The sequence below is a fragment of the Trichomycterus rosablanca genome, chromosome 6 (assembly GCF_030014385.1).
Source record: "Trichomycterus rosablanca isolate fTriRos1 chromosome 6, fTriRos1.hap1, whole genome shotgun sequence".
Classification (NCBI taxonomy): Eukaryota; Metazoa; Chordata; class Actinopteri; order Siluriformes; family Trichomycteridae; genus Trichomycterus; species Trichomycterus rosablanca.
The window spans coordinates 37,981,317-38,031,988 of record NC_085993.1 but is presented as its reverse complement, the minus strand read 5'-3'; the positions used below and the strand labels follow the sequence as shown (position 1 = coordinate 38,031,988).

The following is a 50,672-nucleotide window of genomic DNA, read 5'->3' as shown; positions in this document are numbered from 1 at the left end:
AGGTTACAGACCAAGGATGAAGTAGAGTTAGAGATAGACCAGTTTTGGTTTTGTGTTACAGTGGAGAGACAAACTGGAAGAGACTCTGGAGATTGCCATTGGGGAGTTGAAGAAGTCCCAGATGAGGACAAGAAACTACAATTCCAAGGAATGAGATGCTGTATTGGGACTGAGATCAGCTGATAACACCAAGCTTTTAATGCAAAAGAAATACATTTCAATGGTTAAAGTTGGTGTAGGCATCAGAAATACACTGATCAGTCATAACATTAAAACCACCTCCTTGTTTCTACACTCACTGTCTATTTTATCAGCTCCACTTACCATATAGAAGCACTTTGTAGTTCTACAATTACTGACTGTAGTCCATCTGTTTCTCTACATACTTTTTTAACCTGCTTTCACCCTGTTCTTCAATGGTCAGGACCCCCCACAGGACCACCACAGAACAGGTATTATTTGGGTGGTGGATCATTCTCAGCCCTGCAATTACAATGACATGGTGGTGGTATGTTAGTGTGTGTTGTGCTGGTATGAGTGGATCAGACACAGCAGCGCTGCTGGAGTTTTTTAATTCCATGTCCACTCACTGTCCACTCTATTAGACACTCCTACCTAGTTGGTCCACCTTGTATATGTAAAGTCTGAGACGATCGCTCATCTATTGCTGCTGTTTGAGTTGGTCATTTTTGAGACCTTCATCAGTGGTCACAGGATTTTTTTGGTTGGTGGACTATTTTCAGTCCAGCAGTGACAGTGAGGTGTTTAAAAACTCCATCAACATTGCTGTGTCTTATCCACTCATACCAGCACAACACACAACACACACTAACACACCACCACCATGTCAGTGTCACTGCAGTGCTCTGAATGATCCACCACCCAAGTAATACCTACTCTGTTGTGGTCCTGTGAGAGTCCTGACCATTGAAGAACAGCATTAAAGGGGGCTAACAAAGCATGCAGAGAAACAGATGGACTACAGTCAGTAATTGTAGAACTACAAAGTGCTTCTATATGGTAAGTGGAGCTGATAATATGGACAGTGAGTGTAGAAATTAGGAGGTGGTTTTAATGTTATGGCTGATCAGTGTACAGTACAATCGTTTGCACTACAAACTGACTTACTAAAGACACAGCAATAAACTCAAGAGAATTATCCACAATTAAACTGATTTAATTGTTGCTGTTACTGGACGAGTATCTTTCCGAGCACCAACTCCAGAATTGCAGCATTTATTGTGAGATAATGTCTTAAAGTTGGCTTCTTCATTGTTGCCTGGAGCACTGGAGTGACAGACATACAGGCCCACAGTTACTCACTAGTAACATCAGTCTGATAGCTTAAATCTATATAAGCAACATTCTTGGGTGGCATAGAAGGGAAAATGTACATTAATTCTTGTCCAAACAACTACTTTAAAGTCTCACACAAACATTGGCAGGTTTAGCGTTCATTTCTGCTGCCAATTCACACAGAACAGCTCCTGCAACTGTACTCCAGCTGTGACTTTGCTTAGGGCCAGAAAGCTGCATCTGCAAGATGTTACACTAGATTTACTCATTTCAGCCTTGCATCACCTGTTTACTTAAAGTCCTGCTCTCTACCTGCAATTGCATCACTAAAATCAATCTTCTTATTATGATACACTTATCTAAACACCTTCTAAATTAACACCCTGTCCTACACTGACTAATAGGTTCAAGGAATCAGTTCCTCTGTACCATATTTTTTTCAAAAGGACTGTGCTGATTGGTCAAGCGCAGTGGCTGGGTGTCCCAATGGGGAGCCCTTATAATTGGGTGGCCCAGATGAGACGGGGCTAAATTGAGGACAGGTCAGTGAGTGGTGTGGAAAAGCTACAGGTAAAGTAAAAGGTTTAGGACAAATATTTGGGAAATTGGCAACTGTGTTGGTAAGTTTTTATTTTTATTTAAAGCTTATTAAACATTTCATACCAATGGCTAAACCTTTGTGAGAATACCTGATATGGATTTTTATGCATTTTGAAATTGTAGCTTACAGTTAAACATTTAAAGACACTTGAAAGGAACCAATTGCATAACATTGTAACAGCAATTTGATTGCAAATGATTACGGCAACTGTTTTTTCTTTAAATTTAGGCTATTTAAATATATACCTGTTTGTTAAAAAAAGTTTAAAAGGGGTTTTCCTGAAAATCTTCAGGGTACAAGAACACAAACAGCAAATTATATAATTATATGTCATTATGTCATTATAGAAATGATGACTGAATGCAACTTGTAATTTTTCTATGTCAATATAAAAGAGCTACTTTTATTACACCCATTAAAAAAGTACATTTAGCAGTGGTCTCTTGCCCAGCTTAAGACAAAAACTTTATCTATCTATTCATCTATCATCTTATGCTAAGAGGAAATTTAACTGGATGGTCAGATGTAATTGAAGAACTACCAAAAGCAAGTCTATGAATACTGCTGGAGCAAATGTGACACTGTCCACAGTCATGTGAACTTTACATTAGCATGGGCTTAAAGAGTGCAATGCTAAAAGATTTGATTTATTTATTAGTATTTTAACGTCATGTTTACACACTTTGTTTACATTCATGACAGAAACGGTAGCTACTTGTAACACAAGATTCATCGGTTCACAAGTTTAATGTCAAACACAGTCATGGACAATATAGTATCTCCAATTTACCTGACTTGCATGTCTTTGGACTGTGGGAGGAAACACACTCAGACACGGGGAGAACATGCAAACTCCACACAGAAAGGACCCGGACCGGCCCACCTGGGGATCGAACCCAGGACCTTCTTGCTGTGAGGTGACAGTGCTACCCACTGAGCCACTGTGCCACCCCAAATGCTAAAAGAAGTCTAAAATTTGCAGTTTAAGTTTCATCTTTGAAGTTTGTTGAAATGACACGGCCAAAAAAGGAGCTGATACTTTTTCTTGAACATCTTAAGCACAATAATGTTTACACAGCTTTCCATTACTAGCAGACTTGTTTCTTGGTTGCTCTTGGATTACATCTGACCATCTGGATAAATAACCTCTCTGACCTGTAACAACAGCTAATGCAGGCTAAATTCACTCTTAGGGAAACTGAATTATTATTATAACTTTTTTGCATGAGTAATTGATGTCAGAACTTCCTGGAATTGCTACACAATACACGACACAATAAGATAAAGGTTTTTTTTTTTGTCTCAGCAGGCTGATTATTTTATTACAACATTTTTTAAATCATAAAGAATAATTTGTTATTTTCATAGGTCAGACTTGTATCTATACAATTGGACAAATGAATGTTTCGATTTTATATCACCTTTAATATTATTTAAAAGACAACAAAATAATATTTTAATATTAATAAAATTTGTAATTTTTCAAAAAATCACTTCAAAAAAAGTAAAGCATTTTTTCTAATCTATTTCAAGGCAACACACACTCACATTAACTAATTTACATGCCAAACTTAGCTCCACAGGAATCTGGGGGTCCCTTTATTTTACTATTGGTTAATAATTATATTAAAAGCTTGATTTATTATTATTATTTTAATTATGGAGCATGCAACTAAACATTTAAGTACGGGACATGCAATTCATTTGGTCAAGATGAATTCCTGACCAAATGACCTTGGTTTAATGCTTGCCTTTGATGAATGTCTGTGAGAATTTTGGCATGTTCCCTGGTTTCTTTCCACATTCCGCGGCACATGTGGCTAAGTGGGTAGCACTTAAAAACTTAAAAATGTTTTTTACGCCGCTCAGGTGGCGCAGCGGTAAAAAGAAACGCGCTGCAACCAGGGCTGGATTCTGAGAAGCGTGGTATCGAATCCAGCCTTGCTTTACCGGTTCGAAGCTGAGTGGCTATATGAGCAACGATTGGCCGGTTGCTCATGTGGGGGGTGGGACAAAGAACCGGATGTGGGTCTCTCTCTGTCAGAATGCGATTGCGTTCTCTGCCGGCTGATTGGAGGCGCTTACACAGAGATGGGAGAGGGTGCCCTTGGGGTGTGTCTCTCCGCATGCAACTCTAGGTGGCGCCAAACTCGTCAATGTGCGGGTGGCAAAGATGCATCTGGCTGCTGCTCGTGTTTCGGAGGGGATACGGGTTAGCTTCAATCACCTCCGTCAGGGCAGGGTTCGGCATAGACAGAGAGGAAGCACGATGCTAATTGAACAATTGGATGCGCAAAAAGGGGTAAAAATTTAAAAAAAAAAAAAGTTTTTTACAGTGGCCCTAATACGCCGTCGTAGACATGGCAGGTCTTGGCTTCATCAATTTCTGTGTAAGACTGTACTTTTAATACTCAAACATGAATCTACTTTCCTTTGTAGGTCCCTTGATCTGTTCGACATGAATAACTCCACAGAACTAGCGCTGAACATTACAGTGACTAGTCAGCGCATCGTGCTGTGGTACGAGCACCCTGAATGTGCCGTGGCTCCATACGGCTATGCCTTTTACCTCGCTGTAAAAGTTTTTAACTTTTTTATGGGCCTGCCCTCCAACCTGATTGTTATGTGGCATATTGCATGGCACAGGAGCAAAGGCTCCACGTCTGACTTGTTCATCTTTTACCTTGCTCTGATGGATGCCTTCTTCTGCTTAATGACACCGGTGGAGCTGGTAAACCGACTGTACCTGAATGACAAGGGAATCTGGCATATACAGAATTTTGCTTATGGCATCAAAGATACAGCTCCTGTTTTCCTAACTTGCATCTGCTTGGACAGATACGTCGCTGTGGTCCACCCCATCGTGTTCACGGGTATCCGGGACAATCGTGCACGTCATGCCGTTTCAGCTGTGGTGTGGGCACTGGTTTTGGCCTTCTCTATCACAGAGAGCATCGTGGGCGTGATAGCCGTCAGTGATGTGTTCGCTGGCATCATCCTGTTTGCTTTTTTTGTCATGGTCTTCTGCAACTTGTCTATCATCTTCGTGCTACGTAAGAGTGTTGCTGGAAAAGAGGTCATGACCCCTGTGAAGAAGAAGGCTTTTAAGATGGTGGTCATTGTCCTTGCGATTATCATAGTCAACTACCTGCCAGCGGTGGCACTCATGCCATTTGGCTCTGCCTTTAAGTTTGTCATGTTTCGCTGTGAGATTGTCACGGCCGTCTTCTCCATCATGGACCTGAGTTGCACCATTGAACCACTGGTCTACCTTATTAAGATGGACAAGCTGACCTGCCCTTGTCTGAACTTATGTACAAACAAGCCACACAATGTTGATGTGTGAGAAGCTGAAATCAGTACTATCTACAGTATATACACCAATCAGCCATAACATTAAAACCACCTCCTTGTTTCTACACTCACTGTCCATTTTTATCAGCTCCACTTACCATATAAAAGCACTTTGTAGTTCTACAATTACTGACTGTAGTCCATCTGTTTCTCTGCATGCTTTGTTAGCCCCCTTTCATGCTGTTTTTCAATGGTCAGGACTCTCCCAGGACCACTAAAGAGCAGGTATTATTTAGGTGGTGAATGATTCTCAGCACTGCAGTGACACTGACATGGTGGTGGTCTGTTAGTGTGTGTTGTGCTGGTATGAGTGGATAAGACACAGCAATGCTGATGGAGTTTTTAAACACCTCACTGTCACTGCTGGACTGAGAATAGTCCACCAACCAGAAATATCCAGCCAACAGTGCCCCATGGGCAGCGTTCTGTGACCACTGATGGAGGTCTAGGAGCAATAGATGAGTGATCGTCTCTGACTTTACATCTACAAGGTGGACCAACTAGGTAGGAGTGTCTAATAAAGTGGACACGGTATTTAAAAACTCCAGCAGCGCTGCTGTGTCTGATTTACTCATATCAGCACAACACACACTAACACACCACCACCATGTCAGTGTCACTGCAGTGCTGAGAATGATCCACCATCTAAATAATACCTGCTCTGTGGTGGTGACCATTGAAGAACAGGGTGAAAGCAGGCTAAAATGTATGTAGAGAAACAGATGGACTACAGTCAGTAATTGTAGAACTATAAAGTGCTTCTATATGGTAAATGGAGTTGATAAAATGGACAGTGAGTGGTGGTTTTAATGTTATGGCTGATCGGTGTATATATATACAGGTATATATACAGTATATACAGTGTATCACAAAAGTGAGTACACCCCTCACATTTCTGCAAATATTTCATTATATCTTTTCATGGGACAACACTATAGACATGAAACTTGGATATAACTTAGAGTAGTCAGTGTACAGCTTGTATAGCAGTGTAGATTTACTGTCTTCTGAAAATAACTCAACACACAGCCATTAATGTCTAAATAGCTGCAACATAAGTGAGTACACCCCACAGTGAACATTGTCCAAATTGTGCCCAAATGTGTCCCCCACAGTCCAAATTGTGCCCAAATGTGTCGTTGTCCCTCCCTGGTGTCATGTGTCAAGGTCCCAGGTGTAAATGGGGAGCAGGGCTGTTAAATTTGGTGTTTTGGGTACAATTCTCTCATACTGGCCACTGGATATTCAACATGGCACCTCATGGCAAAGAACTCTCTGAGGATGTGAGAAATAGAATTGTTGCTCTCCACAAAGATGGCCTGGGCTATAAGAAGATTGCTAACACCCTGAAACTGAACTACGGCATGGTGGCCAAGGTCATACAGCGGTTTTCCAGGACAGGTTCCACTCGGAACAGGCTTCACCAGGGTCGACCAAAGAAGTTGAGTCCACGTGTTCGGCGTCATATCCAGAGGTTGGCTTTAAAAAATAGACACATGAGTGCTGCCAGCATTGCTGCAGAGGTTGAAGACGTGGGAGGTCAGCCTGTCAGTGCTCAGACCATACGCCGCACACTGCATCAACTCGGTCTGCATGGTCGTCATCCCAGAAGGAAGCTGACGCACAAGAAAGCCCGCAAACAGTTCGCTGAAGACAAGCAGTCCAAGAACATGGATTACTGGAATGCCCTGTGGTCTGACGAGACCAAGATAAACTTGTTTGGCTCAGACGGTGTCCAGCATGTGTGGCGGCGCCCTGGTGAGAAGTACCAAGACAACTGTATCTTGCCTACAGTCAAGCATGGTGGTGGTAGCATCATGGTCTTGGGCTGCATGAGTGTTGCTGGCACTGGGGAGCTGCAGTTCATTGAGGAAAACATGAATTCCAACATGTACTGTGACATTCTGAAACAGAGCATGATCCCCTCCCTTCGAAAACTGGGCCTCATGGCAGTTTTCCAACAGGATAACGACTCCAAACACAACCTCCAAGATGACAACTGCCTTGCTGAGGAAGCTGAAGGTAAAGGTGATGGACTAAACTCAATTGAGCACTTGTGGCGCATCCTCAAGTGGAAGGTGGAGGAGTTCAAGGTGTCTAACATCCACCAGCTCCGTGATGTCATCATGGAGGAGTGGAAGAGGATTCCAGTAGCAACCTGTGCAGCTCTGGTGAATTCCATGCCCAGGAGGGTTAAGGCAGTGATGGATAGTAATGGTGGTCACACAAAATATTGACACTTTGGGCACAATTTGGACATGTTCACTGTGGGGTGTACTCACTTATGTTGCCAGCCATTTAGACATTAATGGCTGTGTGTTGAGTTATTTTCAGAAGACAGTAAATCTACACTGCTATACAAGCTCTACACTGACGACTCTAAGTTATATCCAAGTTTCATGTCTATAGTGTTGTCCCATGAAAAGATATAATGAAATATTTGCAGAAATGTGAGGGGTGTACTCACTTTTGTGATACACTGTATATATATATATATATATATATATATATATATATATATACCTGTATATATATTGATTTTATGTCATATAAATATTATAAATATTCAGTACTTGCATTTTAAATTTAAATGTTTAATGCTAATGTATCAGTAAATTAAATGTAAGTACTGAACGTCCTATATTTATGTTAGTGAAGTTCTTTTAAAATCACTTAATCAAGTGACTTAATGCGGAACACTACTGAACTAACTCAGTTAATAAAGCTAACTCTTCACTTCACAAAGTTCATTGTGCGTTTTACTTTTTCCTACAGCATTATATAATAGCAAACCAGCTACGTTTAAATAACTGGCTAATGAAAACACTCACTCACTTTCTTAACTGCTTATCCAACTAGGGTCAGGGGGTGGGGTGCTGGAGCCTATCCCAGCTTTTCAATGGGCGCAAGGCACACAGTAACACCCTGGACGGGGCGCCAGTCCATTGCAGGGCAGACACACACACACACACATACCTTTAGGGCTGTGTCTCCAATTAACCTGACTGCATGTTTTTGGGCTGTGGGAGGAAACCGGAGCTCCCAGAGGAAACCCACACAGACATGGGGAGAACATGCAAACTCCACACAGAAAGGACCTGGACCGTCCCACCTGGGGATCGAACCCAGTACCTTCTTGCTGTAAGGCAACAGTGCTTTCTGATGTACAAAAAAACATTGACCAATCAACATCTGAGAGTGGCGTACCAACCACGCTCGGTTTTCTGTTGCTAAAAAAAGTCTATGCTGATTGGTCGTTTAGTCAGGTGTCCCAGGTAAGAACAGACCTACATGTTAATTGTCATGTGCCATGTCATGTGTCAAGCTTCTGTGGTAATTAAAGAATGAGGTAAGTTTGTTTTATTTAACAGTCATTCTAAACATTCATATTAAGATGTTTGCCCTAGAATGAATGGAACATCTGTTTATTCTTTAATTTCTTTAATCATAGTAGTTAGGGGAAATTGAACTAACTATTAAACTTTATGGATACTTAAATCCTTTTATTTAGCGGTATTATTACATTAGTAACATTTTGAAAGACAGATTTGTCAAATCGTATGCAACGAAATGACACAGCCCATTTAAATATGAACGCTTTTAGCATGTTACTGAAAAGCTGTTCAGCTGATCTTCACATCATATGAACAAAAACAGATAAGTCTACGCTTACTCATGTGTACATCAGCATCAGTATAAGACATTTACATCGAAGAAAAGCCGTACTTACCTTGTACAATTAGATCCCTGATAACAGCAAATTCAAATTCTGAATTCAATAAAATGCTTATATAAAAAAGAAAGAGATAGTTGCTGACTTTTACACTCTCTTCTCTACATTACCGTTCTCCAGACTTCTCTGTGTTAATGCCATATACGTGTTACATCTACCTGCACTAATTAAGACGTTAATGAAAATGTCTAGGGATTAATTAGGAGGTGGTCGAGAGGCAACACAGGTGGGAAAAGAGCTGGTAATTGTGTAAACAACATAGTGCCATCTGCTTAATTAACATAAAAACTAATTAGTAGTGTCTCTGCAATATTAATAATCAAATAGCAGCACAGACAAATAAGTTGATATATATATTATTTATTTATTAGGATTTTAACGTCATGTTTTACACATTTTGGTTACATTCATGACAGAAACGGTAGTTACTAATCATACAAAATTAATCAGTTCACAAGTTTTATGTCAAACACAGTCATGGACAATTTTGTATCTCCAATTCAACTGACTGCATGTCTTTGGACTGTGGGAGGAAACCGGAGCTCCCGGAGGAAACCCACACAGCCATGGGGAGAACATGCTGAACACAGAAAGGACTCGGTATATATACAGTGGGGGAAATAAGTATTTGATCCCCTGCTGATTTTGTAAGTTTACCCCCTTACAAAGACTTGAACAGTCTATAATTTTTATGGAAGGTTTATTTTAACAGAAAGAGACAGAATATCAACAAGAAATCCAGAAAAAAAAACATTAAATAAAAGTTATAAATTAATTTGTATTTAATTAAGGGAAATAAGTATTTGATCCCCTTCCAACCAGCAAGAATTCTGACCCCCACAGACCGGTTATGTGCCCATGAGGCACACAAATTATTCCTGTCCCTGTATAAAAGACTCCTGTCACAGAATCAGTTTCTTCCATTCAAATCTCTCGACCACCATGGGCAAGACCAAAGAGCTATCTAAGGACGTCAGGGACAAGATTGTAGACCTGCACAAGGCTGGAATGGGCTACAAGACCATCAGCAAGAAGCTTGGTGAGAAAGAGACCACTGTTGGTGCGATAATTTGAAAATGGAAGAAATACAAGATCACAGTCAATCACCCTCGCTCTGGAGCTCCATGCAAGATCTCACCTGGTGGGGTAAGAATGATTCTGAGAAAGGTGAGGTCAGTCCAGAATTACACGGGAGGAGCTTGTCAATGATCTCAAGGGAGCTGGGAGCACAGTCACCAAGAAAACCATTAGTAACACACTTCGCTGTAATGGATTGAGATCCTGCAGTGCCCGCAAAGTCCCTCTGCTCAAGAAGGCTCATGTACAGGCCCGTCTGAAGTTTGCCAATGAACACCTGAATGATTCAGAGAAAGCTTGGGAGAATGTGATATGGTCAGATGAGACAAAATTTGAGCTCTTTGGCATCAACTCCACTCGCCGTGTTTGGAGGCAGAGAAATGTCCGGTGGAGATGGTGTTCTTGGGGTCATATCCAGCATTTCTCTGCTCCCAGCTCCCTTGAGATCATTGACAAGCTCCTCCCGTGTAATTCTGGACTGACCTCACCTTTCTCAGAATCATTCTTACCCCACCAGGTGAGATCTTGCATGGAGCTCCAGAGTGAGGGCGATTGACCGTGATCTTGTATTTCTTCCATTTTCGAATGATCGCGCCAACAGTGGTCTCTTTCTCACCAAGCTTCTTGCTGATGGTCTTGTAGCCCATTCCAGCCTTTTGCAGGTCTACAATCTTGTCCCTGATGTCCTTTGACAGCTCTTTGGTCTTGCCCATGGTGGTCGAGAGATTTGAATGGAAGAAACTGATTCTGTGACAGGAGTCTTTTATACAGGGACAGGACTAATTTGTGTGCCTCATGGGCACATAACCGGTCTGTGGGGGTCAGAATTCTTGCTGGTTGGAAGGGGATCAAATACTTATTTCCCTTAATTAAATACAAATTAATTTATAACTTTTATTTAATGTTTTTTTTCTGGATTTCTTGTTGATATTCTGTCTCTCTCTGTTAAAATAAACCTTCCATAAAAATTATAGACTGTTCAAGTCTTTGTAAGGGGGTAAACTTACAAAATCAGCAGGGGATCAAATACTTATTTTCCCCACTGTATACACACTGACCAGACATAACATTATGACCACTGACAGATGAAGTGAATAACACTGATTATCTCTTCATCACGGCACCTGTTAGTGGGTGGGATATATTAGGCAGCAAGTGAACATTTTATCCGCAAAGTTGATGTGTTAGAAGCAGGAAAAATGGGCAAGCGTAAGGATTTGAGCGAGTGAGACAAGGGCCAAATTGTGATGGCTGGACGACTGGGTCAGAGCATCTCCAAAACTGCAGCTCTTGTGGGGTGTTCCCGGTCTGCAGTGGTCAGTATCAATCAAAAGTGTTCCAAGGAAGAGACAGTGGTAAACCAGCGACAGGGTCATGGGTGGCCAAGGCTCAGTGATGCACGTGGGGAGCGAAGGCTACTGTGGCTCAAACTGCTGAAGAAGTAAATGCTGGTTCTGATAGAACCGGTGTGTGTATATATGTATATATATGTATATATATGTATATGTGTATATATATATATATATATATATATATGGACAAACATAAGAATTAGAGCAACACAGGCCAAATTGTGATGGATGTACGAATGGCTCGAAGCATATTCGAAACAGCAGGTCTTGTGATGTGTTCCAACCAAAACCGTCCGAGAAAAAACAACCAATTAACCGGCAAGGTCATGGATGCCCAAGGCTCACTGATGCATATGGGACGCGAAGCCTAGTCTGATCCCATAGAAGAGCGGAGACCCCATGCAGACCCCTGTCCACCACAGAAAGTGCCTTCTATGTGCATGTGAGTTTAAGAGCTGGATCACCGAGCAATAGACAAAGGTGGCCTAATCTGATAAATCATGTTTTCTTTTTCATCATGTGAACGGCCGGGTGCATGTGCATCTTTCATGTGGAGAAAAGAGATGCAGTAGGTCATCCGGGTACTTTTCACATACTGTTTAAGTAATACTACGTATTCCGACACACTACCCACTCTTGCGTATTGCTTTCGTGTACTGTTCAGTATGGAAGTATGCGTTTTCAGATGCAGCCATTCTACCCCCCCCCCCCCCCCCCCCAATCTAGTCGTGTCCAATTACCCTGATTGCGTCCTCTATACTGATTCGACCCTTCACCGCTGACTGAGGATGCCTCTCAACTGACATACGCCCCCTCCCGTACGTACAGTTAGTACAGACTGCATTTTTCCCCTGCACGAGTCGAGTTCATACACTTGACGGGCACTGTGTATGGAGGGCCACACCCCCATCAGCATTATTCCTCAGCCCTGTGCCATCAATCAGCCAGCAGGGGCCGCAGTCGCACCAGTTATGAGGACCTATGATCCGACTTTCTTACCCTCTAACCCTGAACAACAGCCAATCGTTGTTCATGCTGCCGCCCAACCCAGTCGGAAAGGCAGAGCTGAGATTCGATACGATGTATTTGAAACCCCAACTCTGGTGCGCTAGCATACTTTACCGCCGCGCCACCTGAGCGGCAGATGCTGCCACTGTTAGCGGCAAGGAGGTAATTCCTCATCCGGCCATCCTCACTCAGACACAAATACTCACGATTGTAAAGGCCTGACTAATGAAACCAGTGAGATTTTACCTCGAGGAAAATGCATTATTACTTTAATATGTAAAATAAGACGCAATTTCTAGGGTTGGCTTGATATGGTAAAAAGGCACCAGCAGTCTTAACATTTGACGCCTACACCAGTTTTGTGATTTTGGTGTAAATCTTTCTTAAGTCATCAGCACTAGCTGGTGGTCCATCAACTGAGCTCACAAACCCAGGATACACATCATACAACTCAGACACTGGGCACACACAACTCTGAGTCAGATTCCCTGGTGGTGACACCAGAGGAATCAGTTTAGCATGAGCATAGTCAATCTCAAACCCCTCGAATATCAACCCAACTCCCCATGCTCCCAATGCTTCCTCCAGGAGCCTTGCAACCTTCCGGGTTGCCAGCACTAGCTCCTTGTAATCCTCTTCCTCTAGATGGAGGATGTTGCTGGTCAGTGGTTTGCGAGGGATGACAACAGTAAGACCTGGTGTGTTGGGGAATGGGGTGAGAAATGCGATATGCTGTTCGTCTTCCCAGACCCTCCACTGCTGCTCCTCTCCTCGAACAATACGAGAAAACAAATTCGGATGACACGGCTCGCCGAAGAACGTGTAACCTAGAGGGGCATGCGGCGAAGACAACTTAGCCCGAATTCTGTCCTTGAGAGCGTCCAGGTCGGTGTCAGTCCACCTAGGGCCACTTTTAGAAGTGATGTAGCCAGGGTCGTAAGGCTGAAAATCTTCCTCTGCTGCAAGATGAGGCCTCCACTTGTCCTCCAGACCATGCAGAGGAAGGAGCAGCAAATTTGCTGCTGAGGTGGCTTCATGCTCCGGTTTGTAAACAAGAGCGGAACACTGAACACCAAGCCTCTGGCACAGGAGTTTGCTGACTGTCTGGGCCCCAAACAAAAGAGTCAAATAGGAGGACTCCGGTAAGTGAAAGATGTTACTGGGAGATTCATCAGCATTGTTGGTGACTACAGTAGCTCCTGGGGTCCATGGAGAAGGATGCAGATATGCCTCCAGCTCTGCAGACTTCCAAATCACGTGCCTCTCTGGACAGGACATGCTGGATAAGGTTCTGGATTAGGTGACATGGATAGAAATATTGTTTTAGGGGATTTATTTGAAGAACAACCAATATGCAAATAATGAAACAGTTTACATTTTTTAAAAATGTGATACAGTAGACCCTTGAGTTACGAACGGTTTACCATACGAACATTTCGGGTTACGAACAATCTTTTTCAACTTAACGTACGAACAAATTTCGGATTACAAACCGAAATTCGCGAAACACGTGACGTCACGAATAAGTTGACTCCAACCGTCTCTCTCTCTCTATATATATATATACAGTGAGCAAACATTCGGACAGCGGATGATGTTTTTTCGGTGTTTTCTTTATATTTTGTAAAATTCAATATTAAAATGTCCCCAAAGAAGCTGCAGAGAAAGTGCAGTGGTGAGAAAATGACTATTTGTTGTTGTATAATTACTCCTGCCAGTAGCTGTCACTGTGTATCAGAAGAAGGAAAACGGCTCTGTAAACGATGCAATTACACCTACAAAATACAACACTACTGAAATAAAGGAGGAAATAATAGAGAAATATGAGAGTTATTGTTGTTTCTGGTAGATACATTTTATATAAAAAGTAGAAAATGTATTATGGTGTATGGTACAACACACGTACTGTACTGAAATGTAACGTGTTTTTTTTATGTACAGTACTACTGTGTGTTGTTGTTTATTATTGTTTATTACAGGACTGTCTATTCTATAATTTAAGATTTAAGGGAAAATATACTTGTATTTATAACAAAAAGAGCATTTAAGACATTAGAAAGGTTAGGTAAGGGGGTTGTTTGGGAGGTCTGGCACAGATTAATTCTATTAACATGATTTCTTATGGGAAAAATAGGTTTAACTAACGAACATTTTGACTTAAGAACAGCCCTTTGGAACCAATTAAATTCGTAAGTCAAGGGTCTACTGTATTTATTAAACTCTAGAGATAGGAAATTGGTATAAAATATGTTTCACACACCATAATTCTAATTCTAATAAGCTTTACGACTGTGTATTAGGGCCACTGTAAGTTTTAATTTCGAGAGTAAAGTCGTCTAAGTTTCAATTTCGAGAATAAAGTCGAAATGATTTCGAGAATAAAGTTAAAATGACTATAAGAATAAAGTCGAAATATTATGGCCAAAGAGTGTGCAGCCGTCGTAGGCTAGAGAAGCACGGGTCTCAGTACCCGGATCAGCAGCCTCCAATGCGCGATACTGTGGTTATCCAGTAACCCGCGATTACTTTTGGTTCGCTGTTTGTATTGTACACTTCCATCCACATGACATGACGAATAAACCCGTAAATGCAACCATTTATAGTGATGCCATACAGCTGTAGTTTATCATACAGGCCCCAACGCCTTATAGCTTAGCCTCGGTTGAAGTACTGGTGACGATGCAGACGGGTGGCACGGTGGCTAAGTGGGTAAGTAATACATTCCAGGCAGGACACCAATCTATCACGGGGCCTCAGCCGTGCCCCCCAATGTTTGAGAAGGGCATTTTACTGTTCCTGTATGACTGTGCCTATATAGTTCTGGAGCTCAAAATAGAAGTGTTTAAAACTGGTAAAAAAAAAGTAAATAAATATAGAATTTACAGTAAGAGACATTGTTTACCTCCTTGCAACAGTGCTAATTATTATACACCAAATCGCAGAAGTTTTGAACGTACCACACAGAGTCATTTCAATCCAGTTCTAATGAGGAAATAAACAAATACTACAGACATTTCTGGTCTTTTGCCTAGATAATATAGTATTTAAAATATATAGTGAACTTTTGTCTAAATAATATTATATAATAAAATCATATAGTAATGTAGTTGCTGTAGAACTAGATGGCGTTTGTACACACTTCCTAACACGTAAAGCCTTCCTCTTCATGGATTCTTGTTGAAAGCAGTGTTTAGGCGGGGTAACACAGCACTACCAGTAGGTTTGGAGAATGATAGGGCAAAATAATTATGCTAACTCGTGTTTTATCCGCCAGGTGGCGACAAAATATAATTTTGTATTTAATATCTCCTTTACCCTACCGTTTTTAAACCACCCAGTGCTAGAAGGTTCGACGGATTAATGCGGTTTAATGATATAAGGCCGACTCTTTGGGCCCCTGAGCAAGGCCCTTAACCCTCAATTGCTCAGACAATATACTGTCACTACTGTAAGTCGCTTTGGATAAAAGCGTCTGCTAAATGCTGAAAATGTGAATGACTCTTTAACTGTCCAATCAGGAAACCGCTTGTAAATAATATTAACCAATCACAGTGCAGAAGTAGGCAAAAAATCTCATTATGGGTGTAAGAAGAAATGAGCCAGGGAGAGAGCACGGGACTGATGATTTTTTTTTTTACCTCTTTTTCTCCCCTTTTTAGCGCATCCAATTGTTCAATTAGCATCGTGCTTCCTCTCTGTCTATGCCGAACCCTGCCCTGACGGAGGTAATTGAAGCTAACCCATATCCCCTCCGAAACACGAGCAGCAGCCAGATGCATCTTTGCCACCCACACATTGACGAGTTTTGGCGCCACCCAGCGTTGCATGCGGAGAGACACACCCCAAGGGCACCCTCTCCCATCTCTGTGTAAGCGCCTCCAATCAGCCGGCAGAGAACGCAATCGCATTCTGACAGAGAGAGACCCACATCCGGTTCTTTGTCCCACCCCCCATATGAGCAACCGGCCAATCGTTGCTCATATAGCCACTCAGCTTCGAACTGGTAAAGCAAGGCTGGATTCGATACCACGTTCTCAGAATCCAGCCCTGGTTGCAGCGCGTCTTTTTTTACCGCTGCGCCACCTGAGCGGCTGACTGATGATTTATTCACAAATAAATCAATTAATTACTATATAAATGTAATTAATTAATTAATCAATGAATTAATTGATCACTTAACAATAAAAAGTTTTGAATAACGTTTCATCTACACTATTAAACAGACAGCCGTTAATAACAGTGAATTATACTCTTAATATGCAAACACCCTGACAGAAATATTAACTAATAAAAGATATTCAAGAAAACAACGTTTTTTTTTAGCATGAAACATGTCATGTCCTATAGTAGTCTACTTGTCCAAAGTCAACAAGACTAAATAGAAGAAATATGTAACATTTACAATTACGCATATATTAATTTTCTATATTAAATATGTAACATTTACATTTACTCATATATTAATTTTCTATATTAAATATGTAACATTTACATTTACTCATATATTAATTTTCTATATTAAATATGTAATTTACATTTACTCATATTAATTTTCTATATTAAATATGTAACATTTACATTTACTCATATATTAATTTTCTATATTAAATATGTAATTTACATTTACTCATATTAATTTTCTATATTAAATATGTAACATTTACGCATATATTAATTTTCTATATTAAATATGTAACATTTACATTTACTCATATTAATTTTCTATATTAAATATGTAACATTTACATTTACGCATATATAAATTTTCTATATTAAATATGTAACATTTACATTTACTCATAATAATGTTCTATATTAAATATGTAACATTTACAATTACGCATATATTAATTTTCTATATTAAATATGTAACATTTACATTTACTCATATATAAATTTTCTATATTAAATATGTAACATTTACATTTACTCATATATTAATTTTCTATATTAAATATGTAATTTACATTTACTCATATTAATTTTCTATATTAATATGAGTAAATGTATTCTATATTATGTAAGTATGTAATTTACATTTACTCATATATAAATTTTCTATATTAAATATGTAACAATTACATTTACGCATATATTAATTTTCTATATTAAATATGTAACATTTACATTTACTCATATATTAATTTTGTATATTAAATATGTAATTTACATTTACTCATATATTAATTTTCTATATTAAATATGTAACATTTACATTCACGCATATATTAATTTTCTATATTAAATATGTAACATTTACATTTACTCATATTAATTTTCCATATTAAATATGTAACATTTACATTTACTCATATATTAATTTTCTGTATTAAATATGTAACATTTACATTCACGCATATATTAATTTTCTATATTAAATATGTAACATTTACATTTACTCATATTAATTTTCCATATTAAATATGTAACATTTACTCATATATTAATTTTCTATATTAAATATGTAACATTTACTTTTACTCATATTAATTTTCTATATTAAATATGTAACATTTACATTTACTCATATAATAATTTTCTATATTAAATATGTAACATTTACGTTTACTCATATATTAATTTTCTATATTAAATATGTAACATTTACATTTACTCATATTAATTTTCCATATTAAATATGTAACATTTACATTTACTCATATATTAATTGTCTATATTAAATATGTAACATTTACATTTACTCATATATTAATTTTGTATATTAAATATGTAACATTTACATTTACTCATATATTAATTTTCTATATCAAATATGTAACGTTTACATTTACGCATATATTAATTTTCTATATTAAATATGTAACATTTACATTTACTCATAATAATTTTCTATATTAAATATGTAACATTTACATTTACTCATATATTAATTTTCTATATTAAATATGTAACATTTACATTTACGCATATATTAATTTTCTATATTAAATATGTAACATTTACATTTAATCATATATTAATTTTCTATATTAAATATGTAACATTTACATTTACTCATATATAAATTTTCTATATTAAATATGTAATTTACATTTACGCATATATTAATTTTCTATATTAAATATGTAACAATTACATTTACGCATATATTAATTTTCTATATTAAATATGTAATTTACATTTACTCATATATAAATTTTCTATATTAAATATGTAACAATTACATTTACGCATATATTAATTTTCTATATTAAATATGTAACATTTACATTTACTCATATATTAATGTTGTATATTAAATATGTAATTTACATTTACTCATATATTAATTTTCTATATTAAATATGTAACAATTACATTTACGCATATATTAATTGTCTATATTAAATATGTAACAATTACATTTACGCATATATTAATTGTCTATATTAAATATGTAACATTTACATTTACTCATATTAATTTTCTATATTCAATATGTAACATTTACATTTACTCATATATTAATTTTCTATATTAAATATGTAACATTTACATTTACTCATATTAATTTTCTATAATAAATATGTAACATTTACATTTACTCATATATTAATTTTCTATATTAAATATGTAACATTTACGTTTACTCATATATTAATTTTCTATATTAAGTATGTAATTTACATTTACGCATATATTAATTTTCTATATTAAATATGTAACATTTACATTTACTCATATATTAATTTTGTATATTAAATATGTAATTTACATTTACTCATATATTAATTTTATATATTAAATATGTAACATTTACATTCACGCATATATTAATTTTCTATATTAAATATGTAACATTTACATTTACTCATATTAATTTTCCATATTAAATATGTAACATTTACTCATATATTAATTTTCTATATTAAATATGTAACATTTACTTTTACTCATATTAATTTTCTATATTAAATATGTAACATTTACATTTACTCATATAATAATTTTCTATATTAAATATGTAACATTTACGTTTACTCATATATTAATTTTCTATATTAAATATGTAACATTTACATTTACTCATATTAATTTTCCATATTAAATATGTAACATTTACATTTACTCATATATTAATTGTCTATATCAAATATGTAACGTTTACATTTACTCATATATTAATTTTCTATATTAAATATGTAACATTTACATTTACTCATATATTAATTTTCTATATTAAATATGTAACATTTACATTTACTCATATATTAATTTTCTATATTAAATATGTAACATTTACATTTACTCATATATTAATTTTCTATATTAAATATGTAACATTTACATTTACTCATATAATAATTTTCTATATTTACTTCATCATGGTCAAGGTAGAGGTGGGAAGACATCCTAGACATGGCACCAATCTACAGTATAACAGGGCACTTACACACTCTCACTGAAAAATTCACGACTAGGTTTTAAAGTAGCTAATTAAACTGCTTTTGGTAAATGGAACAAATATAATAACATATGCCACAGATTAAACCTAGGTCCTAAGAACCCATGTTGCTGTGTTGCACCCACTCTACTGTGCCATATGGTTACATTTACATTTATTTAAAAAAATTCCTTGTGGGACGGCGTGGTGGCTCAGTGGGTAGCACTGTCGCCTCACAAGAAGGTCCTGTGTTCGATCCCCAGGTGTAACGGCCAGGGTCCTTTCTGTGTGGAGTTTGCATGTTCTCCCCGTGTCTGTGTGGTTTTCCTCCCACAGTCCAAAGACATGCAAGTGAGGTGAAATTGAAATTGAAAATTGTCTATGACTGCGTTCGACATAAACTTGTGAACTGATTAACCTTGTGTAATGAGTAACTACCGTTCCTGTCATGAATGTAACCAAAGTGTAAAACATGACGTTAAAATCCTAATAAACAAACAAACATTTATTAATTTTCTATATTCACTTCATCCTGTTCAAGGTGGAAGACAACCTAGACATGGCACAAATCTATAACAGGGAACTTACACACTCTTTCATGACTAGGTTTTAGAGTAGCTAATCAGCCTGTCTAATTTGGGGAAGTGAAACAAATATAACACATGCCACAGATCAAACCTTGTTTTTAAGAACCCATATTGCTGCACTGCACACACTCTACTGTGCCATATGGTTACATTTACATTTATTTTAAATGTCCTAAAGACCAAATAGTAAACAGAGTAAAACATACGATTGAAATTATTTTGTTCATTCTCTTAACTGTTGCTATAAACAAGACAGTGATAAATGTTATTGTTTTTATATTATGAAGATTATAGAAATCAATGGCCCAGCAGTGAGTGCAAGTGTGTGTCGATTCTTGGAGTCGACTTTATCGACTCCGGAGTTTATTGACCAGCCCTAAAATTAACTCGTCACAAATGGTACAAAACAGCTGGGAAGTTAAGATTGTGTCTATTTTGCTACATAACATATTTAGTGCTACTTTACAGCAATTTTGTGTTTTAGTGTGTTGTATATTACTGTGTAAATCGATTCATTACTGACACAACTGTATCGGTCTCGGAGTCGACTCACACACTTCACCGGCAATGAAAGGGTGTGAGCAACTTTAGTGGTGTGAGTTTGTCTAGCTGAGTGAACCGGTTTAATCCAGTTTGAGCCGGCCTGCTCCTGCTGCTCTTACTCACACCCTGTGTTAAATCTCCTCCTGGAGCAACTTCTCTGCCGCACCTCATGGGATTAATTCTTCTTGATACAGTTAGAGAATATTTAGCTACACCTTCTAATAGTAGTAAATGTGTGGACTTGTAGGGACAGCTGGTCTATATCAGTGCCAAAAAGTACACTACGATACATTATGGCAACATACAGTATACAGTTTATACAGTGTTTGTGTAGTTCACATTTATTGTTGAGCATTTTCATTCATTACATTCAGCTTCATTCAAAATAATTATGTCTAATTGTGTCTTAAAGGTTTTACAGTTAAGCAGTGTGAAATACCCATTTTACACTAAATGGTAAACAATCAAAATATACAGTATTCAAATTAAGAACTATTCATACCATACCAGTGGCGGCTCCTGCCAAATCTCTCAGGTCGGACAATTGTTGCGATGATGGCCAAGGTGACCCGTTCAATGGTTAAATTAAAGCTTAAATAATTAACATCTTAAGTCATCTGTCAGTTTTCCCTCACAAATAACTTTGAACATGGAGAGAGACCAGCTTTACCATTAATCATAAAATGAAGTAAAGCCTTCACCCTAACAATTTAATTCAGTCATCATCAGATAGCATTTTATTTTAGGTGCAGCAGATCCAGAATAAAGATTGGCATCGGGGTTGATGTGCAATGAATAAAGAAGTACAATTAAACAATTGGGGAGATACAAGTGCAATCACAATTCACAATTTAAAAATGACATTACTTACTTGTAATTTACTTGTAACTTATATGATTTTCCCCCCTTTGTAGATGCTTGATGTTTAAATTTGGTCTGGGTGGCCCTAATTCTATAGTTGCTAATTTATCCTGATTATACCACGACTGAATGGCATTTCCCTTAATGACACGATGGAGTTGCTCCGAACTGAGGTGATGGTAGTCATGGTGACAAGATCGCGACACCAGGTTACTTGTGACACAAGCACGTAAGTGCGAGCCCTCCCGGAACCCATTCAGAATGTATTGCAGCGCCTGCAGTTTGAAAAAAAGAGCCTTAACATGAGAGTCTATGAGAGCAATCCGGGGCGATTTTCAGTCAGACTGAAATCGCCCTAAAAGGGGCGGTACTGTACGGAACACAACTCGACGCTGATTGGACTACGATATTCAGAGGCAAGACAGACTGTCCAGAACAGTCACAGCTGTGATAGAAACATTTCTTCCCTTTCGTCCTTTGGTGGTGCGCCGCCCGATCGCTCTAAGGGACGAGCCGCCCCTGTACCATACCTAGTGTACTAGTGTCTGTTTCCACTAAATGTGGTCTTTTTATGGTATTTAAAACATATCCTACTATTTATATATTAAAATCAAACTAAGATAAATCTCCACCTAAAAGATGACATGTAATCTGTGCAATTCAATTGAAAAACAAACTGGAACCTTTTAGAGGAGAAAAATAAAAGCCACTTTCAGAATGGTCCACCACCCAAATATTTGACAATATCTGGTGGTTATGAGACAGACAGAAAAGATCCAATGTGCTTAGCAACAAATGGCTTAGTCACTGCATGCTGTGAATCACCACATAGCCAACAGTATCTGTACCTCCAAACTTCACATCCTTAACTTTGAACTTGATTCAACATTTAGCTGCTGATACAGCCCCCAGTCTACTGTAAAATAATCTCTACTGTCAGTGAGCATGTGTATATGATAGGTCTTCTATTTTAAGTCTCCCTAATTTTAGTTTTACAGCTTCCACTATAGTCAATCACCTTAAAATAGCATGGAAACTACAGTATACTAAATAGTGTGTGGGTTCGATACCTAAATCTCTAGTCTGAGGAAAAATTTGAACATTGATTGTTTCCACTTTCATTGACGCAACTAAAAAGTGCTGATGACAAGAATTACCATAAATGATTTGAAACACTCAGCTCATTCTCAGCTGTCTCTTCTACTTCCTGACAGATGGGTTCATTTTCAAAGCAGTCCATCCTTGTTAAGCCTCTCCCCAGGGCACTATGTAATTACAAGCTTCTGCAGTCAGAACTGTTTATAGCACCTAATTTAGCCCCCACCATAGGTGAGAGGTTAAAAGAAAATAAGACCGCTTTCTTTGATCAACAGCCCTAACAATCCCCAGGTCTTCTCCTGCATGCCTGCCCTTCTATTTAACACAGCTGGTCAAGGGCTTCTAAAGAATTTTGCACTAGAATTTATAACACACACTTATACGTTCGCCCTGCAGTGGTAGTTATCTACTCTATTCTATTTAGTTTTATAAAGCTCTGTTCACTATAGACTTACAGTGGTGTCATTAAGTAGTCTAAACATGATCTAGTTTAACATGTTCAATAAGAAAATTGGAGAATCCAGTACTAGTTTGACAGGTATATCTGTATTAGTTTCAGCGTAGAACAGGTCAGTTATCACCTATTGTTACAGTAAAGTAAATGGCTTTACTAGTGTTCCTGTTCTGTATCTGCTAAATACAGACCAGTTACAAGGTACATATTTTAAGGTGCATACACTAGCTACAGCCACAAACCAATCCCACCCCAACCCTAGTTTTATAAATGCATGCCATGCTTTTGTTTGTAACCACCAAACATGGCAGAATAAAAGACTCATGGGAGACGCATGTCTTTAACACTAGCAAGACTAAAAACAATGCAAGTCTGGCTTGTAAACCCGATCACTATGTTTTAAATAATTGTTAGGCTTTTTATGAAGATCCACTTTATTCACAATGCTACAATTGAATACTGGCAAAGCACCTATATCAGGTACTTTACATGTTTAATCATTTACTAATGTGCATGTGAGCAGTGTATACACATTTCTAGCAGTGCCATTTGTTGGCAACAGTAAATATTATTGTTTATAAACAAAGGTTTTTGTGTAACAGCTTCCAAATCAATTACCCACAAACCATTCAAAGGTAACACCAATTAATACTTATTTCAGTGCCTTGTTACAATTAGTATATTTTAATCTGGCTATACAAAAATAGCAGAATGTCAGACAGGGTAAGTTTTATTCACAAGCCTCAAACATGAATTTATGAAAAGAGCACAACCAAAGCAGTTTAGTTTTAAAGCTTTAATAGAAAAAAAGATTCAGCACAGTGTTCTACATCAATGCAACCAAACACCAATTTTAAATAAAGCAAGAGAGAGCAACTGAAGCTATGTACACGCAACAGGGTCGAGCAACAAGAGCAGAATTCAGTGTAACAAGATATCCACTATACGTGGCCCCTTTCTGGACAAATGTGTTGAAGAGTTTAGGTGCAACAAAGTTAAAAGAAGGGAGATGAACGGGTTTGGTTTGTGTGTTGTGTGACTATAAACTACAATTCTAAACTACAATCAATTTCCTTATAATATCCTGCGAGGTGTTTGTGTGCTGTGAAGGGGTGGAAAACATGCAAGCACATTGTCTTCAATGCCTTTCTTATTTATAATCATGCAGATCACACAGCTCCTCCGCCTCAGGGCGAGTCAGCCTTGGCTTTGTTTTTGCGGTTCTTGGCTGACCGGACTTCTTCAATGAGATCCTTAAGGTACTGGATCTCCCGGCTGAGCGAGTCTGCCTTCTCAGACAATTCCTTGTTCCTATTCTCCAGCTCAGCACACTCTGTGTTTAGTACCTCTTGCTCCACCCGTTTCTTCTGCCGGTACCGGGTAGCTGCCGTTTTATTCTGCTCCATCTTTTTTACCTTCTTGTCCACCCCTTTGGAATTTCCTGATACCGACTTCACTTTTCCAACAGGCATAGCTGTGTCAAGGACCGGTTTGGAGTAGGGTTTGGTTCTGGAGGTGCAGGTGGGTTTTAAGGATGGAGCTGGACTTGGAACACGAGGGGGGGTACCACAGGGTGAATCAACACCACTGTCAGATTGGTCTGAGCTAGACACAAAGCTCAGTTCTTCTTTGGGAGCTATAACCACCACTATTTGGGCAGAGGATAAGGAGAGCACAATGCTTGGAATCTGATGCTCACTGCTGCTTGTCTCAGCTACTGCTTTTTCTATTTCTGAAATAGGGATGTCGACCTCACTACCCAGCTCAAGGGTAAATGCAGGAGATGGAGGAGCTGGGGACTCTGGCTCAGATTTAATCTCAGTGTGAGCAGGCTCCAGGTGGACCTCTGATTCTGACAGCGGAAGTTCTAGTGGAAGAGGAGGCAGGTTAAGCTCTTCAGGAACTGAATGGGTGGCTGATGAAAATGGTGCCATGACCAGATCCATTTGAGACTCCAGGGATGCAAGGAGCTCTTCTGGAGAGCTGGGTGGCTCATCCAAATCACACGACCCGATAAGCGAGTCTAGGTCAAAGTCAGCAAGGTCGATCTTTTCAGACATCCAGTCCATGCCAGAAAACGTGTCCCCTGCGTCAAGAAAAATTGGGTTAATTTCTTTCATCAACTGTCTGAAGCATATACATACACACTATTTATTTATTTATTTATATATATATATATATATATATATATATATATATATATATATATATATATATATAAAAAAAACATTTATCAAAACAAAAAAAAATAACCACAGATAATTTGCATAAATGTTTCAAAAGTGCTTCACCTTCTTTCTGATCTGCCCCAACGTAAGTATCAATCTGCTCATCGGCAGACAGCCAGGGAAGCGACACGTCACACCCGACTTTACACCCTACAAGATCATGGGCTGAGGGGGAGGAGAATGGGGAAGAGAAAGATTCAGAGTATGAAGAGAAGGAGAGAGGTGATGATGACCTCTCAGATAGAGCTCTCTCTTCATCTTCGTCCAGAAGGGGCCCAAAGGGGTCAGCCATCAGAATCGAGGACCCCAAGAACAGGGTCCCCATGTCTGCCATGCACATCTTTGAGTTTAGAGACATGGCTGGTCAAAGGTAGACTCAAATGGAACAGGAGTTTTGACGGGTCAAGCGAAGTTGATATGCTGTCAAATGCAGCAGTGCTGAGGGTGGTTGCCTCGAGGGACCTAGAGAAGGGGGAAAAAGATAAGTTTGTGAATATAGACATGTCTAAATACATGAGTAAGCAGTGTAAACATCTAAGGTATAATAGCTATATATTGCTAGTTTTAAAACATAAAGCCTTTTAAAAAGCTTTAAATGAACTATGATGCACCAATTTTTTTTCACAAGAGCAAAAAAGGGCAGACAGACATTAGTCAAACATGTTAAGCCGGTTTACCAACCCCAAAGCATTTAACGTAGTAGAAATGCAAATTCTTTAAACATGTAAACCACAGGGCTGGGGTGATGGGTAGGCACAAGCCAGATGACCAAAAAAAGACTACAATAATTAAGATACTACAAAAACAATTAACATACACATGGTGATCTGGGTTAACTACATTACCATCATGCTCAAATATTCAGTAATAATTTTAAGGGGATTTGAAAAAAGGGGCCAACAGTAGCAACTTCGACATGATTGGGGTTTGAACCTGAATATTGACCTTTATAAACACATTTTTGGTAATCAATACGGTTTATTTTTTACCTATTTAAATAGCATTTTGTTGATGGATATTTTGCTTTAGCATTTTTAAAAAGCATTTCGTACTTTATTTTGTACTATTTGAACCTCTCTTTTGCACTTATCCACTGATCAAAACAACTTCAAAGCGATACTGTTTAGTTTTTGTTTGTTTAATAAAAAATAAATAAATAAACGTGTTTTACAGTGAGTTACACTGGGCAAGTATTACAAGAAACCGTCTAGGCGGGAAATCACGCCGCCTTTGTTTGACATTTCCTAATATGGTCATGAACACTGTGTGGCCACGCCTTCTTTTCCGGCTAGAGGTGTCCTTGTCGGTCGCGCCATATTCACAACAAACCTAGCCGGTTTTATTAGCAATGTAGCATACGCCATTTTGAAACAGCCACGTTGTCTAGACGGCGGAAACAATGTAAACGTAAATATTTACACACATCCACGTAGCGTTCGTGTTTACGCGTAATTATTGAAATGTTGTCATTGATATAATACGCCAAAATGCGTCGTCTAAAACTTATGAAAACGTTTTGGCCAACGAGGCTAACATTAGAAACATTGCTAGCAGGCGGTTGTCGTTATTTGATTACTAGATGACGTTATATTATATATATGTTATATTCTTAAGAATATAAGGGTTTATAAAATTGATTGTCGAAACAAAACACCACATATATTTGACGTTTGATGTAGCGAGTGATGACTCATGCTCCGCCCAAATCAGCCCTACTGTCATATTACTCCAATATTTAAAATGTAATAGAATTATACTTACGCCATTTTGCTGAAAAAATCAGTGCACTTCGCCGTTGCACTGCAGGTTTTGCCGCTGCGAGTTTTCCGCTGCAAGCCGCTACACTGCCATTTTGAGCGGAATGCCTAATGCCCAAAACGGTGAATCACTGCTAAAATACGAGGTGAAGAAACATGGCAACGTTTGTCACATGACATTATATACTCCCGATTAACACCCCCAGATAACCTTCCGCCACTGCGACGTTTTTGTATCACTACGCAGACTCTTTCTGTCATTTCATTTATTCTGAAAGCCTACAGGGTGTGGCTTGTTGTGCAAAAAGTAGCTCCCATACGGCATACTACTGTGTTAGCGTTGGGCGTTCCGGCTCGTTTAAGTAGGTCATGTAAACTGGTTCGGCTCAACCGTATTATCTGGCTAAATAGCTTTTTCTTCGGCTGCAGTATTAACTCTTTTAGAAATATTATGCCTAACTGGTTGTATACAATGCTTGGTTCAAAAGCCCACATATTCAACTATTTGATTTTAACGTGAAACGGATGAACTCAAAAATGAGTGACTTGGGTCACAGGCAACTGCTATAGAAGGCCTGCTTTTAAGCTGTCATTTAATTTTTATTAAATTAATTGCTATTTTTTTAGTCGGTTTGCCACACATATGCAGCACCCACATTACCAGGTGACTCACATTGCTGGCATAAATTATAATTTACGGCATAAATATATTTTTTATGATATTATTATGCATACACTATAAAATAAACACTCATCATAATTACCAATAACTATTTAAAACATTATTAAAATAGAGAATATATAGTTAAACAGCTATTCACATTTACTAGTAATACATACTGTAGTTCAAAAGCCACTGCCTTAAAACAAAATAGGTGTTTTAAAGGTGAATTTGATGAGTTAATTCCCCTTTTCAAGTTTTTAAAGTTCACTTGGTTGACATATTGTTTAAAAAGTAGAACCTAAAGTTATTGTATATTATTGCATAAAAATCATAAAATCATTTGCATAATAATAATAATAATAATAATAATACAAGGAATTAGACCCAGGCGTCAGCATTACCCACTGTGCCACCGTGCCACCCTTGATATCATTATAACTTGTAATTAGAAGAAGAAAAAATTAGATGGCAATGCCTTACATCCCTAAATTAATTATCTAACTCTTTGGGTTGGTTTCCCAGTCAGGGATTAAGGCTAGTCCAGGACTACATTTTGCTTTAAATGGAGAATCTCCATTCAAAATGCTGTGTAGTCTAGGACTAGGCTTAATCCCTGTCTGTGAAACCAACCCTTTGTGTTTAGCACTTTTTTGTAGTCTTTACCCCACTCCATTTCAGTTCTGCTACAATATTCCTTAGTCTAGCCCCACTACAACTTGCAGTTCTGATTTCAATTCTTGCCTCAGTTTTCCTTTAGGGACTCAAGTTTGGTCTGTCCCCAGTAGTCCCTTAAGTCTGGCCTTACTCCATTGTCATTTTGCCCTCAGTGTTACTCCCATTCTTATACTTATCAGTCTTGCCTCAGTGCTTATTGACAGTATTGCCCAGTTAATCCTTACCAGTCTCAGCCCACTACTTATTTTCAGTTTTGCTGTAGTACACCGACTTCTTTTTAGTACTCTTACTTCCTTCTACTATATTCCAGTGTACTTATTACCAATCTCCACTCAGTGCTTCTTTTCATTCTTGCTATAATACTCCCTTTCACGCTTTCCCCAGTACCCCTTTCCACTTTTGCCCCAGTGCTGGATTCATGTGATTCTTGGTGTTTATTTTCACTTTTGACCAAGTTCTTCTTTGAAGTCTTGCTCCAGTCCTAGTACTTTTGACCAATATCAGCTTAGGATTTCTTGCAACAGTATTTTCTTTCAGGTCTTGTGCCAGTACTTCTTGCATAACACAATTAGATGTTTTACCTAATAGGGGTGGAGAAAGCTGAGGTGTATTGTACGAAAAGCCCAGAAAAAGCCAGTTTACCTGCATCCTGAGCCAATGATGATTTAGTTACCTCTGCACATCTACTAATCTTAAGGCGTAGGTGTTATTGTCAACATCTCATTCATTTAATGTCAAATAAGCAATGCATGTTTGGAATATTATTTTATTAACAATTTAAACAGAAGTGTACACATTTATTAAAAGAAACATTCCCAGGCACCCAAAGTCTCCAAAATGTTCCCTGTCTTTAAGGAAACACCTATTATAAAAACTAAAATATAAACAAAAATATAGGTTTATAGAAACACTTTATGAAGAAAGGTTTCTTGTTTTATAAGTCTACAGACACCAGATCTTTTTTAAAATTTATCATTTCATCAAGACTAGCTTGCATCTGCATTGAAACGTGGCGAATTTGTTTAGCAAATTTGGTTTCAGAGCCCTTCTTTAGCTTCTGGCTGTCCTCTTTTTTGAAGTACATATCCATGCCAATCCCAAGTGCTTGGATCATACCTGAACTCTTGCTTATGGCACCAGTAGCCTTGTTACTGTCTCTAGCAATCTGCATCACCTTTTCCACCTTTACTGCCCTCCAATCTACCAACTGCATTTCAGACATGTTGTATTTATTCAAACGCTTCACGCTGATGATGATAAAATTCAGATACTTTTCAATTTCCTCCATTTGGGTTGTGTGGTTTTTGAGGATTTGCTCTACCTTTCTTCTGTCCATACTGCTGGAGACTTTATTGGTTATGGCAGCTGAGGCACCGGCGACTGTACCGGCTGCTGCTACCCCAACCCCAGCTGCAGTAACTACTAATGAAGCACCCAAAGTCAGAGGGGCAAGTATGACCCCTCCAACAGCAGCTGCTACTCCTAGTGCCCCTGCTGTGCCCCCAGTAATACCTGCTATCTTTGCCCCTTTATGGACCTTGTCGAGGTTATTAGCCACATCCTGAAGTTCAGTTATGTGACCTTGCAGAGATGATTCACGGTCAGACAAGACAAAATTAAACACACAAAGAGCTTCTTTCAGACGTTCTGTTTCCATCCTGAAAGCTCTGGATAAAGACAGACACACAAGCGTTATATTAATCTGGATAACATTCTGTACAAATTATCAGTCAATAGCTTATTGATAGGCTGCTAATTAATGTTTTGTTACATACTTAACATTGTCTTCATTTGTGAATGAAAAGTCATCATTAAGTTCCACCCAACCTGAAAATTAAAAAGTTTAATTTCAAATTTCAGTGACACTGAAAGTCAGTGGCGTAACTACAGGGGGGGCAGGTGCACTGGGGCCCACGGCAGGCGGCGGGCCCTCCATAACATGAACTCAACCACCCACCTCACTGCCCCCCCCTCCCCCAATATATATATATGTATCTGACATTTATTGAGGGGGCCCAAAAAGTTTTTTTTTGCACTGGGGCCCATGAGCGCCTAGTTACGCCACTGCTGAAAGTGCTTTTATAAAAGTCTATTTCCAGTCAAATTCTGTTCTCACCTTTCCCTGAGCACCATCGTTCCATGACATCTTTTATATCCGTCTCAAAAGAGGAAGAACATTCTGTAAACTGGAATTGAAATTGTTGTAATGAGAATGTGCTGAGATATTTCTCCCAAATTAATATGCTTCAGAGATCTTATTGTAATCTTTGTTATGTCTTTACCTTAGGGTTACTGCAGGGCAGGACACGAACACTACCCTTCAATCGAGAAGCCAAAGGCTGCTGAAAATCTCCACCATAAGGCATGACCTAAAAGCACATGTTCATAAAACTGGCTGTAAGTCTATTTAAGATTGAATTGCAGTTACAGTAAAATAGCAGTGACATGGTAGTATGTGTTGGTTTGGTATGAGAAAATCATGTTTACACTCACTGGCCTCTTTATTAGAAACACCCTGCTAGCATTTGTGGGTGTACAGTTGGAGACTCCAGTTTTTTATGCACAATGTATGTTAATGCTTATCTATTCCTTTATCAGTGGTCAATTTCACAGGTGCTAATTGCTTTTTATTTTGGTTGGTGCTCCCAGCATTGTTATTAGTACCTGATACATTTCATACTCCTACTGATAAGCTCACCTTCAAAATCATGTATGGTAAATGGGGATCCACTTACACTGAAAAATGATTTACAGGGGGTGTTAGTAAGTAAGTGCATGTCAGCTTAAGTGTTTAGTAAAGAGGTGGGTTTTTGTCATCTTTTGAAGACAGCAAGAGACTCAGATGTTCGGACAGACAGAGGAAGTTCGTTCCACCACTTGGGCGCTGAATGGAGGATCAAGTCGATGCTAAACTGGAAAACTGGATTTTCAGACATAACTGGTCTGTCTGTTTTTCTGATACATTCCTGCTATGAAAAACAAAACAATTTACTGTCAGAGCAGAATGGTTTTAAACAACAACTTACCTTGCCAAACTAAAACCAAGTCTGACCAGATTGTTTGAAAGAGCCCTCATAGTTTCACTTTTTTTAAGAAGTGAAATTAAATCATAACAAGGCAGTGGTAGCTTAGTGGATAAGGCACTGGACTAGTAATCAGAAGGTTGCTGGTTAAAGCACCAAAACTAACTGGCTGCTACTGTTGAGCACATAAGTACAGTATGTACCTCAACCCTTAATTATTTTCATAATATTTGGTTAAACATTGAGTAAAATATAATGTTTAATCTTAAAAATATTAAAAAACACTATTTTTTAAATGTATGTTCACAATCCAGTTTATTCTGGCTGGGGTTGTGGAAGTATACACAGGACAAATCGACCAAGTGTCAATTTGACCAGGTATACTCATGGTCAAAATGACACAAGGTCAAATTGACACCAGGCAAGAGTACTGAGTTGACTTTTAAGGGGGCATGGGTCAATTTTATAGTTATTATTGCAAATAAGGTGGAAATATACTGTATGTAAGCTGTGATGAAACAATTGTAGAAACAATGTGATTGGACAATTTAGTATCTCCAATTCACCTCACTTGCATGTTTTTGGACTGTGGGAGGAAACCGGAGCACCTGGAGTAAACCCACACAGGCATGGGGAGAACATGCAAACTCCACACAGAAAGGACCCAGACCGTCCCACCTGGGGATTGAACCCAGGACCTTCTTGCTGTGAGGCGACAGTGCTACCCACTTAGCCAACGTGCCGCCCTACAGACTGAGAAAACAGCATGTATAAATTTGCTCCTCCTGCTAGAAATGCCCCGAAGAGCCCATGTATTACTGCTCACAAATAGCAGACTCCTTTACAAAATACCTAGCCACTTATAATATTATGCTATGCTTATTGGGAGAATATGATCTGTAGCCAGCTACAGTCCATCTGTAACCACTTGAGTACAAAATTCTTCCCCATGCACTTTTAAGGCAACCCAACACAAATCAGTTTTGCTTGCTATGTTTTTTGTGGTGAATTTTGACCACAAAATTCTGTCTATTTGCTAAGTTTGCTAAGCCGATGTGACAAATACTCTATTTAAAATGAGTGCCTGAGACATTGAAGTTACAAGATGTTACAAATGATAAAAACGTGTTGGCATAAACTAAATCAGTTCCTTTACTTACGTTCCTGGTAGCTTTCCTCACCACCATGTTTCCATGAGCAGAGGGTATGTTGGAAGCATCACTTAAACACAGCAGACTTGTGGACTTGACGATGACTTCTAGATCTGGCCTCTTAAACAGTTAAAACAGTGGATTGTTATTGTACATAATTATAGTATGATTTTTAAATTAATTTAACATACTAGTTTTAGATATATTTATACACCAATAAGCCACAACATTAAAACCACCTCCTTGTTTCTACACTCACTGTCCATTTTATCAGCTCCACTTACCATATAGAAGCACTTTGTAGTTCTACAATTACTGACTGTAGTCCATCTATTTCTCTGCATATCTTTTTAGCCTGTTTTCACCCTGTTCTTCAATGGTCAGGACCCCTACTGGACCACCACAGAGCAGGTATTATTTAGGTGGTAGATCATTCTCAGCACTGCAGTGACACTGACATGGTGGTGGTGTGTTAGTGTGTGTTGTGCTGGTATGAGTGGATCAGAGTTTTTAAATGATGAGCTTGTATGAGCTGGAGTTTTTAAATACCGTGTCCACTCACTGTCCACTCTATTAGACACTCCTACCTAGTTGGTCCACCTTGTAGATGTAAAGTCAGAGATGATCGCTCATCTGTTGCTGCTGTTTAAGTTGGTCATCTTTTAGACATTCATAAGTGGTCACAGGACGCTGCCCACAGGGCGCTGTTGTCTGGATATTTTTGGTTGGTGGACTATTCTTAGTGAGATGTTTAAAAACTCTTATCAGCATTGCTGTGTCTGATGGACTCATACCAGCACAACACACACTAACACACTAACACACTAACACACTAACACACTAACACACTAACACACTAACACACTAACACACTAACACACTAACACACTAACACACTAACACACCACCACCATGTCAGTGTCACTGCAGTGCTGAGAATGACCTACCACCCAAATAATATCTGCTCTGTGATGGTCCTGACCATTGAAGAAGGCATGCAGAGAAACAAATGAACAACAGTCAGTAATTGTAGAACTACAAAGTGCTTCTATATGGTAAGTGGGGCTGATAAAATGGACAGTGATTGTAGAAAAAAGAAGGTGATTTTAATGTTATGGCTGATCGGTGTACTACACTGAAAGGCCAAGTATATGCACATCCTCTTTACCTCGTGCTAACAAGTGCATACAATAATGCAAATCCATAAACAGGTATTGATAAATGGGTTATACTAAAAAAATTCAGTGTACAGAATACCACAAAATAATTATTCTGGAGGACCTGTCCTGCAAACTGTAAGTGCTGTTATTATAGAAACACCTCAGAGCTACATCAGCTCACCACAAAGGGGCAGGCCACACAAGCTCACTGAATAGGACCACAGATTGCTCAAACTTAAATAGAAAGTATTGAGTATCTATTAAGCTGATACATGTATCATGAGTTATCATAGTAATGATTTAAAGCATGAAAAATCAGACCTTGAAGCAATAGAAATGGGTTACATAGTGTAATGAATCACTTATCTTGAGGTCTGACGGGTATTTTATGCAAATGTTAATATACTGCTACAGTGGTAAACATAGTGCCGAGGAATATCAAATGGTTACACAGTTCATATTTAGGCATCCACAGTTTTTAGCTTGTGTTACAGAAAAGCAATGACCCTGAGACAATAGTAAAAGTAAGACATCATAGATTGCACTCAAGCTAGAAATTCTTAAAAATGTACATATATAATAAATATATAATTTTTCATAAGCTAATTTATAGTAAACATAAATGTCTGTACATACCTCATTACCATAGTGGTTGTCCCCTTGGCTTGCTGAGGGACGAAGACATTTCCTTGGTGCTGGAACAGGACGCTATCAGGAGTTTTAGAAAGATCATTCACATTAATAAAACTCAAAGCCAGTTCATATACTGGTAAATCTGTATCTCCAAATGTTATACTTTGCTTTAAAATAATGTAATACAACAGAAAGAAGTTTGGACACTCCTAGTAAAATTCCATGTGCTGTTTATTTTAAAAGTGAAAGCACATGTTAGCACAATAAACCTATAATACACAATATCAGTTTTATTTATTTTTTCTTAAATTTAACATATAATGAAATAAAACATAACCATAATGTATCATGTATATACTGTATATACGTATATATATATATATATATATATATATATATATATATATATATATATATATATATATATATATATATATATATATATATATAATTTCCCCCCCCCCAATGTGTTAAATGCAGCAAATGCATATAAATGGTGCACTAACATATGCTGTAAAATGCATTGTTACTTTTTTCCCTTTTACTGCAAATTCTTAAATAATTAAGTCCCAACTTAATTACAACAAATAAAGACATCAACACTGACTGTTTGATGCAAAAGGTTTTGCAGCACAGTACTAAAATTTGCAAGTTAAAAGATTACTGCAGAAAAAAAAGCTTAAATAAATGAATTTTTTGGAATTTGGCAAACCTTACCTTGGACATATTTTAATATCGTAGTTAGTGATTGTAGAGAAGTGATGTGATGAGTTCCTCAGTTACTGTGAGAATCAGAAATGAAACGACATGCTTTTATATAGCTACAGTAGAATAGGTTTGACATAATTTCTGGAATGTGAAGCCTCACTTAATCATTTCTACACCTATATGGTACGTACATTTATGGATTATAAACTACACATACCATACAGATGAACATTATGGGTATACAGTTAGTGACTGTAGCCTTTCCATTTCTTAATCTCTCCATTTTAAATCCTAAGAGACCCCCAGTGACCAGATGTCACATGGATGCTGGACTATTCCCAGCATTGCAATGCCAGTTACATGTTATTTACTGGCCTCTTTATTAGGAACACATACCCTGATAGAACTCATTGTATGTGTCAGTTAGAGATTAGAGCTATTTTCTTTTTCCATGCACAGTCTGTGTTAATCTTCCTCTAGTCTTTTACTATTGGAGAAATTTACAATGACAGGATGCTGTTGCCTTTTACAGTAGACCCTGGTTTACCATACGAACATTTCGGGTTAGGAACGATCTTTTTCAACTTAACGTATGAACAAATTTCGGATTACGAACAGAAATTTGCGAAACACGTGACGTCACGAACAAGTTGACTCCAACCGTCTCTCTCTCTCTATATATACACACATACAGTGAGCGAACATTCAAACAGCGGACGTTTTTTCCAGTGTTTTCTTTATATTTTGTAAAATTCAATATTAAAATGTCCCCAAAGAATGTGCAGAGGAAGTGCAGTGGTGAGAAAATGAAAAAAAAAAAAAAAATCACTATTTGTTGTTGTATAATTACTCCTGCCAGTAGCTGTCACTCTGTATCTGTAACACTGAGGGCTAGGACAGACAAGGGGGGCGGACACACTCACAGAGATGTAAAGAACTATTTAATAATAACAAAGACCAGACAAAACACAGAAAACAAGATAAACGAACACAAGACCTAATCTAAGCTAAATGCTAACTATTACACAAACAAAGCTAAATGCTAACAAATGCTAATAAATGCTAAATCTAAATATACATATACTAAGCTAAACTAGAACTAGAGAGGACTGGACAGAACAACACAAACTAAACGGGACTACAAAGACTAAACAGATAAACCAAACTAAAGCTAAAGAACAAAGGCTAACACACAGAGCTAAGACAGAGCTAACAAACAAAGAGGCTAACAAACAGAGACAAAGGCTAAACAGACAGGAACATAAACAAGACAAGAACAGAATGAACAGACCGGATGAGACGGAGCAGAGCAAGCAGGAATCAAAAGCAAAAACCGAACAGTCATCAGAGCAAACAGAGTTACAAAGAGCAAAGTTACCAAAAGCGAACAGAGTTACACAGAGCAAGCAGAGTTACCAAAAGCGAACAGAGTTACACAGAGCGAGCAGAGTTACCAAAAGCGAGCAGAGTTACCAAAAGCGAGCAGAGTTACCAAAAGCGAACAGAGTTACACAGAGCAAGCAGAGTTACCGAAAGCGAACAGAGTTACACAGAACAAGCAGAGTTACCAAAAAATAGTCTCCAACCAGCCTTTCCCTGAGCCTCTCCTAAATAGTAGCAGCTGGGGCTAATTAGCCCCAGCTAACCAATCAGGAGAGGGAGGCTGGCTGGAGACTGGGGAGAGAAGGGTGTGGCACACTGGAGCACAGGATCACACTGAGGCTCCAAGCGTGACAGTATCAGACAGAGGGGACAGTGAGTGAGAGAGAAGAAGGAATTAGGCTTAGTAAAGTATTCTTTCTTTCGTGCAATTACACCTACAAAATACAACACTATTGAAATAAAGAAGGAAATAATATAGATATATGAGAGTTATTGTTGTTTCTGGTAGACACATTTGATAAAAAAAGAAGAAAATGTATTATGGCATACTTACTGTACTGAAATGTGGTGTGTGTTTTATGTACAGTACTACTGTGTGTTGTTGTTTATTATTGTTTATTACAGTAATGTCTATTCTATAATTTAAGATTTAAGTTGTACCTTTTAAAATAATTGGTGAATGTATATCCCAGCACTCATTGTGGATGAACACCCATATTAAGCAGACAGTGAGGAACACCTAGTATTTAACCATTAGTAATTTTATGTAACATAGCTGATAGAGGGAAACGTTTCTAACATCACCAATGGATAACATTGGTAGTTTGTTGCAAAGCTGTTGGTACCATTTACAGCTTTAGGAGATTTAAAGAAGGAAATAATTGGTTACATTTTGGCTCATTTTCCCTGGCAAACTGTCTAAAATTTCACAAGGTTATGAAGGACTTCCAATTTCAAATCTTCCATAACATTTTAATTGAATTTAAGTCAAGGCAAAATCTGGAAGATTAGGGCAACTCTTAGATAAATCAAATTCTGTGCTGGTCACAAAAGACTTGCAATCTTTCTTGCATAAACAAAATCTGTGTAAAAGAGTCATTAAAAGAAAACCTTACCAGCAATATCATAACAAAATTTTACATTTTACATACACAAAACATATTATGCAAAACAACATCTACTGAAGCCATACATTTTGGAAACCAGTGCGGGAGCATTTATGCATAGCACATGCTTCATGGGTTATAACTGCCAGTGACACACAAATATTGCACAGGTGGATAAGACTAGTACATAATATTACACTAAATTACACTATATAATAAATTATTTACTAAAACATTACACAGTCAGAAATGTTTGCGTTCTTCAAGCCAATCTTTTAGCTCTTTGAGTAACTAAAGAGGTAAAGATCTGCTTTAATTATGTTTGGATATACTTGCCTCATCCTGGTATTCATTGCCAGTCTTATGCCAGTAAACGTACGTGTTGGTTGAGTATTCTATTTTTTTTTTTTCCCCTCAGCACTCTTTACCAGCCTTGGGCCAGTACTTCTTACTGATCTCAGCTTAGTCTTTACACAGTAGTGTTTACCCATGTTAACAAATATCATCTGTTCCCACCACACACCTGAGAGTCCTCTCTGATAATATACCCAACATGGCCAAAAGTATTAGGACATCTAACCATGAGTTTGTTTGGAATAAATGTAATAAAAATGGAGTGACCTCTATGTGACCTTCTCAGCTACTCTTCTGAGAAGGCTTCTCACAAGACTTTAAATTATTGCAACTGCTTTCAACTCCCTTTTAGTGTGCATGTAAAAAGACTCAGTGTTGAATCAAGCATGATCCTCCACTGCTGACTGAGGGGCTTCGCAACTGACACATGCCCCCTCTGACAGGTGTGCAGAAACCGACTGCATCTTTTCACCTGCACGAAAATTAGCAGACACTGTTATCCAAAGCAACATGAACTTGTGACTGAATACAGTTTAAGGTACTGAAGGTTGGAGGACTTGCTCAGGTGTCTGAGTGGCAACTCGGCTGGTGGTACTAGTCTGGTACCATAACCACTACCAGCTCCCACCTCCCATTTAGTGTGCATGTAAAAAGACTCAGTGTTGAATCAAGCATGATCCTCCACTGCTGACTGAGGGGCTTCACGACTGACACATGCCCCCTCTGACACGTGTGCAGTAACCGACTGCATCTTTTCACCTGCACGAAAATTAGCAGACACTGTTATCCAAAGCAACATACTGTTGTGACTGAATACAGTTTAAGCTACTGAAGGTTGGAGGACTGTGGCAACTCGGCTGGTGCTACTAGTCTGGTAGCATAACCACTATCAGCTCCCAACTCCCTTTTAGTGTGCATTTAAAAGACTCAGTGTTGAATCAAGCAGAAATCAGTATGACATCCACATTTCCAACATTTCCAAGCATTACAAAATGATACAAAACAGCTCAGTTTGATAAAAAATGATCACTTATTTCATACTTCGCATTATAACCCTGAAACAGGTTTTTAACACGAATCAGTTTATCCATTTCCTCTTTAAGCTTGTCCGCCACTTCATGAACCTTTTCAGCAAACTTTTTATCCAAGTTCTTTTTACTTCTTAATCTGTCCTCTTCATAGTAATAGGAATTAAATTCCTGCAGGCTGCATACAGATTCACTAATGGCACATATGGAACACAAATTGTCAATTTTCTTAAATGCTTGAGCAATATTTGCCAAATGATCGTCTAGGTCCCTTAGTTTTAAGTGATCCTGCATTCTCAGACACTCCATCCCTGAATCAATAAACTTCAAGCACTCAACGATGTCCTTTATCTGGGATTCAAAGTTCTGCAGTATTGTATCCACCTTAATTCTATATTGAGTGCCTTTGAACTTCCTGGTGACAGTAGCTGAGGCCCCTGTGAACCCTCCAGCTGCATTGACCCCAACCCCGACTCCGGGTGCCAGCACTGAGGCCCCCAAGGTCACCGGGGCGAGAGCAAGGCCCGCCGCAATGGCAACCCCGCCTAATGCCCCTATAGTGCCACCTGTTAGCTTAGCAAAACACACTTTTTTACTTGACTTTACAAAGTTATCTGCAGTGCAGTGCAGTTTGGTGATGTCGTTCATCAGGCCTGTTCCACGCTGAAATATGAGCAGCTCGTATAGACGCATTGCTGTTTTTAACTTTTGGGCCGTCGAGATCAGGATACTACAATGAGGAAAAAAAAGACAGAGTTAGCCTTCTGTGCCATTTTAATGAGATTATTTATTGTTAAGTTATCAGGGCATTCTAATTATGCAAACATATAAAAAAAGTTGTAAATAGAAATACTTTTTGTATTTTAACCTGCCTATGTTGGTGTAATACTGGACCAGTTAGTGGTATTTTTGAAAGAAGAAAGCCTTGAGGTAGAAATTAGTAAGACGATTTTTAAAATATTTTAATTATAAATAAATATAACAATTTGATATATTTTTTTCTCTTTTTCTCCGATCCCCCCCCAATTTTCTCCCTAATCTAGTCGTATCCAATTACCCTGATTGCGTTATGCTTCACCTCTACCGATTCAACCCTTCACTGCTGACTGAGAAGCTTCGCAACTGACACACAGCCCCTCCGACACGTGTGCAGTAGCCGACTGCATCTTTTCACCTGCACAAGGCGAGTTCATATGTGGATCAGCTTTGTGTACGGAGCGCCACACCCTGATCAAAGCATTATCCCTCGACTCTGTGCAGGCCCCATCAATCAGCCAGCAGAGGTCATAAGTGCCTCAGTTATAAGGAGTTCCTATCCAGCTCTCACCCTGTATGAACAACCGCCAGTCGTTGTTCATGTAGGCGCCCAGCCCAGCCGGATGGCAGAGCTGAGATTCGAACTGACGAGTTTGAAATTGGTCATGTTTTTGGCAGGTGTTTCTCAGAATAGTCCGATTTCGGCGTGATCTACTGTAGTGTGTCCACAGTCTTGGTGCACTAGCGTGTTTTATCTCTGCGCCACCTGAGCGCCTGGTTTTATTATTTTTAATAAAGAAAACAATGCATGTACATTGTGATTGGTTCGCACTGTATATATACTTATAGACCAAACAATAATATTTTGTAGGTAAAATTAACTGCCTGGTTAACAATTTTAAACAAATTTAAAAGACTTAAAAAAAAAAAACCTTTAATATTAATAAATCTGGAAATGATATTTCTAATATTTCTTTCTTTTTGTTAGCCATTTATTGAGCCCATTAATTATAAATAATTGCTTAATGTTTGTCTATAATTTATAAAATGATTACTTAGGTAACTGTGTTTAGTTAGAGGTTGGAAACTGTTTTAACGTGGGCGGCAAGTAGTGCACATCCCCAAAACTGGGTTGTAAAAAATGACACAGGACTTTTAAGGCTTTTGCTTGATGTAAGCTTGATATAAATGTAATAATGTTTAAGGTAAAAGTCTCAGAAAGTGATAATGAATGCAATTTGTACAAACAATTGAATTATATGTATAACAAACTGCAGTCTAGTCATACTTCTGGTTGTCATTTTTTGAGCAGTTACAGCAGCGAGGCAAAAACAAGAAAACCCAGCCATTGTCCAAACAAATAAATTCCTGAAATTACTGAGCTTGAACATGCACCAAACAGAGCCTATAATCACCATACTTTGTGTCTGTTTCCTCTCCTTGACAGTCCATGGGTATTCTCTCCCACCCTAAGAATTCAGACAAGCAGGTATGGATTAGTTTTTAGGAACAAGAATGACATATATGATTGAAAAAATGCTCTCGTCATTTACTCAAATGTCTACATTTACATTTTCGGCCTTTAACAGACCCTTTTACCCAGAGCGACTTACAGAAGTGCTTCCATAGTAAACATTACCTTACTCTAGTTTAAGTGGACAACAGTCTAAGATTACAAATCTGCTGAAAACCTGTTAGGACCAATTTTTATTTTGCAAGAAATAAATAAGAGCGTTAGTAAATATATGTATTAGTATGTACAGTGTATCACAAAAGTGAGTACACCCCTTACATTTCTGCAAATATTTTATTATATCTTTTCATGGGACGACACTATAGACATGAAACTTGGATATAACTTAGAGTAGTCAGTGTACAACTTGTATAGCAGTGTAGATTTACTGTCTTCTGAAAATAACTCAACACACAGCCATTAATGTCTAAATAGCTGGCAACATAAGTGAGTACACCCCACAGTGAACATGTCCAAACTGTGCCCAAATGTGTCAATATTTTGTGTGACCACCATTATTATCCAGCACTGCCTTAACCCTCCTGGGCATGGAATTCACCAGAGCTGCACAGGTTGCTACTGGAATCCTCTTCCACTCCTCCATTATGACATCACGGAGCTGGTGGATGTCAGACACCTTGAACTCCTCCACCTTCCACTTGAGGATGCGCCACAGGTGCTCAATTGGGTTTAGTCCATCACCTTTACCTTCAGCTTCCTCAGCAAGGCAGTTGTCATCTTGGAGGTTGTGTTTGGGGTCGTTATCCTGTTGGAAAACTGCCATGAGGCCCAGTTTTCGAAGGGAGGGGATCATGCTCTGTTTCAGAATGTCACAGTACATGTTGGAATTCATGTTTCCCTCAATGAACTGCAGCTCCCCAGTGCCAGCAACACTCATGCAGCCCAAGACCATGACGCTACCACCACCATGCTTGACTGTAGGCAAGATACAGTTGTCTTGGTACTTCTCACCAGGGCGCCGCCACACATGCTGGACACCATCTGAGCCAAACAAGTTTATCTTGGTCTCGTCAGACCACAGGGCATTCCAGTAATCCATGTTCTTGGACTGCTTGTCTTCAGCAAACTGTTTGCGGGCTTTCTTGTGCGTCAGCTTCCTTCTGGGATGACGACCATGCAGACCGAGTTGATGCAGTGTGCGGCGTATGGTCTGAGCACTGACAGGCTGACCTCCCACGTCTTCAACCTCTGCAGCAATGCTGGCAGCACTCATGTGTCTATTTTTTAAAGCCAACCTCTGGATATGACGCCGAACACGTGGACTCAACTTCTTTGGTCGACCCTGGCGAAGCCTGTTCCGAGTGGAACCTGTCCTGGAAACCCGCTGTATGACCTTGGCCACCATGCTGTAGCTCAGTTTCAGGGTGTTAGCAATCTTCTTATAGCCCAGGCCATCTTTGTGGAGAGCAACAATTCTATTTCTCACATCCTCAGAGAGTTCTTTGCCATGAGGTGCCATGTTGAATATTCAGTGGGCAGTATGAGAGAATTGTACCCAAAACACCAAATTTAACAGCCCTGCTCCCCATTTACACCTGGGACCTTGACACATGACACCAGGGAGGGACAACGACACATTTGGGCACAATTTGGACATGTTCACTGTGGGGTGTACTCACTTATGTTGCCAGCTATTTAGACATTAATGGCTGTGTGTTGAGTTATTTTCAGAAGACAGTAAATCTACACTGCTATACAAGCTGTACACTGACTACTCTAAGTTATATCCAAGTTTCATGTCTATAGTGTTGTCCCATGAAAAGATATAATGAAATATTTGCAGAAATGTGAGGGGTGTACTCACTTTTGTGATACACTGTATATGTCAGCTTACATAGGTGCTTAGTACAGAGATGGGTTTTTAAGCGTCTTTTGAAGACAGTGAGAGACTCAGATGTTCGGACAGACAAGGGAAGCTCATTCCACCAATTGGGTGCAAGTACAGAGAAGAGCTTTGATGCTGGTCTTCCCAGAGTTCTGGGTGGAGGATCAAGTCGAGCGAGACTAAGTGGATCACTAGGGTAATGTGGCAGTGTTTAGAATGGTTAAAAACCAGGTAAGCAGCTGCATTTTGAATGGGTTTCAAGGGTTTAATAGTGGACATAGGAGCACCTGCCCGGAGGGAGTTGCAGTAGTCCAACCGTGAGATTACAAGTGACTGGACAAGAATCTGAGTGACTCTTCCATGGAGAGAAATGGACGAATCTTCCTGATGTCATAAAGGAAGGAACCAGCATGATCTTGTCATGTTGGCTACATGAAAAGAGAAGGTCAGCTGGTTATCCAGGACAACACCAAGGTTTTTTACATTATCAGATGGGAGTCATCAAGAGAGATGACTAGTTCCCGGGTTGAAGATCTCCAGGAATAAGTACCAGCTCTGTCTTGCTGGGATTAAGTTTTAGATGATGGCTTTAGATGATGTCTAACAAGTACAATTTTTACAAATCGTTAATCAAATAAATGCACTTAAATAAATGTAGACTATAGAAGCAGAACGTTACCCACCTCTGCAAACAAACAAGATAAAATAACAATAATGCAGAATATGAGAAATATGAGTCTATGGATTTTTAAGCTCTGATGATTATTGGCGACTCACCTCTTACGGTTCTCCACCACTCCAAGAGAAGTTCCAGTTCCTGAAAAACAGAGGCATGAAACTTAACTCCAAAGCAAATGGGTATGCTGCACCCTGATCTTATCTTAAACCCTATGGTTCTTGGTGTTGTCCGACTGAAACTTGAGGCAGCATAAGGTTAATAAAAAGATTTATTTATTTATTGATAAGAGTATTAAACTGTTTTGGAGAGTGTAGGACTGTGTAGGATTTTGATAATACTGATTTAAATATAATGATATTGTAAACCTACATTGTATTTTTTCTCCAGCTCAGGTTAAACATGCAGCATTTATGAATTAATTGTATGTTTTATCACCTCTTTCGAGTCTGAAGTTGCTGTGTGTGCGACTCGAGTCCCCATCTCTGGCGCTCACACAAACACAAACAAAAACCAAAAGAAATATAATTTACTTTTGCATTGCTGTCTCCGCACACACTGGACTGTTCACTCCAGGAGAGATAGGAATGATAGTGCTTCTTTTTTAGAACTGCAGGCAGATTTCTCCTGCTAATTTCCTCCTCTTCCTCATTATCATCAGTAGCATGTTCCTCATCCTAAAGATTTTAAAACACATCTCATTCAACTTGAACAACGAAAAAGTCATGTGCAAAGAAGCAGTAGTGTAGTCTTATCGTAATACATGTTAATTACCTCTGTCAGCACGTCTGTTACATAAGTGTTCTCATGATCCACAGGCTCCTCTGGCGCTGACTGGGACAGGATAGGCATTTCAGGGCATACCAGTGCAGGTCGTGGTGGAGCAACAGGAGGAGGAGTAGGAGGTGAAGGGTTTAAAGGTGTGGTACAGTCCTACATTAACACAGTGTTTACAATAGGTTCACACACTTGACTAACAGAAATAGAAATAATGAATATTGTATATACAGTGCCTTGCAAAAGTATTCAGCCCCCTTAAACTTTTCAACCTTTTGCCACATTTCAGGCTTCAAACATAACGATATGAAATTGTAATTTTTTGTGAAGAATCAACAACAAGTGGGACACAATCGTGAAGTGGAACGAAATTTATTGGATATTTTAAACTTTTTTTAGAAATAAAAAACTGAAAAGTGGGGCGTGCAATATTATTCAGCCCCCTTGCGTTAATACTTTGTAGCGCCACCTTTTGCTGCGATTACAGCTGCAAGTCGCTTGGGGTATGTCTCTATCAGTTTTGCACATCGAGAGACAGACATTTTTGCCCATTCTTCCTTGCAAAACAGCTCGAGCTCAGTGAGGTTGGATGGAGAGCGTTTGTGAACAGCAGTTTTCAGCTCTTTCCACAGATTCTCGATGGGATTCAGGTCTGGACTTTGACTTGGCCATTCTAACACCTGGATACGTTTATTTGTGAACCATTCCATTGTAGATTTTGCTTTATGTTTTGGATCATTGTCTTGTTGGAAGATAAATCTCCGTCCCAGTCTCAGGTCTTTTGCAGACTGCAACAGGTTTTCTTCCAGAATGGTCCTGTATTTGGCTCCATCCATCTTCCCATCAATTTTAACCATCTTCCCTGTCCCTGCTGAAGAAAAGCAGGCCCAAACCATGATGCTGCCACCACCATGTTTGACAGTGGGGATGGTGTGTTCAGGGTGATGAGCTGTGTTGCTTTTACGCCAAACATAACGTTTTGCATTGTGGCCAAAAAGTTCGATTTTGGTTTCATCTGACCAGAGCACCTTCTTCCACATGTTTGGTGTGTCTCCCAGGTGACTTTTTATAGATATCTTTGAGAAATGGCTTTCTTCTTGCCACTCTTCCATAAAGGCCAGATTTGTGCAGTGTACGACTGATTGTGTCCTATGGACAGAGTCTCCCACCTCAGCTGTAGATCTCTGCAGTTCATTCAGAGTGATCATGGGCCTCTTGGCTGCATCTCTGATCAGTCTTCTCCTTGTTTGAGCTGAAAGTTTAGAGGGACGGCCGGGTCTTGGTAGATTTGCAGTGGTCTGATACTCCTTCCATTTCAATATGATCGCTTGCACAGTGCTCCTTGAGATGTTTAAAGCTTGGGAAATCTTTTTGTATCCAAATCCGGCTTTAAACTTCTCCACAACAGTATCTCGGACCTGCCTGGTGTGTTCCTTGGTCTTCATGATGCTCTCTGCGCTTTAAACAGAACTCTGAGACTGTCACAGAGCAGGTGCATTTATACGGAGACTTGATTACACACAGGTGGATTCTATTTATCACCATCAGTCATTTAGGTCAACATTGGATCATTCAGAGATCCTCACTGAACTTCTGGAGTGAGTTTGCTGCACTGAAAGTAAAGGGGCTGAATAATATTGCACGCCCCACTTTTTAGTTTTTTATTTCTAAAAAAAGTTTAAAATATCCAATAAATTTCGTTCCACTTCACGATTGTGTCCCACTTGTTGTTGATTCTTCACAAAAAATTACAATTTCATATCGTTATGTTTGAAGCCTGAAATGTGGCAAAAGGTTGAAAAGTTCAAGGGGGCTGAATACTTTTGCAAGGCACTGTATATATCACTGGGAGCTTCAGTCCCATCGCGGATTTTGCGAGTGAAGTCGAAAGACAAACTGCAACCCATTTCTTGGTATTTGCTTGGTGAAATTACTTGACCATTTCCATTGTGTAAATAAAACACACTCATAATATTTGTTTCAGTTTAACATAATTTCAACATTTCCTTGTTCGAGTTCAGGCCATATTTTTTTATATATATATATATATATATATATATACTGTATCAGTGGCGGCTGCTGGTCTTTCAAAGAGGGGAAGCTCATTGTCGGCTTACATCATAAAATTTGTCAATTTATTTATACATAAATTCTGCCCTCCGTTCCTTTTCAAAAAAATGGCCTGAACTCGAACAAGGAAATGTTGAAATTATGTTAAACTGAAACAAATATTATGAGTGTGTTTTATTTACACAATGGAAATGGTCAAGTAATTTCACCAAGCAAATACCAAGAAATGGGTTGCAGTTTGTCTTTTGACTTCACTCGCAAAATCCGCGATGGGACTGAAGCTCCCAGTGATTAAGTGAAGGTGTAGATCTCGAAATAGCTGTCAATCAAAATGGGATTCAGCCTTTCGACTGATCCTCCAATCATCTTGCAGAAGCTCCACGTCCAGACCCGCCCACAGCTCCATTCACCCCCAGAGATGCTCAGCGTCCGGGGGCGGGACAAAATCGTGGCATTTATCCTAAGATCGTGGCATTTATCCTAAGCGAGTTTCGTAGCAATGAAAAAAAACGTTCCATGCAGTCCCGTTGAAGTGAATAGACGCTCAGCTTCTACGGGCAAATGCATTGACGCTACAGGAATGTATGAGAAGTTAACAAAATCGAGTCAGTTGATTTGTAATAAGTAGCTGATTCTGAACAAACTCGTCTTCGAAATGAACGTGTTCTAACGCATTTGTAGTCAATGAAATGTTAACACAACAGTACATATTTGACCATTTAATTTTTGACATTTTAGGGGAAGCTGAGCTTCCCTTGCAGTCTTAGAGAAATCGCCACTGATATATATATATATATATATGTGTGTGTATATATATATATATATATATATATATATATATATATATATATATATATATTAGGGCTGTCAAACGATTAAAAATTTTAATCGCGATTAATCTCAGAATTTCATATAGTTAATCGCGATTAATCGCATTAAATAAAATCTGTGTAAATGTTATAGAAAACAAGGTATTTTAAGTGAAATGTGAAAAGTGGACGTTTCTACACGAAGTGAGTGTGTTTTGACCCTTTTGGGGCTTCCATAGTTCATGGACTAGCGTGCTTGACTCCGGTATTCAGTGCCGTAACAGATTGTTAATAAAGTGTTTTGCTCCCGACAACTTGTGAATATACCGTGTATTTATTTCTTTATTATGCAAGTGCATCCCTACGACGCTCAGTTATATTATTTTAACAAACCGCAAATGAACAACGGTGGCAAGTCCGACATTAAAACGTTGGTTCTACCAGTCAAGTCTCAACATGAACTAGAATCTGCGTTAACGGCACTATTATTTTTAATCGCGTTAAATTGAGATTGCGTTAATGCGTTATTATCGCGTTAACTTCGACAGCCCTAATATATATATATATATATATATATATATATATATATATACAGTATATATACTGTATATATCACCTCCGTGAAGCTGGCCCCCCATGTGGTCAGAAATGGAATATAAATATTATTATTCGTTTGTGCTGCGTTTGTGCTGGTTTGTGCCGTAGGAATCATCGTTTGTGCTGGCACCGTTTTAGAGAAATTAAGTATTATATTTTATTACCCGTGACGTCACTCAGCCCCCCATCAGAGCCCAAATTGCACCAAAAGCATCTCATTCGTTTGTGCTTCGTTTGTGCTGGTTTGTGCTGCTAAAAGAAACATTTGTGCTTTTTTAATTCTCAAGTTATTACGCTATAAATATTACACCCGTGACGTCACCAGCCCCCCCATTAACGTCCAAATTGCACCAAAAGCACCTCATTCGTTTGTGCTGCGTTTGTGCTGGTTTGTGCTGCTAAAAGAAATATTTGTGCTGGTTTAATTTTAAAGTTATAAAGCTATAAATATTACACCTGTGACATCACCAGCCCCCCATTAACGTCCAAATTGCATCAAAAGCACCTCATTCGTTTGTGCTGCGTTTGTGCTGGTTTGTGCTGCTAAAAGAAACATTTGTGCTGGTTTAATTTTAAAGTTATAAAGCTATAAATATTACACCTGTGACATCACCAGCCCCCCATTAACGTCCAAATTGCATCAAAAGCATCTCATTCGTTTGTGCTGCGTTTGTGCTGGTTTGTGCTGCTAAAAGAAACATTTGTGCTGGTTTAATTTTAAAGTTATAAAGCTATAAATATTACACCTGTGACATCACCAGCCCCCCATTAACGTCCAAATTGCATCAAAAGCATCTCATTCGTTTGTGCTGCGTTTGTGCTGGTTTGTGCTGCTAAAAGAAATATTTGTGCTGGTTTAATTCTACAAATATTGGTCCAGTGGCGTCAGTAGGTGTGTGTCAACTTTTGACAGGTAGTGTATTCAGTAGATGTCACTCACCAATGATGAATGCAATACTAATTGAAATGCAAGACACAGAATATCAAGAAGTGGGTTATGTTTAGTATGAATGTAAAAACAGTTACAATTAATTAATTACAAAATTGTTAAAGACAGAACGTAAACATGTGATACAAAATAGAAACATTGTAGGTTAAACAATCTAGTTCACAATTGATGACTGATCATTTTTTTTATGGCATCCAGCCATAAAAGTAAAGACTATCAGTCCTTTGTATAAAATACAACATGTGGTTGAATTTTTGTGTTTTCAGGGGCTGTCATGACGCGATTACAAAAGTCATCATATCGCTCCCAGACAAAGTATGACCTCCTGCAGTAGGCCACATAGTGTCCAAGAGTGTCTTTTGGCCCTGGGAGAAATGCCACAATGCCTCTGAGTGTGAACGAGTCTTTGCTCAGACTAATGTTGATGGGGAATTCACTTAGTGGGAAACTGCATTCTGCTGCTGTTTCAATGTACAGTGCTGGACCACTTGCATAACTGTGCGTGACCAAACCATTGCACATAAATTTCAGTGCTGATGGATGTTCTGTTTTTAAACTGTCTGGACACTTTTCAGGAGACTTCAGTGGCTGAAGACATTTTGATGGCTCCAGCCTCAGACCTGCTTCAAGTGCAGCCTGAAGCCCTCTCATTCCTTCTGTATTTAAAATATCGACATTGACTGGAATCAGAGGAATTTCTCTTGAGCGTACCAAACTACGGCTGCAGTATGGAGAGGAGCACTGACTTTTGCTTGTGACACTTGGCGTATGCTTCATTGTTGAGGTGATAAAGTGAGCGATGTTGCATTCTGCATTTACCTGCTCCACACCTGACTTAAGTTGAACAGAGTTAAATATGTCTAACAACAATTTTGCCCTCTGTTTGTACACACCCTGTTGTACTCCTCTTATGGTTGTGGTCTTAACCAAATTGAACAATTCAACATTGTCTTGCTGTTCAGTTACATAGGAGCTAAAATTTTCACTGTCACAGAAGGCACAGCAGAGACACTGGCAGAAGGAGTCAAAGGCACAGGTATTGATCACGCTCACAAGTGTTTTGTCTACTTTAATGGGCTGTTTTGCAGAGTAATTGCCATTTTTTAAAACACCAATTTGGGTTCTTTGTTTTTTAAGAGATGAATCAACATGTAGCCACTCTGGACAGTGTACAAGGTATGATGATTTTCTCTTTTTCAATGGCAGACCAAGGCCTCTCCAATTTTCAATCGGAGACTCCTGTTCCATTAAGTCTTCTGTAGACTGCTGTATTTGTTTGTTCTCCTGAATCAACTGATCTTTCATGTTTGCAGGATGTCCACATTCATTTGACTTTGATATTGTTTTCTCATTATTTGCAGATGTGGCTGCTGAAGAAAGTCTCATGGTCCCTTCAATGAACCCAAGGTGTCGAGTGATGAAGCGGTCTACTCGAATTGGCAAACTTTCATGTTTGAAGAG

General features: G+C 38.5%; 3 protein-coding genes across 3 annotated transcripts; 1 reads left to right on the top strand and 2 right to left on the bottom strand.

The window, feature by feature from the left end:
* The first annotated feature begins 4,355 nt into the window (after nt 1–4,355).
* LOC134317304 (P2Y purinoceptor 1-like) lies at nt 4,356–5,243 on the top strand. Its single transcript, XM_062998120.1, has one exon. It carries the CDS (start codon nt 4,356–4,358, stop codon nt 5,241–5,243), a length of 888 nt encoding a protein of 295 aa, XP_062854190.1.
* Nucleotides 5,244–24,129: 18,886 nt separating this feature from the next.
* atf4a (activating transcription factor 4a) lies at nt 24,130–27,488 on the bottom strand. The gene is made up of 3 exons (XM_062997794.1): nt 27,338–27,488; nt 25,640–26,038; nt 24,130–25,434 (listed from the first exon to the last, which is right to left on the bottom strand). Exons 2-3 carry the CDS (start codon nt 25,932–25,934, stop codon nt 24,536–24,538), a joined length of 1,194 nt encoding a protein of 397 aa, XP_062853864.1. The 5' UTR covers nt 25,935–26,038; nt 27,338–27,488; the 3' UTR covers nt 24,130–24,535.
* A 2,004-nt stretch (nt 27,489–29,492) lies between these two features.
* LOC134317303 (apolipoprotein L4-like) lies at nt 29,493–31,038 on the bottom strand. The gene is made up of 4 exons (XM_062998119.1): nt 30,955–31,038; nt 30,789–30,858; nt 30,448–30,499; nt 29,493–30,339 (listed from the first exon to the last, which is right to left on the bottom strand). Exons 1-4 carry the CDS (start codon nt 31,036–31,038, stop codon nt 29,607–29,609), a joined length of 939 nt encoding a protein of 312 aa, XP_062854189.1. The 3' UTR covers nt 29,493–29,606.
* Between the last annotated feature and the right edge of the window lie 19,634 nt (nt 31,039–50,672).

Coding starts and splice junctions, on each gene's coding strand:
- LOC134317304 (XM_062998120.1), top strand. CDS start 4,356: ATGAATAACTCCACAGAACTAGCGCTGAACATTACAGTGACTAGTCAG.
- atf4a (XM_062997794.1), bottom strand. CDS start 25,934: ATGTCTCTAAACTCAAAGATGTGCATGGCAGACATGGGGACCCTGTTC. Junction 25,435..25,639: donor TGGGGCAGATCAGAAAGAAG/GTGAAGCACTTT, acceptor TTCTTGACGCAG/GGGACACGTTTTCTGGCATG.
- LOC134317303 (XM_062998119.1), bottom strand. CDS start 31,038: ATGCCTTATGGTGGAGATTTTCAGCAGCCTTTGGCTTCTCGATTGAAG. Junction 30,859..30,954: donor TGCCCTGCAGTAACCCTAAG/GTAAAGACATAA, acceptor TTTCAATTCCAG/TTTACAGAATGTTCTTCCTC. Junction 30,340..30,447: donor ACAAATGAAGACAATGTTAA/GTATGTAACAAA, acceptor GTCTTTATCCAG/AGCTTTCAGGATGGAAACAG.